General features: G+C 42.7%; 1 protein-coding gene and 1 long non-coding RNA gene across 4 annotated transcripts; both read left to right on the forward strand.

The window, feature by feature from the left end:
• Window positions 1-3,045: 3,045 nt before the first annotated feature.
• On the forward strand, window positions 3,046-31,803 carry LOC126416664 (uncharacterized). Of its 2 annotated transcripts, XR_007575491.1 has the most exons (5): window positions 3,046-3,208; window positions 29,988-30,190; window positions 30,536-30,708; window positions 31,032-31,167; window positions 31,273-31,803. It is a non-coding gene; the product is annotated as an uncharacterized LOC126416664 (long non-coding RNA). The 2 variants fall into 2 exon arrangements; XR_007575490.1 differs by lacking the exon at window positions 31,032-31,167 and having other exon boundaries at window positions 31,273-31,796.
• A 5,364-nt stretch (window positions 31,804-37,167) lies between these two features.
• LOC126416637 (uncharacterized) lies at window positions 37,168-40,786 on the forward strand. 2 transcript variants are annotated; one of them, XM_050084405.1, is made up of 3 exons: window positions 37,168-38,949; window positions 39,034-39,233; window positions 39,340-40,786. In XM_050084405.1, the coding sequence occupies exons 2-3, from the start codon at window positions 39,194-39,196 to the stop codon at window positions 40,050-40,052; spliced, it is 753 nt and encodes a 250-aa protein (XP_049940362.1). In that variant the 5' UTR covers window positions 37,168-38,949; window positions 39,034-39,193; the 3' UTR covers window positions 40,053-40,786. The 2 variants fall into 2 exon arrangements, with proteins under 2 accessions (XP_049940362.1, XP_049940359.1); XM_050084402.1 differs by having other exon boundaries at window positions 37,168-39,233.
• Window positions 40,787-72,089: the final 31,303 nt, after the last annotated feature.

Consider the following 72,089-nt stretch of genomic DNA (forward strand, 5'->3'; position numbering starts at 1 on the left):
AGCTTGTTGACCACCACAGAGAGCTGAACAAGTGGGGTTTCCAAATAAGAGATTCGAAAATACATCACAGGAAATGCAGTGAAATGATAAAAATGTAATATATAACAATTTTGTTGAGAAATGATGTTGATGGTAGTTTGTTATCATACTTGTGGCCGAGAACAATGACATTACTGTTACGAAACAGGTATGTGTTTCTATTTTGTACTTCTCAGAAAACGAAGGGTGTGTAGCATCAAAATTTTTGAAACTTTTAGAGATTGACTCAGGTGATGAAACAGCAACTGTTGAATGTTTGAAAGCTATATTATTTGACTTTGACTGAATTTATAGAAAATGCATGATATTAGCACAGAGAATGCTCCTATTATGGTCTGCAAAGACAATGGAGTTATACTCTCCATAAGCGAACAATTCCATACCTAATCCTCATATCATGTTCTCATCACTACATCCAGTTGGCCCTTTCTCACTTGTGTAAAGAAGAATTACCAGCCCATTTGGAATTCATTTTTTCAGAAACACACAATTGGTTTTGCTGCTAATCTGTAAGGCGAAAGGCCTACAGTTATCTACGTAATACACTTTATGAACAGGATCCCTTGTAGATACTGCAAATCGCCAGAAAACGATGAACCTCATTTGAACCCGTCTGTGAGCATGTACTTAATCAGTGGGTGGTTCTGATGGAACACTTCAGGGGAGCCTAGTGAAGTGCTACACTGATCAGCCTCTATATAAAATCTATAAAGACATTAAGAACAAATTGTTTTCCATATGTCTACGACCAATTCTGTGAGAGTGCAATACTGTTAGTAAGGCACTCCAGTTTAGATCTGCCTATCTCACCAAGCTGCTGCAAGATCTCACTGTTTTAATCGCAACACTTGTGCAAATGGTAAAGGTAAAAGGATGTCAAGATGACCTGTTCCTTTTTTGTAAATGTTAAGATTATTCTTTGTCCAAAGGCACATTTGGGTTCTGCTTTTGAAAAGCTATTAGGAATTTTGCATACCAATCATAGAATAACTATGGGTATTGAAATGGGAATTTGGAAATCTTGCATTAACTTTACTGCATGCATTATCAGGGATCTTCAATCCTGTTTCTCTAAGAATGTTGAAGTCCTATGCAAAGCATTGTCTACAGGACCAGAAAACTAGAGGACAGTATCACACCATTAGCTTTGGAAACAGGTATCAGACCGGCCTCGGTCTTACTTAGAACGCCAATGGCAGAAAATCCACTTTGTGGAGCGGGAGAATGTGACAGACACGATTGGATAATGGTTTGACGTATCAAAATATGAGGATGCAAGCCATCAGAAGTCTTTTAGTGAATTCTGCAGTTTGGTTAAGGTACTTCTAGTTCTGCCTTGGTCAAATGCAGAAGAAGAGACATGCTTCAGTGAATCTAATATTGCCAAAAGTCCGTATGCGAGCAGGATGATGAGCGCCACGCTCAATTTTATTCTAAAGATTCGTGCTGGGCTTCAGCGCCTCTGAACGTGTTTCACAACTTTCAGTTTAAGGAGGTAGTTCTGAAAAATAAATAACTGCAAAAATTTATAAATGTTTTGGGTTACTACACTACAATGCTTTACCAAATAAATATTGTTTGTTTTATAGGTGCCATCCAAGCCTATGGTAAAGGCCCATCCACACGCAACGATCTGTCTGCGCAAATGTCTGCGCACATCACATCTGCGCAGACAGATCGTTGCATGTGGACAGAAGATGTGCACCAACCTGTGGTGTGTGTAAATGCCGGTACTAAAGGCCCGTCCACACGTTACGATCTGTCTGCGCAAATGTCTGCGCACATCACATCTGCGCAGACAGATCGTTGCGTGTGGACAGAAGATTTGCACCAACCTGAGGTGTGTGCAAACCTGGAAGTTGGAGTTGGAGGTTTGAGCGAAACCTCTCAAATCTGTGGGTTCAAACCACATCTGCGCAGACAAGTTGGAGCGTGTGGACAGGAGATCGCCGCAAATCTGGCGCGAAACAGCTGTTTGCTCAGTCTAGTGTTTGCGTGCACAGGGCATTAAATTGGCTGATACTCGTCAGTGTTCTCAAGAGTTTGTAAGTGAATTCATTGAAATATGTAGAAACCACCCATGTATGTGGAAGATTAAAAGTAAAGAATATAGTGACCGAGACAAAAAGACTGCAGCATACAATGCTCTAATTGAGTTATCCAAAGTTCAGAAATCTAGATCTGGTGTAGGAGTAGATCAAGTATACCAGCCAACGTTATGGTATTTTGATCTGCTTGGCTTTCTTAGTGATCAAGAAACGCCAAGACCAAGCAGGAGTACAATTGAAGATGAAATTGGAGTGTCAATGTTACCGCCAGCCGTTCATGAGGAGAAATTGCCCTTCTTATACAAGTATTTTTTCTCATAATATGAAGGGTTACAAGCTTTAAGAGATAATTATAAGTTTCGACATCCATCCGCAAATAATTTCGCCAGTCGTTAGGTTCGTCCTGCAACTCTCTCAGTAAATTTACGTGAGAAAACTGCTTTCGCTTTAGCAGCCACTGTCTACACCATTTTGCCCGCTTTCTCTGTTTCCTGCGGTTGGTCTGAATGTTTTTTGCAACACAAGTTGCGAACACAGACTACAACAGAACTTCCTCCATTTCTATATTTCAAAATAACTGAATTAAATGTTTGACGTTTACGGGGAGCGTAGTCGCTTGCCACTGATATTTCTTTTCTACACCGACAGATGGCGGGCGAATAGTAGATTGGGGTTTGTGTCGTGTGAACGCACCACATTTGCAGCGATCTTTTGCATGTACAGACATCTGCACCGATGTCTGCGCAGACAGATCGTTGCGTGTGGACCGGGCTTAAGGGAAAGTGTTATCGTAATATGGAAATGTTAATAGTCATTAGTCGGAAGAAAGAAAGAGCATGAAAAAAAATAGTGCTTTTAATATATGTAAAGCACGATCCTAATACAAGTACTTTTTCTGGTCGATTTCCGGCAGATGGAGTTGGTTAGACGAAATACGTGTCACAGTTGGCAACGCTGCCCCAAATTGACAAACATGATTTCTGATCTTGTCAAATCAGTGTCAAACAGAGTAGCCGAGGAAGTGCTATAGAGGTTTCGTTTGGGTAGATGCTAGATGATATGCGCGGTACGGATAACTACGGAATTCAGCTGTATACATTATTAGTGCTTGATGATTTAAGGTAAGGCTTCCCATGCGCCTCGTACTTTTTTGTGGCGAAGAAATAATGTCACAGTTGCACATGTCAGACGTGGCCGACTGCGTTCTTAACACATGAGCCTAAACATTGGCCGATTGAACAGTGGAAAAACGCTGTATGGAGTGACGAATCACGGTACACAATGTGGTAATCCGATGGCAGGGAGTGGGTTTGGCGAATGCCCGGTGTACGTCATCTGCCAGTGTACGTAGTGCCAACAGTAAAATTCGGAGGCGGTGGTGTTATAGTGAGGTCGTGTTTTTCATGGAAGGGGCTTGCATCCCTTGTTGTTTTGCATGGCACTATCACAGCACAGACCTACATTGATGTTTTAAGCACTTTCTTGCTTCCGACTGTCGAAGAGCAATTCGTCTATGGCGATTGCATCTTTCAACACGATCGATCACCTGTTCAAGATGCAAGGCCTGTGGGGGAGTGATTACACGACAATAACATCGCTGTAATGGACTGGCCTGTACAGAGTCCTGACCTGAATCCTGTGTAACACCTTTGGGATGTTTTAGAAGGCAGACTTCGTGCCCTGCCTCACTGACATAGATACCTCTCCTCAGTCCAACACTCCGTGAAGAATGGGCTGCCGTTCCCCAAGAAATCTTCCAGCGCCTGATTGAACGTATGCCTGCGAGAGTGGAAGCTGTCGTCAAGGCTAAGGGCGGGCCAGCGCCGTATTGAATTCCAGCATTATCGATGGGGGGCCACTAACTTGTAAGTCATTTTCAACCAGGTGTCCGGATACTTTTGATCACATAGTGTAGGTTGTTTGTGTGGGCCAGGAACTGAACAGTTACGCTGTTCGTGTCACGTTGATGGAGCATGGTGGTAGCATATCAGTAAAATAAAAGGCCAAGAAATGGGAAATTAAAACCTACAAAAATATCAAAAGTTTTAAGTTCGAAAGACTGCAATTTATTCTGCAGAAGGGTAATCCAGTGCACATGCCCACAAGTATCTGCAAATATGCAAGAACCCCCACAGAATTAATTTCTTTTAAACTAGGAAAACCTCTACGCAAAAGATCAAAACTTACCAATCTTTCAGGTTCTGAATCTGATGTAACTGCATTTTCCATGCGTACTGGACTACCACGTGACCATGCTGTTGATACAGATAATGCCTCCATTTACTAGCCAATACTGTTAAATATTTGTATTTCTTTATTGACCATGCAAATAGTAATTTAGTACATAGTTCGCACACAGTATGGGACAGATCAGGTTTTATATGGTAAATACATAGGCCTTATTAAGCTTTTGAAAAATAATTGAGTATATATTGCATATATCAGAAACATATTTTTAAAAACAAATAACACGATTGAAGGAATAGTATGGTTAAGAACATTTGATTATTTACACTGCTTTTTATGGTGTTCCAAAACTGAGAAACAGACCAGAAGCAGTGGTCGAGCATTTACTAAACTTTAAACTTACGTGCATATGGTATCCTGTTTCAGAAGAGATGGCATGTATTTGTACAACATACCAGTATCATACGCTACTACAGAAATATTTGTACGTGTGAACTCTTGACATGTAGGTTATGCTTCTGCATAATATGAGTGAAAAGTCACAGCTATTCTTGAAGATATTTTCTTCTGCTAATGTGCTTACTTTTGTGAAGATAAGTACTTCATAGATTCATAAACAAGGAAGGAACATAAGATGTTGGGACACTTAACTGTTGGTCTGGATTCAGCATCATTTATTATTCTGTTAATTGTTTTATTATTATTCTGTTAATTGTTTTATTATTATTCTGTTAATTGTTTTATTATTATTCTGATAATTGTCAACAAAAGCAAAACAAGGATAATGGAATGTAGTCTAATTAAGTCGGGTGATGCTGAGGGAATTAGATTAGGAAATGAGGAGTTTTGCTATTTGGGGAGCAAAATAACTGATGATGGTCGAAGTAGAGAGGATATAAAATGTAGGCTGGCAATGGCAAGGAAAGCGTTTCTGAAGAAGAGAAATTTGTTAACATCCAGTATTGATTTAAGTGTCAGGAAGTCATTTCTGAAAGTATTCGTATGGAGTGTAGCCATGTATGGAAGTGAAACATGGACGATAAATAGTTTGGACAAGAAGAGAATAGAAGCTTTCGAAATGTGGTGCTACAGAAGAATGCTGAAGATTAGATGGGTAGATCACATAACTAATGAAGTATTGAATAGGATTGGGGAGAAGAGAAGTTTGTGGCACAACTTGACCAGAAGAAGGGATCGGTTGGTAGGACATGTTCTGAGGCATCAAGGGATCACCAATTTAGTATTGGAGGGCAGCGTGGAGGGTAAAAATCGTAGGGGGAGACCAAGAGATGAATACACTAAGCAGATTCAGAAGGATGTAGGTTGCAGTAGGTACTGCGAGATGAAAAAGCTTGCACAGGATAGAGTAGCATGGAGAGCTGCATCAAACCAGTCTCAGGACTGAAGACCACAACAACAACAACAAACAATTGTTTTCTGTCGTTAATTTTTTTCTGCTAATTATAAAGTTCTTACTGAAGATAATTCCATGCAGCAGTAGGCTAATGACTGGATAGTGCCATGGTACCCAGTGACTGCTGGTACATTGTTTTTTTTGTGAAAGGATTTTTATGGGTCAACCGAAGTGACCAATTCCACCCGTCGGCTTTGACCCGTGATGTAAGGTGGTTGTGGTGTGTGTCGTCACGACGGCGCATGTTTGTAGGTGTCGTGTTGATGCAGTCGGCGGTGCTATCTGGTGGTGTTTGTGGGTTGTGTGTTGTATTGGGTTCATTTGAGTGGTAGATGAGGTGTTTTGTTGTGGTGCCGACTGTGTCTAGTGGAATATTTTGTGTTGAGTTGACGGTGTAGTTTTTTTTATGCCTAAGTTACTGTAGCGTTGTTTTCGGTTTGCTGTGTGTGAATTTTTTATATTACTGTTGTTATGTCTTTGTTAGGTATGGATATGACCCAGAAGATTAATAGTTTTTGGTTATGGGGGCTAATGGGCGACACTCTCTTGTCGCTTATAGAGTTCCTACAACTTTTCGGTCTTTGGGCAGAATTTGTGCGGCGTTTGTTGTACGGAGAACCTATGATGCTTACCAAAGTTCTGGTGTCGTGGACCAGGGACAGCTGTATGTGAAGATGTCGGAGGGATAATGTATGGCACTCCATATGTTGAGGTTCCTGGTGCAAGAAATCCAAGTTGGACATGCGTGAGATTGTGTTGATGAGTTATCATTTTTTGCTATCAATCCTCTCACAGTTTCTGTGACATGAGGTTGGTGTGAGTGAGCGAACGGTGCTTGGCTGGTATTCTTTTTGTCATGCGGTTTGTTCTGAATACATTAAATACAGGGGTAAGTGGGGTGGGCCTGGGGTGGTTATAGAGATTGACAAGTCGCAGTTTGGGAGGAGAAAGTATGGGAGGGGTAAGCCTGTGGTTGTTTTATGGGTGTGGGGAGCTGTGGTATTGGGGGCTGGGTCTTCAGAATGTGTTTTTAGAGTTGTTGAGCATTGTACAACAAGGGAGTTAGTGGGTTTGGTTCAGGAATATGTAGAAGAGGGTAGTACTGTAGTTTCAGATGGGTTTTCTTCTTATAGCGGGTTGGGTCGGGAGGGGTACCAGCATTTAGTAGTTAACCACAATGTCGAGTTTAAGAATTTTGAGAGTGGAGCCTGTACTAATACTATAGAGGGATTTTGCGAGGCTGTTAAATCTGTTATTGGGAGGGGGAAGAGGCGCTCTTCTAGCCTTCAGGCTCATGTAGATGAGTACTGTTGGCGGAAGAGCGTCCCTGAGGGCTGTTGTATTTTTAGAGATGTTTTAAGGCCTGTCAGTAAGATGTATAGGTTGAAGGTTGTGGGTTAGTTAGGTTTGGGAGGGAGGGGGGTGGGGGTGTTGGTAAGGTTTGGGGAGGTTGGTGGGTGTGGGGTGGTCGTGGTTTTTTGATTATGCCTTGGAGGATTTGTTTTGTTGTAGTTTTTTTAGTTGTAGTGTGTGATTCTGATTTCTTTCGTTTTGTTTTTGGTTATTATTTGTTTAAAGGGCTTTGATTTGTGTGTGTGTGTGGGGGGGGGGGGGGGGGGTCTGGCCTAGAGGGCAGTGCCAGAGCTTTTTTGTGGCAAGTTGTTTACTTTTGTTTATTTTTTGTTTGTTTAGATCGTTGGTTGTGTGTGTGTGTGTGTGTGTGTGTGTGTGTGTGTGTGTGTTAGATTCCAGTGGATATTGTTTTCAGTTGATTTTGGGAAGGTTGTGGTAGTTTTATTTTATCGTTTGGTTTAGTGCTTGTGTTTTTTAATTTGTCCCCACCCAGAAACCCCTAATTTCCCCTGCTTGTCCCGTTAGTTTCATTATGTTTTTGGAGAAATATATGTTTGATGGTTTTTCGATCTATTTTTCTGTTTGTTGTCATGTTTATGTAATGATGTCATAGTCGTGATATGGGAGTTGTTGTGAATGGTCGTTTCTGCCAATCATTGCTCAAAGCTGATGGGTGGAATCGGATGTTTCCGTTAACCCATTTTTGTAGCATGTGTTAGTGTATTTAATTTTTCATTTATGTTATCCAGCTGTTTCTCCCATTTCAGATTTATTTATTTATTAATTATATGTTCACTAAAAATTTTATAGATGTTGCAGGATTGAGTTTCTTTGCAGTGTAGGAACTGAGTCACTGGTTCTTCAGATATTTATTACTAGCCACTTAGTTCTGAACCACTGTGTTAAGTATTGTATTAAATCCACAACTTTTTTAAGTGTCTTCATGGTGTGACTTAATTGGGGTATTTATGTCATCTGCGAGAAGTACTGTGGCCCCATTAGTTACATTTTCTGCTAGATTGTTAACTTAAGAGATTGAAAAGAATGAACACAAGAACTGTCCTTTAATGTTCTCATCTAATTTTTTTGCACTTTGTTGTATAAATTAGAAATGTTGTATGTTTTTGTATCTTAGTGTTCAATTTGAGGGATTTGTTGTTGATCATGGAGGTAAGACTGGACCAGTTGTTTGGTAGGCCTGGCATTCCATAGTTACTTAGTTTCTGCAACAGAATATCATGATCAGTTACATCAGAAGCTTCACCAAGGTCAAGGAGTATGCCGGAAACGTGCTGTTTTTGTATAGGACGGCAAAAACAGCTGACAGGGTTGATCTGCAAGTTTGAAATCCACATTGTGAATCACTTATCATCCCTTTATTTAGGAAGGCTGTTAATCACCTAACAAACAGTTTCTCAAGCATTTTGCTGAAGCGCAAAAAAAACTCCTATAGTTTGCAGCTTCACACGTCTTCTGTTCTTGTACAGTGGTGTTACTTTTGCAATTTCCAGATTTTTAGGTAATATGCCACTCGTGCCTGACGAATTGTGAATATGTTCTACAATGAATACACTTGCTTTGATGATAATATCTGGTATTTCTTCAGCACCCAAGATATTTTTATTGGGTAGTTGTTTATAACTTTAAATAATTCCTCAGGTGTTATAGTAGGCACGAAATGTATTCTTGTGCAGATTTTTGAATCTGGTTGTAGTTTATTCTGTTGGTTTGTGTATTGTTATGTTTGGTAAGTAGGTGTTGTGCTATATTTGAAAAGTATCTTTAAAATTTACCAGCCACTACAGTGGGGTCAGTTGTTGTACTGTTTTTTTCCATGAAGTTCCTTGTTGTAGTCTAACGAACCACTTGTTTTTTTAAATGATTTTCAAAAGTACTGGTTATACGAGTTGGATTAGTTACAGCTGGTTTTAAGCCAAGGCCTTCAGCAAATCCTCGACTTCACCTTTAAATTTATTGGATTTGGGGAAATTAGTGTTAGTCTTAACGCATGATTATATTTATCTGGAGGATGTTGAAATTTTTCGTTAACTCTATGGTATGATAATAAAAAACTTTATTAAAATTTGGTGGTCTATATATACAGATCACAATATTTTGATTTGACAACTGTCTCATTCTGTGTGAGAGTTGTCAAATTTCATTATATTGGAGGATTATATATTATCAACACATATGCAGCTAACAGAGTGCTTGAGAATTTACAAAATTTGGCAACTAATTTGAACTGTTCTAACATGTCTTTATTCAACCAGTGCTCAGTAAAGCATGAAACAGAAATCACTCATATTGTTTAGCAAGATTTTTATTTAATTCAGTTTGTTGGAGGGAGACTGAACATTGTAGTGGATCAATTTGAAAAAAGAAGCAATAGAGAATGTATTGCTTCTTCCCTGACCTCTTACTTTTTGTATATGTAGCATTGTTAGCCGTTACAAATTCTCCTTGCCAGCTGGTACTCTGGATCCTGTCTTTCTTGTGCTTTGATGCTTCTAATAGTAATCCACCTGTTAAGTCTTTCTTTCATCTTAGGCACTCATACTTCACCCCCGAGGGAGCACGCCACTCTGTGGCAGGTTCGTGCTTGGCCACCATGGGCCCCGGCCTTTGCAGAATCTTTTCCCTTCTGTGTTGTATGTCTATCCTCTTGCTACTCTTTTTCCCCTCCCTTGGAGAAAATGTCTGGTGTGTTATTGGAATGATCCACATTGTGTGTCGCTGACATAAGAACAGTCTCATCACTGTAATTTGTTCCCTTTTCCTTTATTTGTTTCCCTTCTTGTCTCATTCCTCCGTTTCAGAGTTAGAGATTACTCTTTTTCATCTTCCTCCCTGTGCACTCCTGATGGCCAGCCCATACCTCTGACTCATAACAGGTGCCTGGGTAATTCCTAGCCCTGGGTTGACAGGCACAGGCCAGGCCCAGGGAGGGGTGATTGCCTGAGCTGCTACCTTACCATATTGCTGATTGGTCCCTCTGTCAGGTGTTTGGAAAATGTGAGCTGAGGTGTGAACAATCACCTAAGGTGGGTGCGCGCCCTTGTGAAGGTCTCCCCCCAGTTGGAAGGAGTGGCCATTGGAGATGCTGGCAATCATGGGGTATTTTCTTGCAATGAGCCAATCATCTTCACAGTCAACGTCTACGAAACGTAAATGGAATGAGGATAATGATTCAAAGACACTGCCAGCTGTACCACTGTTCCCCATGGTTTCATGTAATGAAGACAGTCAGTGCTTCACAACGATAAATCCGTTTACTATTCAGAAAGGTGTTGATGGTATTGCTGGCCCTGTGAAATCATGCTCTCATTTATGGAATGGCACTTGCTTACGGAGACAACTTCTGATTCTCAAACCCAACAACTGCTTGCTGCCTTGCTTCTACACAGCTATTCTGTTTGTGTCAAGGACAGTAGAACTCTGAATTCTTCCCATGGTGTTACCTACACTAGGCTGCTCGATAGTCTGACACAGGCTGAAATCCAGTCTTAACTCTCTGATCAGAGTACCATTGCTGTCCATCGGGTGATGAAAAAAGGTAGATTCCTCCTTAGTGCCCATCTGCACTCTTTTTCTCACCTTTATAGAATCGTGCTTCCATCCAAGGTCAAAGCAGGCTGCGAAATTATCACAGTCCAACTGTACATTCCGAACTGAATGCGCTGCTACCAGTGTCATTGTTTCAACCACACTAGAATGTATTGTCGACACGTAGCCAAATGTGTAACATGTGGTAGGGATGTGCATGAGGGTGATTATGCACCACCTCCTCCCCACTGTATCAACAGCAATGGTGGCCACACCACCTTCTCTGGGGATTGTTCCATGTATCTTAATGAGCAGGCTGTCCAGAGGATTTGGGTAAAGGAAAAAGTGCCTTACCCAGTCGGCTGCAAGCTATTGTCAAGCCGCAAACCCTGTGTTCTCCCGTCTGGCACTTACAGTTCTGTTCTTGCTACCTCTCGCTCCATGGAGGACATGGCCACACAGCCATGTGATCTTACATTCAGCTCCGAGTTTGTGAAATCATCCAGTGTCAAGATAGCATCACCATCCCTCCATCCAGCTGTACAACAAGCTATCAAACTCTCGCCTCAAGGGGCGAAGCTACCAGATACACAAAGGGGGGATCCAGAAAGGACAGAAGGAGTACTCCTGTGAAGACATCCTATATCCCTCCAACCAACCGATACCTGTGTCTTCCTCTGCTAACCGGAAAGGCTCAAAGAAGTCCAACAAAGGTAAACAATCTTCTCCTTCGCAGACTTGAAGACGGTGCTCCTTGATGGTGTTGCCATGTTATACCTTAGCCTGTCCGGTCTCCGTGTCACCGGTGCACACCACCACCTGTTTTTCTGCATTGGACTCCACAGACCAACAGCACAAGCAAGCCAATGCTTCTGTGGTCCTCATGGAGCAGGATCCTTCTGCTTCTGTGCCCTGTAGCTGTCTCGCAGACTGTCACTCAACAGCCACTGAGGTGACCCCTTCACTTCTTCCTCCTCATGATTCTCATCCAATGAAACGTTCGTGGCCTTTGGCCCCACAAAGGGGATTTATGGCTGCTTTTAACATTGCAGTGTCCCTTTGTACTCTGCCCTCAGGAAACAAAATTGCTTCCTCATGACTGCTTTGGGTTCTCACGTTTCTTCCCAGTTCGTTTTGACCTTCCCCCTGAAGGTGGCATTCCATCTCATGGAGGCATCATGCTGCTCATACAGGATGACATTCATAATCAACCCATCCCCTGACTATGCATCTTCAAGCTTTTGCAGTTTGCCTTTTCCTTGCTCACCTGAAGTTTTCCTTTTGTACCATTTTCATCCCTACATCATTCAATGTCACCAGGGCAGACTTCCTTCAGCTTATTGGGCACCTACTTCACCCATTTCTGCTACTTGGTGACTTTAATGTGCATCATCTCATTTGGGGCTCTCCCAAAACCTGTCAGAGAGGTGCCCTCTTGGCTGATCTTCTTAATCAGCTCAACCTCTTCTGCCTTATCACTGGAGCACCCACATTCCTTTCTGACTCCCACGCACCTATTCCCATTTGGACCTATCCTTCTGCACTGCCCGGCTTGCCCATCGTCTTGGGTAATCTATTCTTTCTGACACCTACTTCAGCGACCATTTCCCATGTGCTATCCATCTGCCGACTCCTACCCCACATGCGTGCACACCAAAATCGCTGCTTACTAAGGCTGACTGGTGGCTTTACTCCTTCCTGGCGAACTTTGAAGAACAAGATAACCTCAGTTGAGATAACCAGATGGTATGTCTCACAAACATTATCCTTACCACTGCAGAACATTCCATGCCTCGCACTTCCTCTTTACCACACTGTGTCCCAGTCCCTTGGTGGACCCCTCTCCTCCCCCCCTCCCCTGCGGCTCCCACACCTTCTCCTCTGGGCGCTGCTCCCCCTCCCCAGCCGGAGAAGTGTCCCACTCCTTCGGCGTCTGCCGGTCAAGGGCGCCTCTCCAGAGATGCCCCTTCCCGGCACCTTCCAGGTCAAAGGTCTGCTGCCGCGCGGCGACCGCGAGAGCCGCGGGCTGTGGGCCCGCAGGTCACCCGGTCTCTTTCTGTTCCTGATATTGCTGCAGCTGGCTCCTTTATGCCACACAGCCCTCCTCGTTCTCAGCCTGAAAAGAAGAAGAAACATAAGTCCCGGGACAAAGAGCCTCTGGTGTCACCGGAGGTCCCTTCCCCGACTTCACAACCGGATTCTGACCTGTCGTTCATGGATGTCGCCCCCTCCTTGTCGGTGACGGGTGGGGACCCTGCGGTATGACTGGTTTTAGCGTGTTCCGCCCTCATTTAACCCATCATTCTGTGGTTCTCCAATGGAATTGTAATGGCTACTATCGTCACCTTCCGGAATTGAAATCCCTTCTTTCGTCCTACTCTGCAGCTTGTGTGGTTCTCCAGGAATCTCATTTTACTGATGCTCACTCACCGACCCTCCGTGGGTTCCGTGTTTTCTGTCGAAATTGGGTCGGACCCTTGCGGGCTTCTGGTGGCGTTTGTACGTTGGTCCGTACAGACATTGCTAGCACGTGGATTCCTCTCCAAACTACATTGGAAGCGGTTGCTGTTAGGGTCCACTTAGACCCTGCAGTCACAGTTTGCAATCTTTATCTCCCTCCTGACAGGACACTTACACCTGCTGCCTTAACCACCCTTCTTCAGCAACTTCCTCCTCCCTTCCTCCTCCTTGGGGATTTTAATGCTCATCATCCTTTGTGGGGCAGTGCTCTTCCATCTCGACGAGGTCTTCTTATAGACCAATTTATTGCAGACCACGACCTGTGCCTTCTTAATGATGGCTCCCCTACTCATTTCAGTGCTGGTCATGGTACCTTTTCTGCCATTGATCTTTCTCTTTCTTCTCCCTCTCTCCTCCCTTCATTAAACTGGTCGCCACACGACGACCTTTGTGATAGTGACCATTTCCCGTTGATTATCACGCTCCCTTCCCACTCCCCGATGGACAGATTACCTCGTTGGTCTTTCCATCACGCCGATTGGCCTCTATACACTGCACAGGTCGAGTTTTCTCCCTCTTTGTCGGGTTGTATTGATGACGTCCTACGTGACGTGTCTGACGCGATTGTTCGTGCTGCTAACCTTGCTGTCCCGCGCTCATCTGGACCATTTCGTCGCCGGCAAGTCCCGTGGTGGAGTACGGCCATTGCCATTGCCATCCGTGATCGCCGTCGAGCTTTGCAACACTTCAAGAGGCACCCATCCGTAGCCAGCCTTACTACCTTTAAACGCCTTCGCGCTAAAGCCCGTTATTTAATCAAACAGAGCAAGCGGATATGTTGGGAATGATTCGTTTCTTCCCTTGGTTCCACTGTCCCTCTGTCACGGGTATGGGCTACACTTCGCTCTCTCCAAGGTTGCCATCGGCAGTCCACCCTCCCAGGCCTTCACCTCCCAGATGGCATTTGTACGGACCCATTAGTTCTCGCAGAACATCTTGCGACCCATTTTGCAGTGGCATCAGCGTCAGCCTCCTATCCAGCTGCTTTCCTTCATCAAAAACAGCAGGCTGAAGCTCTCACCTAATGTTTCACCACTTGTGAGCCAGAATCTTACAACGAACCTTTTACTGAATGGGAATTTCTTTCTGCTCTATCTTCTTCTCATGATACGGCCCCTGGCCCAGATTCCATTCATAACCAACTGCTTCAACATCTCAGTGCTCCACAACGGCAACATCTTCTTCGGGTGTTTAACCGTATCTGGCTCCAGGGTGACTTCCCTTCTCAGTGGAGGGATAGCATTGTGGTTCCTGTCCTTAAGCCTGGTAAGAACCCCCTATCTGTTGACAGCTATCGTCCAATTAGTTTGACCAATGTTGTTTGTAAGTTACTTGAACGGATGGTAGCCCGTCGGCTCACTTGGGTCCTCGAATCTCGGGATCTATTGTCCCCTTACCAGTGTGGCTTTCGAGAGGGACGATCTCCAATCGATCATTTACTTCGCTTGGAATCCGCAGTTTGGCAGGCTTTTTCCCAGCGCCGCCATTTGGTTGCAGTGTTTTTTTGACCTTCGCAAGGCCTATGACACGGCCTGGCGCCATCACATCTTACTAACCCTTCATCAGTGGGGTCTTCGGGGCCCACTCCCGATTTTTATCCGCCAGTTCCTGCTCCATCGGTCATTCAGAGTTCGAGTTGGTACTGCTTTTAGTTCTCCACGGACCCAGGAGACGGGCATCCCACAGGGTTCTGTCTTGAGTGTCCTTCTTTTCCTCATTGCTATCGATGGACTTGTGGCCTCTGTCGGTCCCTTGGTCGCTCCTGCCCTGTATGTGGATGATTTCTGCATTTGGGTTAGTTCCTCCTCGATGGCATCTGCAGAACGGCAGCTCCAGGTGGCTATACGGCGTGCCTCTGCATGGACCCACTCACACGGGTTTCAATTCTCTCCTTTAAAATCGCGGGTGGTCCACTTCTGTCGCCGTACTACGGTCCACCCTGATCCAGAGCTCTATCTCGACGCACGACGATTGCCTGTGGTCCCACAGTTTCGTTTCCTGGGTCTTCTTTTCGACAACAAGCTCACTTGGCTGCCCCATATCAGACATCCTGAAGGTAGGATGTTTCGGTAAACTCAATGTCCTTCGCTTCCTTGCCCACTCCTCTTGGGGTGCGGACCGTTCCCTCCTCCTCCGTCTTTATCGTGCTCTCGTTCTGTCTCATTTGCACTATGGTTGTCAAATTTATGGTTCAGCTGCTCCTTCCACACTGCACGTGCTGGATCCAGTCCACCATCATGGTATCCGTTTGGCCACCGGTGCCTTCCCTACTAGCCCTGTTGATAGTCTCCTGGTTGAAGCTGGGATCCCCCCCCCTTTCTGTTCGGCGGTCCCAGCTTCTGGTGTCTTATGCCCTCACTATCCGTTCTTCTCCCACTCACCCTTCCTATTCTATCCTGTTCCCAGACCATGGACGTCGCCCACCCGACTCCCGCCCTCGGGCGGGTTTACCGGTTGGACTGCGCCTTGCGTCTCTTCACCGTCATTTTCAGCTTCCTTCTTTGTCCTGTCTTCCTCGCTCCCTCCCCTCCACCCCTCCTTGGTTAGTTCCTCGGCCTCGACTTCGGATGGATCTCCGCCGCGGACCGAAAGATTCCATCCCCCCGGTGGTGTTCCGTACCTTTTTCCGCCAAATTTTATGGGAGTTTCGGGATGCTGTTGTTTTTTACACTGATGGCTCTAAATCTGCTGATCATGCTGGGTATGCCTTCACGTCCTCTGTTGGAACGGAAAATCATCTGCTGCCACCTACATGTGGGGTGTTTACTGCGGAATTGATGGCAATTTCCCGGGCCCTTACCTTTATTAAACAATCCCAACACAATCGCGTTCTGTTATGTACGGACTCGATGAGTGGCCTTCTTGCTATTGACCGGTGTTTTTCACGCCATTCATTGGTCTCTGCCATCCATGACCATCTCGCTGATATTCACCGTGCTGCTTGTTCTATTGACTTCCTTTGGGTCCCTGGCCATGTGGGTATCCCGGGTAATGAGCTCGCTGATCGTTTGGCTGGGGGGAGCAGTTACTTACCCCCCGTTTTCCGTAACCCCTCCTGCAGCGGATTTACGGCTTCACATCAAATCCCACTTTGCACAGTCATGGGCCAATTCTTGGGAGGCTACTCCACTGTCTAATAAACTTCGTGCAATTAAGGTGACCCCAGGCCCATGGCGTTCTTCCTTTCGCCTCTCCCGAAAGGACTCGACTACACTGTGTCGTCTCCGCATTGGCCATACCAGGCTGACCCATGGTTTTCTTTTGCGTGATGAGCCACCCCCGCTTTGTGGTTGTGGAGCCTTCCAGTCAGTGGCCCACATTTTGGTTGAATGCCCCCTTCTTTTAGCTCTGCGTGTTAAGTACAGACTCCCCCACACTTTACCTTTGATGTTGGCTGACGATTCGCGGATGGTCTCTCTGGTTCTCGGTTTCCTTCGGGAGAGTGGTTTTTATTCTCAGTTTTAAAGTTTTTAATCTCTCTCTGGTGTTGGGGCAGGATGGTGAGTGTTTGGGTTTCTCCCACTGTAGGCAGTGTTCAGAGATTCCCGATTCACCTCCCTGACTGGAATCCTCTTTTCTTCCCCTTTTACTCTGTTTTTACCCCTTCTTTTTAAGGCTTGGTTAGTCTTTCTATTCCCATACGTACTTTCTGCATTATAGCAGTTGTACCTTTTAAGTCACAGGTGGTCTTGCCTATGCTGCTTCAGCATAGTATTGGGTTCGTTTCTCTTGCCAACTTCCCTCATTTGTTTTTACCAATGACAACGTGACTGCCCTTTTACGTTTTTCCGTTTTATTGTTCTGACTTTTCTGAGATGTCTCGTTAGCAGAATGGAGTATATTTGAAACAAGGGACTGATGACCTCGCTGTTTGGTCCCTTACACCTCAAACAACCAACCAACCAACCCAAGTAGGAAGCAGCCATGTAAACCGGTAGAAAGCATCCACGACAACCAAGATGTAACGGTTGCCTTTCTTTGTCCAGGGCAATGATCCAATATAGTAGATAATAACTTTATCAAGGGGATACTGCTGCCACTGTGAGTGTAGAAGCCCACGAGAGACCCCGGAATCTGGCTTTGCATTTTTGCCGAGATCACACTGCCCAACAAATTGCCTAATGTCGTGATAAAGAGAGCCACACAAAATGTTCATGGATCCTGGCAAAGGTCTTATACAGGCCCAAATGGCTGCCAAGAACAGATTCATGATAATACCGGAAGACCATCAGTACTAACTCAGTAGGCAAACACAGCCTCCATTCTCAATCATCACTACCCTGCTTACTCAGTACTCCCAGTTGGAGGCAATAACACGGCACTGAAACCCCAGCCATGACCCTTTCTCGAATCGGACAACAACACAGGTTCTGCGCCTGCTTCTCTCTAAGCCCACCAAACGGGTTAGGAAGGTTGTACAAAATTGCCCCATCACTTGTGTCCTGTTAGCCTTGATTCTGACCTTCCTGGGAGTCAGTATACACATAAGACTCAGAGCATCGGCAGTTGATTTATCTGAGCCTTTAATATGTCTGACTTGAAAACAAAAGGCAGATATACGGACTGCCCAATGTGCAATTTGGCCAGTCTTCCTTGGCCTAGCCAAGACCCAACTTAATGCTTGGTTGTCCATCTCTAATACAAATTCTTCATGCTCCAAATAGAAATAAAACTTTTCCAAGGCAAAAACAACGGGCAGAGCCTCTAATTCATATACAGAATAGTTGGATTCAGGAGCAGTCAGTCGCCGTGAGGCCTAAGCTAGAGGTCACCTCTCCCCTTCATGTTCTTGAAGTAAAACTGCCGCTACCCCAGTGTGACAGGCATCGGTATGTACCACAAATTTACTATTAGTCTGGCATAGCCAACAACGGGGGATCAGTAATTGCAGTCTAAATATGTACCAAGGCTCTCTGCTGATTTTCTCCCTGTATGAAATCGCTATTCTTCTTCCGAAGATCATTACGGGGGGCTGCAAGATGGGCGAAATCAGCAATGAATTTACAGAAGAAATTCTCCATGCCAATGAAGCGAGCGACATCTTTCTTATTTTGGGGAGGGGGAAAATCCCATAAGGCCTTGGTTCCATCGTGGTCGATGTTTACACCTTTTGCAGATACCACATGGCCTGAGAAAGAAATCTGTTGTTTGCACAAGGTGATCTTAGATGATTTCATGGTGAGGCCAGCCGAACGCAACCTTAGGAAAACGTGCTCCGGGTGAACAAGGTGTTCATCAAAGGTGTGACTGTAGATAACTAAGTCATCTAAATAGTTGTGGACACAGATGAACTTGAAGTCCCCTAAGACCACATCCAACAAACGGGACAACACAGCCGCACCAGTGGCCAACCATAAAGGGACATGGTTGAACTCAAATTCCAATCTGTGCAAAACGCTGTCACAGGCTTAGATGACTCTGCTAGGTGGATCTGGTAATATGCCTGATTGAGATATAAGATGGTGAACGCATTAGCACCAGCAAACCACGTAAAGCAATTGTTCAAATCGGGCAAGGGAAACGACTCCAACACCACTTTTTCATTAAGCCTCTGGTAATCAATGAAAATCGCTACCCTGGTCTTCAGGCACTGGAAATGCAGGCAAAGCATAGGACGAAGTTGATGATTTAATCACCCCCTCTTGTAGCATCTTATTGATTTTTAACTCTCAAAATCTTCATCTTTGGTGGAGAGAGACATAAGGGGCCTGATGGACAGGCACACTATTAGTTAATTGGATGTCATACTTAAGAATCTCTTGTCTCCCCCAACTTATCCTATAAGACCTGAGGATAGCGCTCAAAGACCTGGTTGAGAGCCTGCACTTGATGTGCCATAAGACAACCCATGTCAGCCTGCACATTGTGAACTTAGCTCACATTCCCTGCACAAGACCACTGGCACGAACACAGAGACAGTGGTAAGGTGCAAACTTAAAACAAGACACTCCCAGCATAATTGAATACCAAACCAGCATGCTGGATGAAATCACACCCGAGCAACAAAGGAACCCTCAAATTCTTAGCTACGAAAAATCTAAAAGGCCATGAGAATTTATCGACGTGCAACCACCCGCACACTTCCCCTACTAGAGGTAACTCTCGGCCATTGGTGACCCAACATCTGTGAACTGGTGACTGTGGAGACAAAAACCTGCACAAATGTCTATATTCTATGTACCAGTCATAATCAGCTAAGGATACGGTACTAACCGAATCCAGCAATGCACACACTGGTTCCTGTCCTACCCTAGCACAGATAAAAGGGAGTGCTGGAACACGCGTCGTCTGAATGGCTTTACAATTAATTTGCCAGTTGGTACTCTCACCCCTTTTTCCCATCCTCTCATCAGCTATTTGAGCGAGGGCTCCTAAGTACCGGACAACCCCCTACTAAATGATCAACCACATGGCAACGGTGGCAACGGCAGCAACACCGAGCTACTGAATTAGAACTGGTATTAATAGAGTTACTATATGTTGGTGCCTCAGATATTACTTTCCCTTGTGCAGCGGAATGCTGTTCATCCACCCAAGAAATAGCATGAATAGAATCAACTAAATGTAGAAACTGTTCCATAGAGCAAGGGCGCTGTATAAGGTTCAACCTGGCGCGATCCTGTACCTGCATGCCTTCCAACATATGTTCGATACAATCAAAGTCTGACACACGCTTATCCCACGCCACTACGGCTGCGCGAACCCTCTCAAAATGTTGCACTTAGGTTTCGTTACACGCTTGACCTTCCAATAACGTTCCTGCTCTAATTTGACGTGCACGCTTGCCAAGGGCCTTCTATTAATAATACACTGACAGCGCTGAACTAAGGTACCCTGTTGTTCCAATTCCTCGGTGATCATGCTACTAAGCACACCCTTGGCCATCAGATATAATAATGCTAATATGACAGACTGTGGAACATGCAACGCATCAGCGTGAATCCGGAGACGGACTAACAACCACAGGAGGGATTGAATTTGGCTAAAATTTTCGATATACAAGACAGTTATAGCTTTCAAGACATTCATAATTGGATTAAATAACTTGGAAAATAAACTCGAATATTCTTCATTACCCTTCATGCGTGACTTCACTCATATTTTCAGGCTTAGAATTAGTACTTAAACCTCCCCCTCTTAAAGCAAGCGCTACGGCGCGTGACTGCAAACCTCCAGCAACACCAAACAACTTAGTTCTGAGAACACCCATTGCATCATTGACATTGATTGAAGCGATATCTGATAAACAATTACAGTAATGGGCTAAATGCACCTGCATGTGACAAATTTGTTTATGCGTCAGCTGAGAGGACGCCAGAAATTCAATTGTCCGACCTACATCACTTAAAGCTGTTTCGATATTCGACAAGAAGTCACCTATCTTGCTAACGATGTCTGTCGGTAGGGCAATGGGAGTGTCAACCGCTGCACGAAGCATGGCCACCAAATCACACATTTCCATCTAGGAGCAGCTGGCACATACGGAGTTCATACATCAACTGCTCTTTCCGTAAAAAAGTTTTGCCGGGAAAGCTCGAAGACTCATGTTCCGTAACTTCCTGAAACAGGCAGACAAGTCTCAAAACACAATAATGACAATTTTACCGCTTACTAAGCAAGGACTACCAACCATAGGAGAGGATAGGAAAAGCAAACCCCCACTCCCTTCTGTTTCTGCTACCAAGTGATATGCGATTAATGAATCGTACCACACTTAGACACCATATCTTAAATACCATAAAAGAGAAGCGGGATGGAATCGTGGTTGGAAGTCAGACTTCATAATTAAGACAATTAATTGACACTATGCCTTTAAAAAGAAATTTGAGAATTACAAATTGTGGATGAGCTACTAGTTAGATACCCAATGTACTGAGTACTCAAACAGTCCCTTATTAAGAAAACAGAATTACTGACAAACTTCAGAAATTCAAACTCCCATATAAGATTTCCCTGAAAATACATGTAATAAAACAATTACATGTAACAGGTGATTCAATGACACTTGAACACTAGTGCTAAGCTAAGATCCAATTACATAACATGACAGGACCACTTAAATAGGAAAAACTACAGCAGAAACATTGATCTTTAAAAAATAAATGTTCACATGCTCAGATGTGTTAATAAAACAAATATTACTAGAAAAGGTTGCACAAGGATCTCAGAAGATGCTGTGCAGTTTAAGGTTCAGCCAGTTGCCAGTCCCTAACATTTAAGGAAACTTGTTCATATACGAACAGGTTACATAAAATATGTATTTATATAAACACCAGCTTAAACCGCCTTGCTGGAAGGAAGATAAGTACTAAACTTTGGAAGGCAATATGTGAACAACTCCCGGTAGTGGCCAGGTTCTTAAACACTGCCAAGCCTAGACCTCAGATGACATTTCACTCCCCGCCAAGGCGCTGGCACAATCAAAAGTTTCTGCCCGAATCACAGACATTCCAATAACTCTGAAACATAGGAACACTCGACAGAACCTTCAACTCACTTACACATGGACAACTGTATTAATAGAGTGCAGGCTTCAAAAACGGCAACATAAAATCATTTGATTGCAAGAGACACAAAGCACTAGTAAAACTCCTGAGAAAGCTTTCAAGTAACGGCCACCATTTAGCTAGGCCAACTGAACTCTTCCACATCATCTTTAGGTTGCACTATGAAAGTCTTACCATAATAGTAAGTTTAAATGGCTCTGAGAGTGTTAGTGAACAAACACAATTACGACGGCTTACTTCATATCAGGTACACAATACGAGGGAGTGGGTTCCACAGCTTCACCACTTCCCTTCAAATTTTGTTCCCAGCGAAGTCGCAGAACTTGTATCTCCAAGCTGCCTGTGTCGGCAAAATGCCCAACCAATTTCACACCTTAACATGTAACGGTCATCATGCTCGTTCGGCAGACTTTGACACTCGTCTCCCTGTGAAGTCACAAGATCTCCAGTGTTACCTGTCGAAGGCTAACAATTAACTCGCTTCACCCGCCAACCCGAAGATGAGACACGTGAAAAGCAAAGATAACTTAGCTCAACCACAATTGGTCACAAAGATACATGAACAAAATAACACTGGCGCCAGCTCGCCATGGCTCTCTTTCTCTTGCGGGCAAGCACTTTCTGCTTAATATGATCAACTACATCTGGGCAGAAGGCAGGTTTCCCGTTTCCCAAACACTGGCGTGAGGCCACTGTCATGCCCATACCTAAGCCCGGTAAGGACAAACACCTTCTATTTAGCTATCACCCCATTTCTCTCACCAGCTGTATTTGCAAGGTGATGGAATGTATGATTCATGCGTGGCTGGTATGGTAGCCCCAGACTCGCAGTTTATTAATCACTGCAGAGCGTGGATTTTGAGCACATCATTCTGCAGTTTGTCCACCCATGTCATAAATGGTTTTCTTGTGGAAATCTGACAAGGGCTGTGTTTTTTGATTTGGAGAAAGCCTACGGCACCTACCAGAGGACTGGTATCCTCCATACTCCCTACACGTGGGGCTTCCCTAGCCGCCTGCCCTGTTTCCTTCAGAAATTTTAAAAGGCCGAGTTTTCTCGGTATGTGGTATGTGTGGGTTCTGCCTTGTCGGACACCTTTATCCAGGAAGACCTTGTGCCACAGGGTTCTGTCCTGAGCGTCATCCTCTTTGCTATCGCCATTAACCCCATAATGGCCTGTCTCCTGCCGGGCATCTACAGCTCTCGGTGACAATTTTGCCATGTATTGCAGTTCTCCATGGACTTGTCTCATTGTGTGGCATCTTCAGCAGTGTGTCAATTGTCTTTACTCATGGAGCATTGACAATGGCTTTCGTTTTTCCACTGACAAAACTGTTTATATGAAATTCTGGCGGCGCAATTGGTTTCTTCCACTATCCTTACATCTTGAGCCTGTTGCTGTTCCATTTGTTGGAACTAGAAATTCCTGGGGCTTGGGTTAGATAGGAAACTTCCTTGGTCCTCCCACATGTTGTACCTGGCAGCCCATTGTACGCAGTCCCTCAATGTCCTTTGTGTCCTCAATGGCACTTCCTGTGGTCCAGATCAAACCATCTTCCTCTGTTTACACCGGTCCCTTGTCCATTCAGTACTAGTCTACGGGTGTTTCGTTAATGCACCTGCACATCTGTCCCTCTTAAACCATCTCAATACTATCCACCATTGTGGCATCTGTTTGGCCACTAGTGACTTTCACACTAGCTCATTTGAGAGTCTATATGCAGAAGCTGCTGAACTACCTCTGTCCTACTGCCATTCTCCTCAGCAGATATGCATTCCGTTTGTCTACCATGCGTGGCCACCTATCCTATGCTCATTCTTCGAAAGTTCCTTTGATCGCCAGTATGGGGCGCATCCCTCTTCTGTTACCTCCTGGAGTTCGCTTTCGGCTCTTGTTCCGGCAGCTTAACTTCACGCTACCTGCAACTTTCCCGGTGGGTGACAATGCTTTACTATCTTGGCTTTTTGTGGCAGCCAGTGTTCACCATGGCCTTCAATAATTTCCTGAGGACACTATTCCAGCCTCGCTCTATCACCTTCAGTTTCACTACCTTCGCTTGGAACTTTGCGATAGTACCTTTTTGTACACTCATGGCTCTTGGACTGACAGTGCTGTCAGGTGTGCGTTCATCATTGGTGACCCCATCTTTTGATATTGGTCCTCTGGCACACTGCTCATTATTTATAGCCGAGCTCTTCGCCCTGTCTGAGGCCACAGCGTACATCTGGTGACACACACTTTTCAATTGTTCTCTGCTCAGACTCACTCAGCACCATTCAGAGTTTATGTGCGCTGTACGCTGCCCATCCATTAGTTCAGTGGGTCCAGGAAAACTGTCACTTGCTCACTCTTGGTGGAGCCAATGTGATGTTTATGTGGGTTCCTGGTCATATCGGTCTGCCAGGAAACGAGGCTGCTGACACTGCTACCAGGGCTGCAGTCCTTGTACCTTAGCCCACTAGTTCCTGTATTCCCTCCAATGATCTCTGTGTTGCTGTCTGTCAGAAGGTGGTGTCCCTTTGGCATTGCTATTCATGGGAATGAGCTCCAGCTTATTAAGCCACTCCCAGTGGCTTGGATGTCCTCATCTCGGTCCTCCCGCCAGGTCGTGGTCATTTTAACTAGGTTGCTTATTGGGCACTCTTTTTAGTAATTGTCATTTGATAGGTGATGGTCCCCCACCGCTTTGTACACATTGCCCCCAAGTTTTAACTGTCCATCAGTTTCTAATAGAATGCCCATTTTTTAACTGTTTACGTTCCCACTTGGGTTTGCCGTCTGAGTTATCGGCTGTTTTATCAAATGACATGCGGACTGTCGACCATGTTCTACTTTTTATCCATCAAGGCAATATGGCGAAGGCCATTTAATTGTCAGTTTTGGACCTCCATTTCTGTATGATGTCTTCTGTAGCCCTTTCTCCACCTCCCTGCTTTTAGCTGTCTTCTCTTATGTCAAGTGGGACTGACATACAGTAATTTTTTAACTCCTCTGTTTCTTCATGTTCTGTAGTTTTGACTTGGGCACGTATGACCCCAGTTGTTTTTGCCCCTTCAAACAAAACAAAAACTCATACTTTACTGGCTTTTACTCTGTTTTTATTGCTGGTGAAACACAGACGTCTTCAGGCAGACTTTTTGGTTCAAGGATGGCTGCAGTTGTTTTGTACAACTGATAATTTTAATTAATGAAAGAAACTCCTTCCCATTCCATTTTTTGTTCAAGTGAGAATTGTGATTTGTGAATTTATCACTTGTTAGTCATTCAATTTCATAGTTTATCCCTGCTTTTGTTCCATGATTGCAAACTGTTTGCTGTTTGCACTAAAGTATTGTTAACTGTTCTGATTTGTTTGTTCATATATTCTTTACCAAAATTTTTAGGAATTAGGCATAAAACTAATTTCTCGTGTTATGAAGATGAACACTAAGTAAGATATTATTGATGTTTTTAAGAATGTTGTCATATATGTTTTTAGTATCATTGAACTAACATTGATATAACAGTATCACTTGCAGTCAGGCCTTCTGTTAACCATATGAGAAATAGGGGCTTCTGCCTCAAACCAGAAACCACTGAGGCTAAAAGTGTTTATATTTTTTATTAAAAAATTTTGCAGAGGGGAGCATTGGCTTAATAATAGTTTGAATGCCATACTTTGATTAGATTTTTCACCACTATGTTTCTGCAGCACCTGCCCTTACTTTTGCTCACTATTAGATCTTCCAGTTTCCGTACTGTATATCTTGATGTGCAACTGGGTTTTAAATGTTTAGACGCTTTGTAGTCCAGAACACTGTTGGTATTTTTAACCACAGTTTCGTGTGTTGTTCTGTTTCTGCTGGTTTGCATGTAAACATTGTCTTTAATTAACTTCCTTAAGTGATGTTTCATTACATTTATTCTGACTTTTATGTTGAATGTATTTAAATATAATGTACTGAAGATTTTCCTATGACTGTAATTTACAGAATTTTTGAAAATAATAAAGGGTGTAGTCTGTATTTTATACGATAGCTGTTCTTGCAATGTGTTCATTTGTACTAGCTTTGAAGCCTTTTTTCTCCTTAGTGTAAGACTGATTTTGGATTAATATTGCCACTCTATAAAATACTTTTTTTGTGCATTGATTTTTGACAGTTTTAGCTGGATTCTTACAAATTAGCATAGGCATTCGTGTTTTGAAATCAGTACATTAGCAGAGTACGAAGTTACGAACATATGTAATGAAAATATAATACATTAATTAACAGAACATGTCAGAAATCACCCATGTTTATGTGAATGTTGTCGGTCTGTTATCATAAAATAGCTGACTCAGAACAGATTTGTATGGATACTCTGTAGTAATTGTTTTGCACTACTGGGTGTCGCACTTCTGTTCCAGATAGTGTTTGGAGTCAGCTCAAATGTTTGATACCACTCATTGGCATTGACATAGTGATGTTTCTTCTGGAAATCCTGGAATTCTCAGGGAATTAAATTTTACCTGGAAAAAATTGGGGAAATCTCAGGGAATTTCAGGAGTTTCATAAGGTCTCAAGGAATGCAACATTTTAACCTAGCATTGAAACTGAATTTTATTGAGTTTTATAAATCAAAAATTTTAAAATATGTAATACTGCAAAGTGCATTAATTACATGAATATTATTACATATTAATTAATGATGCTTAAAAACTCCAGTTGAACTACTGCTTATGGCTGGCATATAGCTCAGCTGAGAGGAAAGAAGTCATTGTGGCATGCTGCCCCCCCCCCCCCCCCCGTCTGCTCTCCATATTAATTTATCAGGAGCTTCTTTACTCTGTCTTTCTCCTCCACACGCCTTTTTTAGGACATTTTTTCCCCAAGTTTGAGTAGCCATCCTGCATTGAGCCATGATGTCACTTGTTTACAATATTAAGCCAATAAGTATCCAGAGATTAAATATTGTCTATAGGCCCATGCCAGACAATACTTCAAATTGTACTATGTTTGCCAAATATTTGACAGTGTATGGTACCATTTGATGTGCTTCTCAAATTTAGAGTGAGTTTGTCAGAAGTTTTCACTGATGGGAATATCTGACAAGATGGTGGACATTTTTTATGTTGATACTTTGCTGGATATATTTGGCGAAAAATAGTTTTATTACAATTTATCTTACTGTATAATGAGTTTCCACAACTATGGAAACTGAAATTGTGGTTAAAAATAAATTAGCAGTGACAGTTACCAAAATGGTAGAGTTGTCACATCTTTCCCAGCATGCATTACACAGGGGAAATTTGTGAAAGAATAAATATTATACACGCAGCATACAAGGAGGAGTGCAATAAAATATAACATATGAGCGCTTCAGTTCTTCCACGGATGATGTAAGCTATATGCCCCTGGATGATGTAAGCTATATGCCCTCACAGTCATAATATTTTAATGAATTGTTATTAGGGGCAGAGGAGAATAAATTTTCGCTGAGGGTACTTTGTCACTCAGAGGACAAAATTAGCTCTTAAACAAGATATTAAATGTTTCACTGTCCATTCACAGGAAGCTGATGTAATAATCAGATTTTCTGTGTAACATTCTCTTTAACAGGTTGTAATGTATATATTTTTCTCTCATTCTAAATCATTTCCAGGAACAGATCCTTGTTTTGTTTCTTCTTCTTTTTCTTCTTCTTCTTGAATACTCACAGTTCCAAAGTCAATTTTAGAAATGCTTTAAGTGTATTTTTAGCCTTTCTTACTAGAATCAAAATATAGCATGCATGAATACTGTTTACTTCAAAAGTGAGTTTAAATTGACATACTTTGTTGGTATGTGTACACTGTATGTGCTTGACAAAAAAGCTCAGTCATTTACAAGGGTGTAGTGCTAGTCTTAGTAACTGGAGAACACTAAGATTGGAATTCATGTGAACTGCGAATTGTAAGTGCAATTGAATTTTATATTGAATAGTAGCTCAACAATTTTATTTTTTGAAATGAAATTTTTGTTTACCGTGGTAATTACATTTGGTGATCAGATGTTCTGTTGTCTTAGTTCTATTTATTGTATCCCTTCTTTTATTTCTAGGTAAATTCTCTTGTTTTTAATAAGGTATATGGTCTATGGTATAAGGATTGTTTGGTTTAGTTTACTTGTAATCTTGCTGTGTTATTTTTTGCAACAGAGATTCAAAATTAACCTTCAGTAGTTCAGTTTTATGGGCTGAGATAGGGTGTGTTGTATAAACTACTAAATTTTTGCAACTGTTTGGTGTTGTTAAGGGATACTGTAAATATCACATGTATGAGAATAGTAAGAGATTTACGAAGAGGCTATGTCGTCACTCTTCCAATGGCTACATGTGGTAGTGTTGCCAGGATAATTTGCAGCAGTCTGTCAGATGCCGAACATGGTTTGACAGCTTGAGACTGTCTTTGTTATAGTTCTGCTGACATACTAGTTTTGTTAACAGCTCTCATTCAAATACACCATGCATGAAACTGATGGTTCTGAAAGTAGGGTAATTGAATTTTTTTTTTAAAAAAAAAAAAGGATGTGGGCGAATCTATTAAGTAGAGGTGATCATCAGGAGGGCTAAGGGTGATAATGGAAGTAGATAAGTCATGCTTTGGTAAGAGGAAGAGTGGTGGAGGCCGTAAAAGATGTTGGTTTTGGGTTTTTAGAGCCGTTGTTTCTGACGGGGATTCTGATGTTCATTGGGTGGTTCTTGCAGCAAGCATATTCTGAAGTCATTAACAGCGGAAAAGGCTGTGTAACAGAGGGGTGTACTATTATGTTAGATGGGTTTGCTTTATATAAGGAGATGGGCAACAGGTGAAATAATCCCCTTTTCGTGAGCCATAATAAAGAATTTAAAGACTAAGACTGGGACCTTTGCTAATACTATTGTGGGATTTGGGGGGAGGGGGCGTCATCAAATTTGTTGTGGTGGTGATAGGTGCTATTCTGTCTTACAAGCTCATCTTGGTGGGTATTGCTGGTGGTAAAAGTGTACTGCAGATACGTATTTTTCAGGTATTTGTGTAGTTAATGGACAAGTTGTACAGGCTCTGGCTTGTGAGTTAAATAGGAGTGGGTGGCAGGTTTTTTGTTGTTTGTTTCTATTTGGTAGGATGGGGTGTGGGTTAAGTTGGGTGGTAGTGTGTTTTTGTGTTTGTTTTTTAAATGGAAAGGGTGACGTTTGGAATGAGTTTCTTTCATGTATTGCATAGTTTTCTGTTGACTATGGTGTGTGTTCTTATTGTTTCTGTGTTTTTAAATTGGTTGGTGAATTTTGTTATTTTATTATTGTTCACACCATTTTTTCATTGTTTTGTGCTATCTGTGTTTGAGTTGGACCTCTGATGAGGAATTTGGTGTCTGGTAAGTTTGATTCTTGGTTTTGTTGAAGTTGTTTTTGTTGTGAGAGTTTAGGCCTCTCTGTACCAGTATTTAAAGTTGAATTATATAGGTCAACTGGCGTTGTCAATACTGCCTGTTGCCAGTTTCCATTGTTTTTCGCTATGTGTGTCAGTCTTGACTTTTGATTTTGTTTGTAGTGCCGTCTGTTTCACGGTTTTAAGTTGAGCAATGTAGCTCATCGAATGTTGGTAGCGGTTATAGTTTATTATCTCTCATTGCACAGTTTCTGCATTCTTGAAATTATTGTTTTATCATGTTTCTGTTGTTGCATTTTGTTTGTCTCTGGTATCGTGATTTTGCGGATATTATGTCAGGTCTCAATTTGTCTTAGCACAGAACCCTATTTTCCTGTGATAGTTTCACTAGCTTCAGTGATTATTATGAAGAACTTGTACCATTCTATATTTGTTTATTTTTGTGCACTATGGAAAGGTTTAAGGTTACTGTTGCCATTTTGAAATAGTGTTTGTGTTGCATCTTGGGGCTTGATATGACATCATTGGGCAAAGTCGATGTATGGTATCAAACCCTCTAGTTTATCTGTGTTCCCCTGGAGTAAAGTAAGTATATTACTCGGGTGTATGTTGTTAGTAAGAGTACATCAGTATACAGTATTTTGGCTATGTATATCTTCCAAATCCTTGTAGCCCTTTATACACAGTCAAACATGTTAGTGCTGCCTACGTCTCTTCCATAAACTAAAAGTAAAAATTCAAACACCATTCAGTACTGTTAAAAATGTAATTTCTGTATACCCCGCTTAAATTGAAATTAGTCTGTTTTGCGGTCCTTCCTGAACAGCAGTAAGTATTTACCTTGCAGTAAATAGGTGTTCTGTTAAATGTTCAGTTCAGACCATGTGCTGCTGCACAAGATTTGGCCTGACAGAACAGTATTAACACTAGGACGTCATGTGTAGTTAGGAGTGTTTTTTTGATAATATGTTTATGGTTGGGATAATTATTGAATTGTTACAGATAAAACTGTGGAAATTGTAACTTCACTGAGGAATTTGGGTGATGGGAGACACTCCATCCATACTGAAGAAGCAGAGAAAATAAAGGGGCATTACTCGGCATGACTCAGCAGGCCCTCTGTCATCAGGGATTTTGCCGTAAGTGACAGTCAGCATCTAACAGTGAAGTGTTGACTGTGTGTGCTGATTCTGATCATATAGAGTGTAAGAATTAACTTGATTTGTCCTCAATTCAAATCATGGTCGATAGTACTACTAGGGAAATGTGCCACATAAAAATGAGTACGTCTTATGGCAGTGTGAAAATCTGACAGTTGTTAATAAAGAAAATAAATATTTGTTTATTTTTCTTCCTACTTTTATCATAACAAGCTTTCCCTGATATATTTGAAATATTCAGTTCATTATTTCAGTATCAAATGGACTAAGTGACTTTGCTTCTGTTCATAATTAAAGTATAAGTATATCCTGAAGTCGGTATAAAAGTGAATTTGTAAACACTATAGAAGTGAGCTGCTAAATTTGTTATCTGTGGGGTTTTATCAACAGGTGAGTAGTACGGAGATGCTTCGTGAAGTCGAGTGTGAATCCTTGGAGGGATGACAATATCCTTTTCATGGAACACTGTTGAGAAAATTTAGAGAACCAGCGTTTGAAGCTGACTGCAAACTACTCTTCTGCTGCAAATGATAAATGATACATGTTGTGTAAAGATCACAAAGGTAAGAGGAGTTGGGGCTCATGTAGAGGTATGTAGACAGCTATTTTCCCCTCTCACTGTTTGCTATTGGAAAATGAAAGGAGATGAGGTGTGGTACAAGGTACCCCTGCTGTGCACCTATGGTGGCTTGCAAAGCATGTATGCAGATGTGCATTCAGTATTGGTAGTCATCAGTAGATCTATTTGCTACTACAATCTTTACAATTGCATTTTTCCATATTTATTACTCAGTTGTAGCAAAAATGCAGTAAGAAAAAACTGTTGAATTAGAATTGTTTTTAAAGTTAAAATATTTCCCGAGATTTATCTTCTCTAATTTTCCAGATTTAACTAGTTCGTAGGGAATCTGAGCATGAGGTACAGACATTTGTAACACTCTTCACAGACTGAAAGTACTACCAAAGGATGCCGATTTCATTACGAGGGATTGTCCTGTATCACTTGCTTCCTGCAATGAAATGTATATATCAGAGTCTTAATTCATTGAAAAGAAATTTCTGTTTGTTTAACTTTTTTTTCTGAAACAGTCACTTATTTTGTAACACACAAATTATTTATTTTACAGACCCAAAAATCTGCTTGAAGGGAACAATAAGAAGTATTAGAAGGGAAAACTAAATACTGGAAGAACAGAATAGATAAAAATTATTGTATCTAATGTTTTTAGTGTAAAAATGCTGGTGAGTTACAAAATACAGAAAGGAAATGGTGCAAATCAATTGCATTCTAATTTTCTTTCGTCAGAACACATTTAAAATTGAATCACGATATTTTCTTGAATATGCTGGAGCCATGTTATAAATGACTCTGCATATACCCTGTATTATTTAAAATGTTTGTTGATAATATGTAGTACCACTAAAAATAATAAATATCCAGAAATATATTTTATATCCACTAGAAGTAACCCTGACAATTATTTATACACAAACCCATGACAGTGTCAAACTGTTAAAACTTATGGTGTAGTTATAATTAGTTGACTCAGAAAACTGATAAATTTGATTATAAAGCACACTGCTAAGCAAGCTGTTATGTAAAAGATGCAATGTCTGGACAAGATATATCTGTATATGCAAGAAAGTGTTTCGCTCAGCTAAATAAACTTAAACATTACAACTGTAAAAGACCTGGCTGCAGTATCTTTTGATCCTAACACATTTTTTAGTCTGTGTGGGAATGGTGGCTTACATTTAAATATGTTAGGCTTGATGAGTCTTGAACTGTCTGTAGACAATTGTAAATTAATAAAGTGGAAGAAAAATTGAGGCTGATTGACCAAATGCGCCAACTGAATATAAAAGAAGTATAATTTAAACATGTACCTGCAAATTACACAGAGGGGGAAAAAATCTCAATGCATTGGGATATAAATGTAAACTCCAGAATTTCCAGATAATGTCATTGCTTTCTTCTTCAGCACAAATACTAGCTTGTTGCAGCTATCCATGAGTCAGTCTTGTGCAAGCCTCTCCATTTTGACATAACTGCTGTGACCTACGTCAGTTTGAATCTGCTTATTATAGTCAATCTTTGGCATACCTCTACAAATTTATGCCCTCTACAAATTTTACAAAAGTGATATTCCTTGATGCTTCAAGATGTGTCCCACCGATTGACCCCTTCATTTAGTGAAATTACTCCATAAATTTCTTCACTTCCTAATTCAGTTCAGTATCACCTTCTTAGTTATTGATCTCTCCATATAATCTGGAGCACATTTTCATAATATAACATTTCAAAAGCTGTTTTCTTACTTAGTCCATAAACCAATGAACTTTCAGATTATGCGACCATTTATTTTATGTGCCTAAATGAATATGGGCATGATGAGACTGAATATCCATTTGGTTATGGTTATAGGCTGATCTGTAGCATAGGCCAATGGCTGGGTTATGTTGGAAGATGATAATTTGATTTGTGTGTGTATATGTACTCACAATCGCACACAGAACTCCACTGACAAACATTCAGAAGTTGTTCAGGGATGCTTTCTGAATATTGTGGTGTAAGGAACCTGTGGTCCCTGGCAGCTCATTATAGAATATTGCAGCTCGTTTGGTTTCTTATCCCAGTTATCTGTATTGCACTGACCATACCTGCACAGCAGTAAAAATGTCAACAGTATGTGCTGTGTCCTGCCTGTAAACAAACTTTTTCCCTTCACTCACGGTACTTGCTGTTGACAACAGTAATGCCTAGTTTGTCTCACCCTCGAGCTTGTATTCAGTACTGCTTGGTTCTGCCTTGGGTTTCCTTTTCTGGCAGTGTTAATTGTGTGCTAACAGTGATTCACAGCATTAGGAATGGTTTACTGGTGAAGAGCTAGCTAGTATGCACCTTGTGTATGGCTTAACTGAATGCTACATGGCATTGTGCTGAGGTGTTCCCACAGCAGTGGCACCACACTTACTTTTACATATGCCTTGTGGCTGTTTCATTACTCTGTATCTTGTGTTGTTTTGTACATTTTGGTTATTGCATATTACAAACTTCTTAAGTCCGGCATGCTCTTCCAAATAAATTAGTGTGATTGCAGTAACAAACTGAATAAGTCATAACTACATTATTACTCTGTAATCAGCTGCCAGAGACCATGTGTCCTTTATATAAATATAAATGGAGGATATCTCTGAACAACCTGTGAAAGTTTGTTTGTACTGCATTAATGGCAATTCACATACAAGTTTTTCTATCTTGATAATATAATCACTAATGTTCAGAAAAGTCAGTATGAACTGGGGTTGTTCAATACATATTTTTTTGTCAAACCATAAAGGACACTAGAATGTGTTGCTGGACCAAACCAACAGCAATTGGCGTGTTAGGTCGTCAAAATTTGGGCTGATTGAAGGGCCCAATGTTACAAACATTCTCAGTTCGGGAGATATCTGCTGACCTCACTGGTCAGGGTAGCGTTTGGCAAGCATGAGAAAGCAGTAGATACTCGTGCTGTGTGTGGGCAGGCATTATCTTGGTGAAATGTAAGCCCAGGATGGTTTACCTTGAATGGCAACAAAACAGGGCATAGAACATCATTGATGTACCAATGTGATGTAAGAATGCTGTGTATGACAACCAAAGGGGTCTTGATAAGAAAAGAAATGGCTATCCAGACCATCACTCCTGGTTGTTGGGCTGTGTATTTTACAGTACATTATTGCTGGTTTCAGCTACTGCCACTTTCAGATGCGTAAAAAATAAAAATTAAAAATAAAAAATAAAAAGCGGTGGTGTAACCAGCTATGTTCAGTTAGCTGAAGCAAAATCATAGTGGTAATACATAAGAAAAATAAAAAGCATTTACACAATTAACAGCCATGTATACCATAAAATGTTCTGATGTAGGTATCAGTTCAAAATCTATACTTTGTGGATACACAGTAAGTACTGGTGATGGCCTGTATGCATCTGGTATTTATATGAGGCCAGCAGAGAGCACTATAGCTAGGGTACATGAGTAACCAGTATCCTAAATTTAATAATTAAAATGCAGTATGCATGGCCATTAATTAAGTTACTTAACATGCCAAAATGAGTGTCCGATAATAAAACATACTGACATCAATATGTGGAATTATATCCATATTCAAAAAAATCCACATGAAAGGTGTAAAGAGTAATATTGGGAAGTTCTGACCCTAGCAAAGTAAATATACTGAGTTGTGTAAAAGTCAGAATAAGAAATTTAAAAATAACATCACATCTATAAATGGAAGCCTTCCACCATGACAAAACAATTAAAAAATATGCACGAGCATAAGGTAATTAACAAAACAAGCTATTAATGAAAATCTCAACAGTCGATAAGACATCCAGAGTGGGATTTCAATACAAAGTTCTTGCTTTTCTGTGATGGAACTTGCTGAAGAAGGCGCAATCTCTTTGCTACCATTGGCTGGTGGATGTGACTACACACCAAGCTGCCATGGCACGTGATGCTGCTCAGACTGATAAGTTTCCGAATACATTAAAATAAAGATTCAGGTTAAATTCATTCTATTCATTCCGCAGTAATTTCAGTTACCGTTTTCTGAGTACATAAATTTCCATTTCTTCAAGCAGGTTCGGTAATTGTCCCTTTGGGGTCTTATGCAACACCTCAGTACTATTCTCTGTTTCCTGTCACATGGTTTTTCCTTATAAAAATGTGTACCGACTGTGCTCTTCTACGTATGGTCTATAAAATGAGTCTTGAAATTCCTTCCCATCTGACCAATATATAACTTGTTTCAGTCTCCCAGATTCTAAAAGTTATTGCCAATGCCAGCTTTGTGGCATAGCCTAGAACCAATTGTACTATTTGTTTGGAATTCAATTTTTATTTTCATTTTACTGAAAACCTGCACAGTTGTGTAGGAAAATGCACCACTGTATGACATTGCAACAAACTTCTTGCCTTCTGGATTTATTGCCTCAGCCTTGTCACATATTTTTAACTTTAGTTTATTGTAAATGTTCATTACATAAAGGTCCTTATACCCGTTTGCACTGGCTACTTGTTTAATCACATTTAATTCTTCCACTTTGTCTATAGGGGTGAGCAGTAGTTTTAGCATTGAGTTTATCATGGCCCTCAAGTATGCTCATCTATGCTTCTTAGTCTGATTGGAGTTTGCATTTATAATCATGTCAGTAGCAGTCATCTTCCTAAATGTGCTAATTTTATGGGTCCCATCTCTTAGTTAACCTAAGGTCAAAAAACTTATTCATCGTCCTCCTTCCAGTTCCACTGTGAACTTAATTTTTTCATGCATGCTACTGTACAAAGGTGATGAAAATGAAATACATGAGATAGCCGAAAGAATGAGTGGGATGCACAAAAAAAAATAGTTGACAGTGGAACTGGAAGGAGGATGACGTGTAAGATTTCACTAGTAAACAGCCATTTTGCAACTGGGATGTGATACATCAGCTAGTATTATTTTGGTATGTAGAATACAAATATACCTCTCAAAATGTTCTAGCATTTGCCATTTTTCAGTTTTTAAAGGCTTTTTAGTTTTCGTATTCAGTGTTTCGCTTTTTGCTGTTCTTCTATTTTGATGTTTGTTTTTGATTTGCAGAGGAGAGCTAGAAGATCTACAAATCATCAGTAAATGGTTGGTGTGATAATCCAGCAGTGGTGTGAAATAGATCCTCAGTGTGTGTTTCCTGTGAAAGATAGCGCAAACTTTTTGTGTTTAAGACTTACACTAAGAAAAAATGACAACTAGTAAATCTCACTGCTGTCCAAGCCACCCCGACAACTTTTGTTCTGTGTGTGGGAAATTCGCTCAAACAGCCCAAAGAAAACCAATCACTGATTTGGTTTAGATGGCATATAAATTATGATTGTCCTGTTGGTGATCAAGACAAAAATTTTGCACATCATATTGCCTGCATAACCTATACAACCACCTTAACAAAATGATTAAAAGGGAAATGCCGAGCCATACCATTCGCTGTTCCAATGGTGTGGTGTGAGCCTAAAGTCCATTATTCAGACTGTTACTTCTGTATTACAAATATTTTTGGACATTCAAGCAAAACCAGATATAAAATAAAGTATCCAAATGTATCTTCAGTGCATTTGCCTGTGCCCCATGATGAGGGATTACCTGTTCCTGTCTGCAAGTTGAAAGCCACAGAACCAGACACCATACCAAGTGAATCAGCAAATGTTGAACATACAGAAGAGCACTGCCCTCAATATCATGACACTTCGCCTCAGCTCGTTAATCAACAGGAATTGAACGATTTGGTTCGCAATCTACAACTTTCGAAACCGTAGGCTGAACACTTGGTCGAGACTGCAACAGCGGAACCTTCTAGCTCCAGGGACAAAAATTTCCTGTTTCAGATCAAGAGGTGCTTCCTTCGCTCAGTATTTCGATATGCAGAATTCAGTGTGTGTATGTAGAGATGTCAATGTTCTGATGATGCAGCTAGGTGTATAACATAATCCTCAGGAGTGGCGACTATTCATTGACTCCAGTAAAACCAGCTTGAAAGCAGTACTACTGCATAATGGCAATGCATTTCCATCAGTAACTTTGGCTTATGCAGCAGACATGAAAGAAACTTATGAAACCATGGCTTTGCTGCTAGAGGCAATCAAATACAAGGATCATGAATGGCAGCTTCGCTGTGCCCCCCAGGGGGTCTACAACTCTTTTGTGGATACATGCGTAGTGAGCATTGGACCCTGAGCTAAGGTGGCCTTCCTTCCTTTCTGGGCTGCATCCCTTTCCGCATCCTTCCCCATCCCCCATCTTTGCCCCCCCCCCCTCACCTCCGCCTCTTTCCTTCCCTTTCTCCCCCTCTTTCCTTCCCTTTCTCCCCCTCTGGGAGTATGTTTTGTGCCTACATCCGGAGACGGACGCTCGAAAATGTAACACATTCCTTGCTTTCTCTACTTGCAAGTCTTCGTCCTTCCTTTGTCCTTCTCTTTTCCTTACCTCTTCTCTTTGCCCTTTTCTTTCCTTTCCCTTATTTTTTTCCCTTTCTCTTTTTTCCTCCCTGTGCGTGTCTGAAGGCCGACACACGCATTTCCATGCGTAGCCGGTGACGGGGTAACGCGTAATTCCCCACCTCGGGTAGACAGGTAGGACACGTGCGTACCCCCTGGTAATGGCCAGGCACAGGGAGGGGTGATTACCCGAGCTGATACCTTCCGAAAGTGCTGATTGGTCCCTCCATCCGTTACTCGGGAGGTGTGACCTAAGGTGTGAACAATCACCTAAGGAGGGAGTGCCCTCAGAGAGGGCCTCCACAAGGAAGGAGCGCGCCATCGGAGACGCCGGTAATCATGGAGGATACTTTCGCAATGGTTTCCTCATCTTCTACTATGTCTGCTCACAAGCGTAAGTTCAATGAGTCTCAGCCACAGACAGTCCTTCCATCGTTGCCACAGTTCCTTGTTGTTTCTCGGTCTGACGAAGGTCACGACTTCTCCACGGTCAACCCTTTCATTATTCAGAAAGGTGTCGACGCAATTTCAGGTCCTGTAAAGTCTTGTTCCAGATTACGAAATGGCACATTGTTGTTAGAAACAGTCAGCGTCTTCCAGGCACAAAAATTGCTGCGTACTTCACTGCTACACACCTTCCCTGTCCGGGTGGAAGCACACCACACTTTAAATTCCTCACGTGGGGTCGTTTATACACACTCCCTCGATGGATTGTCCGACGAGGTATTTCAACACTACCTGTCTGACCAGGGTGTAACGGCTGTTCATAGTCATGAAAAGGGTTGACACGAACATCATTCCAACCCGTACTTTCTTCTTGACATTTGAAGGGCTCGGGGAGATATAGTCATAAGCCACAACTTTCACGAAATTGAGTTATTCATGTTGCGGCATTCTTAACCATGTCTTCTTCACAATAAGTTGAAAAAGTTCCATGTTACTGCAACAGATGACAGGCTATGATGGAGTGCAGTTCTATGCTGTGCCATTTGGTGGTTGTTTCAGAAGATACATAGTCACAAGCCACGGCAAAATGGCGGGTGGGTCAGGAACGTCTGAAGCGTCTTCGGGTCTTCAACGCATATTTGACACAGACAGTAGTGGAAGTGAAGAGCTTTACCCTTTGCATCCTGACAGTGATGAATCTTGGCATCCATTGACCAGCAGTTCCAGCTCAGATGATGTTTCGATAAGGAAATAAAACGGTTTATTTCTGGTGATTAATTTCCTGTGGCTTGTGACTTTGTTTCTCTCAACATTGGCAACTCATTTCTCAGCCATCCTGTGTGTTAATGATGAAACTTGATGGGCACATTTATATTACTGCTTAATGGTGCAATAATGTAATTTCAAAGGCAAAAGATGTGTAAAAAATATTTTCTTATTAATGTGATTTTAGCGAAATTTAATGTTTTGTGTGGCTTATGACTATATCTCACACAAATTCTTAGACTATTTTGCTCTTCATATTATACTTTGAAATAAGTGGAATAAATGAAGAATCATCTGAAAAACCAAAGCCTTCACGGCAGAGAAAGCGAAATATTGATCAGTGGAAGAAAAATAAAGCAAAAGTCGACGAAATGCTGGTCAGCAGTATAAGTCTTTAAAAGCACACAAGACTGTTCAGGCTGCTACTATAGGAAGTCCCTGTACTTGTTCAATTAAATGTTTCACAAAACTGCTTGCAGAGGAAGAAAACATTTTTCATTCATTTTGGGACATAAGAAACTTTAATGCCCCGAATACTTACCTGATGAGCTGTATGAAAATGGAACCGAAAAAGCGGAGGTTTGTTCACTATTTAAATACAAATGGTTTAATATTTTGTACATTTATTTCATTTTGTTATATTTGTCATAATTTCTTTCAAAGCTATCCAAAAAAGACTTCCAAGAAAAAATCATCCAGGGATGTTACATTTTCTTATAATGTGAGGGTATGCGGAATAGAAGTCATGATCTGCAAGGAAGCTTTCCTAAGGGTTCATGGCTTACAGATACATTCAAGAAGAGTGAGGAATTTGCAACATTAAATGAAGCAGGGATTTGCAGTGCCGAAAGAAGATGGAAGAGGTTTGTATGTCACTCTGTGCTATAAGTTAGGGATGTACTCAAACTGAGTACTATACAAATATTTCTATTAGGAAGAGGATATAAGCTCATCTTTTTTTTCTTTCAGGAAAACATGGAAACTACCCATATAAATTTCAAGACAAAGCTGTACAAAGTGTTAGAGAATTTCTCAACGCAATACCGAAATATATCAGTCATTACAGTAGGCAACAGAACCCCAATAAAATGTATTTGGATTGTGATCTCACAATTGCTTCCTTATTTCGAGATAAATACTCAGAATACTGCAAGGAAAAGCAGGTTCCTGCAGTATCTGAAAGTAAATTCAGAGAAATTTTCGTATCTGAATTTAATGTAGGCTTCAAACTACCAAAAAGTGACACCTGTTCAAAATGTGATGGATTTCTAATTGCTATAAACAACCCAGAATTATGTGCAGAAGAAGTCACAGAAAAGAAACAACAATATGAACTGCATCTCAAAAAGGCTGACAGAGGACAAAATATGATTGCTTCTTTAACTGTTCTGGCTAAAGAAAATTCGAAAGAGCATCATACGATAGCAATGGACATGCAGCAAACATTCCCCACACCTAAATTAACAGCAGGTCCAGAATTTTACAAGAGGAAAATATGGACATACAACTATGGTATCCACGACTGTGGATCAAATAATGATTATATGTTTCTGTGGAGCGAGAAAGATGGAGGACGGGGTACAGATGAGGTTGGGAGCTGCTTATTGAAGTACTTGCAGATAACTAACCCTCAGACAAAACATTTCCAAATAATCATAGACAACTGCAAGGGTCAGACATAGAATTGGACTACTATTGCTTTGGAAAGGTTCCTTGTTGCTACCAAAAGATTTGATTCTGTCCAGCATTACTTCCCTGTGGTAGGTCACACCATGGTACCTAGCGATTGTGATTTTGGTTTCATTAAACGGTATGCAAGAAATAGACGGCCAATAGTGTACACTCCAGATGAATGGGCAGAAGTAATAAAATCTGCGAGTCCAAAACATTTCATTGTAACTAAAATGGAAAGAGAAGACTTCAGAAGTTTGGAAAGCCTGAAGACATTGACCTCAAAACGTACAGAATCCACGTCTGGAGATCCCCACCATTTCAGTGAAGCTACTCAATTTAAGTTTGAGTCTGAAGATCCCTTCAAGCTAACTGTAAAGCACTCTTATTCAGACATAGGAGCTTTCATTCAGTGGATATTCATGTCAAAAAGAAAAGCTAGTTGAACCAAATCCATATCAGCTTCCAATAAAGTACAGAAAGCCACTACCAATTATCCAGAAAAAAATTGATGATGTACTGTCTCTTATGCCATACATACCTGCAGCAAATCAAGCTCTCTTTTGGTCATGTACTGGAAATAACGTGTACAATAATGAGGTAGAGGAACTTCCTTGATGTGACCGTGTAAATGAAAAAGTAATTCATACATCACAGATACCTGATATGTATATATTAATGTGTAAAAATTATATATTCTGCTTGCTGAGTAAGAGTAGTTAAAATAAATCATTACAAATTCATACTTTATGCTTTAAACAATTTTTTGGGAGATATAGTCATAAGCCACTGTTGACTACATCTTAATTAGAATCATTCTAAAATTAATATTTTATAGCATGCAGAGAGTTGACTATTTAACAACATGCTTTGCAAGTATTAAGCAAGTGTTTGCAGTAGACATAAGGTTTCTATTGTGTATTAAACATTTTCAGACCTCTATGGAACTTTAAACTCGCTGTATCTCAAAACTAGTTCGATGTGGCTTATGACTATATCTCTCCGACCCCTTCATTTGACAAAGTTCAACTCTCATCGAAAATCAAAGCGGGCTATGAGATAATTTCTGTTCGCCCTTACATCCCAAACCCTACGTGTAGCTATCGGTGTCAGCGGTTCAATCACACCAGCCAGTCCTGTTCCAATCCGGCCAAATGTGTTACGTGTGGCAAGGATGCCCATGAGGGTGCTTGTCCACCTCCATCCCCTCGTTGCATCAACTGTATGGGTGACTATGCTGCTTCCTCTCGAGATTGCCCCATTTTTAAAGATGAAAAGCTCATTCAGGAAATCAGAGTGAAAGAAAAGGTGTTTACCTTTGCTGCTCGAAAATCACTCGCCAGTCGAAAACCAACTGTGCCTCAGACAGGAAAATACAGCACTGTCTTTGCCTCTCCTCGGCCAACAAAGGAGGCGGCCACGCAGACTTATGATCTCACCTTTAGTGCCACGGTTGTCAGATCGGCCAGCGCCAAAATTGCCCGTTCAACCTCCCCACTTTCGCCTGCTCACTCTATGGCTCGCCCTTCATCTGGTTCTGCTAAATCTCAAGCCCAAAAGTCAGACACCAAGACTTCCAAAAAAAGAGCCTACTCGTGAAGATTTTTTACATACCCTAACTTCACAACCATCGGTTCCTCCTCCATCTAAACATCATGTTTCCAAGAAGGCTAATAAGAAACCTAGTTCCTCTCCTTCTCCTCCAAGGCGTGTCTCATCTACAGCACCACCTGGCAGTAACCGCCTTCGGCCGTCTTCTGTGTCGCCGAGGCGCACTGCTGGCGGCCGATCAACCGGCCGATCGCTGGTGGCAGGAGCTGCTCCTGAACAACCTATGGATCAGGATCTTCTGTCTTCGGCTGATGCCATTCCATGCTGTCGGTCGCAAGCTCTGAGCAGTCGTTGAGTTGACGGCAACCTTGGTCACATTCCTTCATTCTGTTCACCCTATGTCCATTATCCACTGGAATATCTGCGGCATTCAAGCCAATCGGGATGAATTGTCGATCCTCTTATGCCAGTCATCTTCTGTCTTCAGGAAACAAAGCTGCGTCCCCACGACCGCTTTGTTCTCCCCCATTTTCAGTCCATCCGATTTGATCTCCCCTCTGTTGCAGGCACTCCAGCACATGGAGGACTCATGATTCTTCTCCATGATACTCTCCATTATCACCCAATCCCCTTAAACACTTCCTTCCAAGCTGTCGCTGTCCGTATTTCCCTTTCTGGATACACCTTCTCTCTTTGTACTGTATACATTCCATCGTCCACACCAATGGCACAAGCTGATCTCCTTCATGTTCTTGGTCAGCTTCCACCCCCCTATTTGCTGGTTGGGGACTTCAATGCCCACACCCACTTTGGGGATCTCCACATCCTTGTCCGCGTGGCTCACTATTGATAGACGTCTTCCACCAAGTGGATCTTGTTTGCCTCAACACTGGGGACCCTACATTTTTGTCTGCCTCCACGAGAAATTTGTCTCATTTGGACCTTTCGGTCAGTACTGTTCCGGTAGCTCGGCACTTCGAATGGTTCACCCTTGATGATACACACTCGAGTGACCACTTTCCATGTGTCCTTAGACTGCAGCCTCAACTGCCATATATGTGCCCACGACACTGGAAGTTTGCCCAAGCCGATTGGACACTTTTTTGTCTCTAGCGACATTCGATGACCGTCACTTTCCTAGCATTGACGATGAGGTCACACATATTACAGACGTTATTCTTACAGCTGTGGAACGTTCAATATCACGCACCTCCGAATTGCCCCGGCGCCCCCCAGTTCCTTGGTGGAACGCGGCATGCCGTGACGCAATACGTGAGCGGTGATGTGCTCTTTGTGTTTTCTGCCACCATCCTACTTTGGCCAACTGTATCCGCTATAAGCAGTCCCGTGCGCAATGCCGTCGCGTCATCCGCGATAGCAAGAAGGCAAGCTGGGACTTCTTTATTAGCTCATTTAACACCTTCTCTCCCTCCTCGGAAGCTTGGAGTCGGATTCGACGGTCATCTGGCACGCCTAGTTTCTCCCCGGTCTCTGGGCTCACTGTCGCGCGTGATATGTTAGTGGACCCCGTCGCAATTTCTAACTCATTGGGTCAACTCTTTGCTGAGATTTTGAGCTCTTCAAATTACCCGCCAGCGTTTCTTCCGCAAAAACGTGCAGCGGAAGTGCAACCTCTTGCTTTCTCCTCTCAAAATCGCGAAAGCTATAATACTGTGTTCTCCATGCGGGAACCCCCTTCTTTTCGCTCCTCCGCCCCAGGACCGGATGGTATCCACATCCAAATGTTGCTGCATTTATCAACCCATAGTCTGCGTTACCTCCTTCGCCTTTATAATCGAATTTGGACCAACAGTACTTTTCCCAAACGATGGCGGGGAAGCTATCGTCGTTCCTGTTCCGAAACCTGGAAAGGACAAACATCTCCCCTCTAGCTATCGCCCCATTTCTCTCATGAGTAGTGTATGTAAGGTTTTGGAGCATATGGTGAATTGCCGTTTAACTTGGTGGCTGGAGTCCCACAGTCTTTCAACACCTGCTCAATGCGGTTTCCGAAAGCATCGTTCTGCAGTTGACCATCTTGTTGCTCTCTCCACTTATAGCACGAACAATTTTCTCCGGAAACGCCAAGCAGTAGCAATATTTTTTGATCTGAAGAGAGCATACGATACCTGTTGGAGGACAGCCATCCTCCGCACAGTGTTCTCTTGGGGCTTTGGAGGTCGGCTGCCCCTTTTTCTTCACGAATTTATGACAGAGCGCACATTTAGAGTGCGGGTGGACACTACTCTCTCCCGTACTTTCTCCCAAGAAAACGGGGTTCCGCAGGGCTCCGTGCTAAGTGTTGTACTGTTTGCCATTGCCATAAATCCAATTATGGACTGTCTCCTTCCCGGTGTCTCAGGCTCCCTCTTTGTGGACGATTTTGCGATCTACTACAGCTCTCAACGGACCAGCCTTCTTGAACGATGTCTTCAAGGATGTCTCGATCGCCTCCATTCTTGGAGCATCGCAACAGGCTTCCGCTTTTCTCCCAGTAAGACCATATGTGTTAATTTTTGGCGTCGGACGGAGTTTCTTCCACCTTCCTTACATCTACGACCTGTCAACCTTCCGTTTTCCGACGTCGCTAAATTCTTGGGTCTTATGTTTGACAGAAAACTGTGCTGGTCCTCCCACGTTTCCTATCTTTCGGCTCGCTGTCTGCGATCCCTCAACACCCTCCGTGTCCTGAATGGTACCTCCTGGGGAGTTGACCGAGTGGTCCTTTTCCACCTCTATCGTGCCTTAGTGCGCTCGAAATTGGACTATGGAAGCATAGTTTACTCCTCTGCTCGGCCGGCTATTCTTCGGCGTCTCAACTCTATCCACCACTGTGGATTACGTTTAGTGTCTGGAGCTTTTTACACCAGCCCTGTGGAAAGCTTTTATGCAGAGACTGCTGAACCTCCGCTGTCCAATCGGCTAGCAGTCCTTCTGAGTTGTTATGCTAGCCATCTGCCTTCCATGCCTGCTAATCCGGCCCATGACATTTTTTTCGACGCCTCCTTGGATTTAGGGTATGCAGGCTGCCCTTCCTCCCTACTACCACCGGGAGTCCGCTTCCATCAACTGCTCCATTCTCTTTCCTTCAGCTTTCCTAAAACCTTCTTGACAACTTGGGGTACAGCACCGCCTTGGCTCCGTCCCCGGACCTGCCTGCTCCGTGACCTTTGTCAATTTCCCAAGGATGGTACCCCTTCACTTGTTTATCGTCGGGCATTTGCTGCTCTATGTGCACAAATGAAGGAAGCCACATTTATTTACACTGATGGCTCGAAAACATTGTTAGGTGTAGGGAGTGCCTATATTGTTGGCGACACCCCAAATCGATTTTGGCTTCCCGACCAGTGTTCGGTTTATACTGCGAAGCTTTACGCTGTTCTCCAGGCTGTCCAATACATCCGTCGCCATCAGCGGATACAGTATGTTATCTGCTCAGATTCTCTCAGCTCTCTCCTCAGTCTCCAAACTCTGTACACTGTCCACCCTCTGGTCCACCGGATTCAGGACTGCCTCCACTTGCTCCACTTGGGGGGCATATCTGTGGCGTTCCTCTGGATCCCAGGAGGACAATTTGGTATCTGTGGAAATGAGGCGGCCAATATAGTGGCCAAGGTTGCAGTCTCTCTTCTTGAGCCAGCTATTCGCACTATTCCCTTCACCGATCTACGGAGTGTTTTATGTCGTTGTGTTACATTGGTCGACACTTCCCAATAATAAATTTCGGGACGTGAAAGCTCTTCCCTGTGCTTGGACCTTTTCCTCCCGAACGCGTCGTCGGGAGGAGGTAATTTTAACTAGACTCCGGATAGGGCACTGTCTTTTTAGCCATTGACATCTCTTAAGTGGTGATCCTCCACCACTCTGTCCCCACTGCTCTCAGCTGTGGACGGTAAGACACCTTTTACTTGAGTGCCCCTATTTTACTCCGTTACGCGTCCATCTACAGCTGTCGCCTGATATATCTTCCATTGTAGCAGATGACACGCGCTCAGCCGATCACGTTCTCGAGTTTATTAGTGCCAGTGAGATGACGTCACTCGTTTGAAGCTCTTTTTGGGGACAACCAACCCCTTTCTATAGTGTTTTTTTATGCTTTCCTTCTATTTTTAGTTTCTCCAGTTTCTTGAGTTTCGTTCCCATTATTGCCTTTTCCTAAGTCACAGACTGGGCGCTAATGATCATAGCAGTTTTGCGCCCTAAAACCATAACAAAAAAAAAAAAAGCTTTGCTGTGATCTAAAAGTTGCACTCTTACAGGTTTACAGGCTGGATTCATGAAATACTGCTGCTTTTTGTGGCTTTGGGACAACCATGACACCAGGAACCACTATGCAGTCAAGGAATGGCCTATAAGAAAATTGCTGAAAGATCTAATCTATGACACTAAACTCCTAGATATCCAATTAGCTGCTTGGTCTTCTTTTAAAGCAGTGGTGAAGGGCTTTTTGGGTAACACAAAAGACAAAAACTTTGTTACCATTGTGAATGATCTGTTGGACAACTAAGAACGTGGGGTGTAGAATGTTGCTTAAAATTCACTTTTTACATTCTCATTTTGATTTCTTCCCGGAAAATTTGGGAGCCATAAGTGATGAGCATTGTGACGCTTTCACCAAGATATTCTTACCATAGAACACCTTTACCAAGGCCCTTGGAACCCTTTGATGATGGATGACTATTGCTGGGGTCTTGTTAGGAAGAGTGATGAAACGGCTAACAAAAGAAAATCTCCATCATTGCATTTTTCAGAACCAAAGACGATTAGCTGGCTGTTGTGGACGAGCGGGTCTAGGCGCTGCGCTTCAGTCTAGAAACGCGCAACCGCTATGGTCGCAGGTTCGAATCCTGCCTCGGGCATGTATGTGTGTGATGTCCTTAGGTTAGTTAGGTTTAAGTAGTCTAAGTCTAGGGGACTGATGACCTCGGATGTTAAGTCCCATAGTGCTCAGAGCCATTTTTGAACCAAAGATGATTGAAGGTGAAAATATCTTCTGAACTAATTTGGACCTTTTATTAGCATCATACAACACACACACACACACACACACACACACACACACAAAGTAGTATTGATTTCAAATGTTCTGAATGTTTATTTTAGTTTGACTTAATTGCGTAAATTTGTGCTATTACCAATTTTTATTCTGGTATGTGTCTAGGAACCCAAAATTAGGTAAATCCATCCATTTACAAACCAGATACAGAAAAAAATTTAAATTTGTTTACTAGTGTTTTTGGATCTTAGGTTGACTAAAAGAGATGGAAGGCATAAGATTAGCATATTTAGGAAGACAACAGCTACTGAAAGGATTATAAATGCATAAATGAGCATACCTGAGAGCCATGATAAACAGGTAAGACCACTCATCCCTAATAATGAAGCGGATGAATTAAATGTAATTAGACAAGTAGCCAGGACAAATGGGTATAAGGATCACGATGTAATGAAATTTCATAGACTGAAGTGCCAGAGAAATTGGTATAGGCATGCGTATTCGAGTACAGAGATATGTAGACGAGGCAGAGTATTGCGCTGCTGTCGGCTACGCTCATACAGGACAACAAGTGTCTGGCGCAGTTGTTAGATCGGTTACTACAGCTGCAATGGCAGGTTATCAAAATGTGAGTGAGTCTGAACATGGTGTTAGCGCACCAGCGATGGGACACAGCACCTTCGAGAGAGCGATGTAGTGGGGATTTTCCCGTAAAACCATTTCACGAGTGTACCGTGAATATCAAGAATCCAGTAAAACATCAAATCTCTGACATCTCTGTGGCCGGAAAAAGATCCTGCAAAAATGAGATCAATGACAACTGAAGAGAATCATTCAACAAATCAGAAGTGCAACCCTTCTGTAAACTGCTGCAGACTTCAGTGCTGGGCCATCAACAGGCATCAGTGTGTGAACCATTTAATGAAACATTGTTGATCTGGGCTTTCGGAGCTGAAGGCCCACTCATGTATCCTTGATGACTGCACGCCACAAAGCTTTACACCTCTCCTGGGCCCATCAACAGCAGCATTGGACTTTAGATGATTGGAAACATGTTGCCTGGTCGAATGAGTCTCATTTCAAATTGAGCAGATGGATGTGTATGGGTAGACAACCTCATGAATCCATGGATCATGCATGTCAGCGGGGACTGTTAAAGCTGGTGGAGGCTCTGTAATGGTGTCAGGGGTGTGCAGTTGGAGTGATACGGGACCCCTGATATGTCTACATATGACGCGGACAGGTGACACGTACGTAAGCACCCTGTCTGATCACCTGCATCCATTCATATCCATTGTGCATTCCGATGGACTTTGGCAATTCCAGCAGGACAGTGCGGCACCCCACATGTCCAGAATTGCTACAGAGTGGCTCCAGGAACATTCTTCTGAGTTTAAACACGTCCACTGACCACCAAACTTTCCAGACATGAACATTATGTAGCACATCTGGGATGCCTTGCAACATGCTGTTCAGAAGAGATCTCCATCCCCTCATACTCGTAAGGATTTATGGACAATGCTGCAGCATTTGTGGTATTGGTTCCCTCAAGCACTACTTCAGACATTAGTTGAGTCCATTTCATGTTGTGTTGTGCCACTTATGCGTGCTCGTGTGAGCCTTACACGCTATTAGGCAGGTGTACCAGTTTCTTTAGCTCTTTAGTGTAATAAACTTAAGTCAAAAATATGTGACCCAAAAGGATACAATAGATCCAGAAGGCAAGACGTTTCTTGCAGTGTCTTACAATGGTGCATTTTCCAACAGAACTGCCCAAGCCTTCAGAAAAATGGAAGTAAAAATTGGATTTCAAATGGAAGGTACAATTTGTTCTAGGCTATGCCGCACAGTTGGCAATAACGGCAACAAATATTCAGAATCTGGTGATTACAAAATCTGATGTCAAGGCTGTGAGAAGTTTTTTATCAGTCAGTCGGGAAGAAATTTCAAGACATGTTTTAGAGACCATATATATAGTCGAAAAAAAGAGCACTTTTGGTACAAATTTGGATAAAGAAAATCATGTAGCAGGAAACATAGAGAATAATACGGAAGTGTTACATAAGGTACTAAAGGGAAAATCGCTGAAATGACTTGGAGAAATGTAAATTTATGTACACAGAAAAGAGTAACTGCAATTACTGCTGAATGAGCAGAATGAGTTTAACGTGAATGCTTATTTTGCTGTATTCAGAAACCTAGTATTCTGAGCAGCATAAAGTGCCACGGCAGCTTGGTGTATAGTCATGGGCACCAGCCACTGATGGCGAAGAGGTTGGGCCTTCTTCCACAAGCTCCAATGCAGGAAAACAAGAAAATTATACAGAGAAGCCATGCGGCAGCACCATTGAAATCCCACTCCAATTGTATTATCAGCCTCGGAGATTGTTATAAATAGTCACCGTTTTGTTAATTACCTTACACTTACAGCTATGTTTTAATTGTTTTGTCACGTTGGAAGATTTGAGATAAAGACTTGATGTCTTCAGTTGATAAAGTTGGGCTGAATGACGGGTAACAGTCAATTTGGGATCCCACTGTTGTCGCGGACAACTCAAGATTGTCTTCGGCCAAGAATTTCATTGATTGGAGTAGAATTGTCATCAGTGATGAGTCCTGCTTCAAATTGATCACTGATGGCCATCGAAGATATGTCTGGAAATATCACAGACAGCAGTGGGATACCAAAATGGCTGTTGCCTGCCATACCGCCCAACAGCTGGAAGTGACGGTGTGGGGTCCATTTCTTTTCATAGCAGGACGTCTTTGGTTGTCATCCGCGTCACCCTTACAGCACAGCCTTACATCTATGATATTCTATGCCTCGTTTTGTTGGCCTTGTACCACACAGCAGTACATCGATGATGATCTGCGCCATGTTTTGTTGCCCTTTATGGCAAGCCATCCAGGGCTTACATTTCAGCAGGATAATGGCACCCGTACATGGCAAGAGTTTCTACTGCTTGCCTTCGTGCCTGCCAAACTCTACCTTAGCCGGCAAGGTCTCCAGATCTTCGCCAGTTGAGGATGTTTGAAGCATTGTGGGCAGAGCCCTCCAACCAGCTTGGGATTTTAACGACCTAATGTACTGATTGGACAGAATTTGGCACAACATCCCTCAGAACGACATCCAACAACTCTTTATCAATCAGTGCCAATCTGAACAACTGCTTGCATTAGGGCCAGATATGGGCCAACACATTATTGACTTGCTCAGTTTGTGAAGCTTATCCTCGTGAATAAATCATCCAATTTTTCTTAAATTGTAATTATTTGTTTGTACATGTACATCACATCTGTTGATTTCTGTCCCATTCATATAATTCCTTTGTGGTGTGCCATTTTTTTAATGTATTTGTGTATTTACAAAAATGAGCTAAGAGGCTGTTCCTGGTCCTACTAGTGGCTCGCTGTATACCTTTGTGTCACTTCTGCAGTGCATTAAGCCCTTACATGGGAGGAAGAGGTGGGGCCTGTCCCAAAAGTCTGCACACTAAGAGCCAATCACAAGCTTCTCTTCCCAGAATCCTCCACTCAGGGGCCAGGTTAAAGCTTACGGTCTGTATATTACACTTCTGAATGAATGATAAAAAAATAGAATCACACTTTATATGTGTAATATTCACCTAGTGGTAACGTGGGCACTTTATCAAATTTGTCAATTCTTGTAACCAAATTAACTGAATAACTAATATAATATTGTGTGGAGACATGATGAAATTAGTAATAACTTTCTAAAGATTTTGAACACTTTTGGCATGATACAAATGGTAAACACTGCTGCTAGGGTAATAAATAAGTTCAGCATCAGTCTGAGACCATATGCTTACAGATATTGACAGGGAAAACTGTGAAATATTTGTAAGAGAACTTGGTCTGTTTGATTATTATTGTCAGTTTAATAAAGCCAAAGACAGGCTCTGTCAGACCTGCAAAACTGCAGGCCTACAAAAGGATCTTCTTGGAATGTAAAATACATACTTTTTCTAGTGCAATGGCAAATGAAAGCTGGGAGTAGTGTGTATGGAAAACAAGGTGGATGCTATGTTCTCTAAATTCTACACATTGTTTAACTCATTTACTGCAACATGCTTAATGATGGATTCCTCACCAGGCTAGGCACACAGTGCTAGGTGTGAGGCTTAGCTGGGACTGCTGGCAGCCATACAGCATTAAGTGTGCAGTTCTGCTATGGCACTCAGTGACCACATGGCACTCAGTGTGTTATATTTATCTTTGAGGGGGTATTTCCAAAAGTAGCCATTTCTGTAGCAGCAGCAGCAGCAGCAGCAGCAGCAGTGGCTAAGGAAAATAAATGGATAACTATGGCTATTAGAAAGTCCTCTCAGACACTTAAATTTTTCCTTTCTTTACAAAACAAAAGCACTACACTAATTCACAGTTCTTAGATTACTATAACAGGTATAAAAAATATACATGCAGGAGGGAGGAGAGTACTGCTTGCAGGAAAAATATATGTATATATCATTCAGGGACAAAATAACACATAGCACAATGCAAAGAATAAAAGCCAGGTAGTGTGGGCTATCATAAAAGCTTGGAAAAGGCAGACACAGGTACAGGGTCTGGCAACAAGACCTCCCATATTTCAAAAGTAATTACAAACAAACAAGGAACAGAGGAAATACTTTTATTTGTGAACAGCAAATACGATGTTATTTTGCATTAACTGGTTTTAGAAATTGTCTGGTAAATTGTGTTCCCCTTTCCCTGATGTCCGTAGTTATTCGTGGTATTCCTGGTGGAATGGCATCTATGTCCTGGGTGATTGTCTCCTTAAATGCGTGCAGGGTTGTAGAGCAATGTGTCTTGTGCCTCGAAGTGGCTCCGAAGAAAAAAATTACAGGGTGATAAATCGAGTGACTTTGGGAGCCAGCCAATGTCTTTGTGCGAAGAGCAGTCTAGGAAACAACTCTCCCATAATTTCTAGAGGTGCTTGTGAAGATCTCTGTGCAGGATTCTTCTTACATTCCTCTCGGACAATCACAGGGTAACTGTATGTTTAAGTGCTGAATGCATTAGAGATTGGTGGATGGACACACTGACACACGTTGCATTTTCCAGTGTTCTTACTGTCTGAGGTCGGCCCGTAGATTTTCTTTCTAGTGCAGAGCCTGATGCTCTAAAGTCTGATACCTGAACTATTAATGGTTTTTCTATCAAGAACAGAATCATGTCAGTCAAGTTTGAACCAAATGTGAAATGCTTGCTGACTAGTAATCACAGAACTACCTTGAATATACTCGTCCACAACAAAAGTATGATGCTCACCTAGCCAAGGTGTTGCACCTATTGAAAGTGGCAGGTATACTGCTATCGAACAATGTCCCTCCACATTGTTAGCCCCACTACAGTTCACTAAATATGGGAGGTCATTTTTCTGGACTTGGTATAATAACATCCAAATCAAAGATGGGTGTAAATAATAGAAATTCTTGAGGAATTGGCAAATTTTGTTAATGAAAAGTTCTTTGGTATTGTGGGGAAGCTGCAACAAAATCTTCCAAAACACATGTAGCATCCATAGTGACTTATACAGCAAGCACACTGAAGATGTTCACCACAACAGTGCTTGAAGTCAGGAAGACAATACAGAAATGTAGTCAAGAGGTATAGATGAGATTCCAGTCTCTGTTCTGAAGGCACGCACAGAGAGCATATAGGCCCATATTTTTCCAGAGTGCCTAAAGCAAGCACAAATTGTGCGCTTACTATAGAAAGGTAATGCGAGAGAATCGAAAATCACTGGTCAGTTTCACTACTACTGTATCTTCATTCTCAAAAATGATTGAATTTGTCATGAAGGATAGACTAATGAGTTACATGAATAGATACCTTTTTAATGAAGCACAGGTTGGTTTGTGAAGTGGGGAAAGTAAAATATTGGCCAGTACAGAATTAGCAAAAGTGTTACTTGAAGCTCTTGACAAGGGTGACTGTGTCACTGGCATATATTTAGATGTGAACAAAACTTTTGACACTATTGATCATATAATACTACAAAACAAACTAGAAGCACTAGGTGTAAGAGGAATAGAAACAAGTGGTTTCAGTCTTATTTGGAAAACAGAAGGTAGATCTACTGATAAATTTTTACTGAAATGATTGTCTGCTAAGAAAAGTACAGCACAGGTGTTCTCAAAAGAATTAGGGGAACACATGTATTTCTGTATGATATGTTAAATTTGATTTGATATAGGCAGTCAGTACCTTTGGTCTTTTTGCAAGGCTTCAGTTTTAGAGAAGGCAGCAATTATTTGCCACCTATTGGCTGTGTTGTGCATTACAGTGTCAGATGACCCCTCAGCAGGAAGTGGGTTCCAGTGTTTTCAAGTGAGGTATACAGATAGCTGTTGCCATTTGTGGATGTCATATTCAACCAAGCACATGCAGTGAAACATCTTAATGCAGTGCAACATCTTAATGCAGTGCAAGTTGCAAGAGTAATCTGTTTGATCAAACATGGATGAACTTCCAGTCACGTTGCTGCAGATCGGCAATGCCTCTTCATTTGTCATCTATAGGTTGTGGGCACACTACAGGGAGACACGTCAGCACACAAGGCAAGGTGGATAAGGTTGCCGAGACATTATAACCCCATGTGAAAGCTAATACCTGGCCATCTTTGCATTAGAGTGGCATACTGATACTGCCAGAGCACTGCAAGGTGATCTTGGAAGAGTCACTGGAGCCGCTGTGTCTAATCAGACTGTAATGAACAGGTTATGAGAAAGGACCATATGCCCCAGACATCCCGTTTGAGTACCCCACTTGACATGACAATATCTTGCAGCTCTCCTTCACTTCTGCCATTTCCATGTCAAATGGCAACTTTGCCACTGGTGAAACATTTTATTCATAGAAGAGTCCAGGTATCCTGTGATGCGAGGTGATGGCCACATTCGTGTGTGGATGCACGTGGTTAGTGTTATTTGCCAAATTTTGTCCAGGAAATTGACAGATTTCTAAAGTTATTTGATGATGTGGGGAGGCTTCAGTGTTGAGAACCATATGTATCTTATTGTTTTCCAGGCAGTATGAGGTCTGCTGAAAAAATTCTGAAACATTTGTTATTTCGCACCAAAGGTGTGTTGGAGTGAAATGCAGCTGGCGTCCCTGCAAATGCCTCTGTTTCCCCCTGCGGGTTCGGGGCTTAGAATAGGCCCGCGGTATACCTGCCTGTCGTAAGAGGCGACTAAAAGGAGTCTCAAATGTTTCGGCCTTATGTGATGGTCCCCTTTCGGATTTGACCTCCATCTTTCCAAATTATTCCGAAGAGCGAGCCAATTGGGGAAGGGCGCCTTACATGGTGCACTGTATCCGCCATGCATTGAGACCTTTAGCCAGCTTTTTCGTCGTTGCAATGGTGTCGTGCTCGTTTTCCATCTCTTGGGCGAGGATACGTCCCTGGGTGCGATTACCATGCTGCATTCTGCAGTGTTGCTTTTAACTGCAACGACGACCTTGGACATTTTTGCACCTAAGCTCCAGCACGGTAGCCAGTCCGTTGTGGTGGGGCCGCCATGTACCCTGTTGGTTGTAGCCCCCTGACAACACAGGGATCACTCTACTGATGCCTGCGCCGTTAACTCCCCACGTATGCCAAGGAGTAGATGCCCATCTCCCTGGGGCATCAGGACTCCCGGCAATGGCCATCCTGCCAGGTGGCTATTGCTGCGGCTGGGTGGCGTCCGTGGGGAGGGCCCTTGGTCGGAGTAGGTGGAATCAGGGTGGATGACCCGCAATGAAGCGTGGTACATCATCTCTCGCTGGTGGCCAGCCACCAGCAGTCTCTAAGCATTCGAGGGCTCATTTTAAAGCTAACGTTTATGACCCCAAATCGTTCCCATCCCTGGCCACACCATGGGAGGAACGAAAGGCAATGAATGACAGTGACGTGTATTCGCCCAGGTATCTCGTCTGTACCAGAGCTGATAGTGACTCGTTTCTCTCCGTGAAGCCTCAGTTCTTTGTAGAGCATTTAGAGGACAAGTTTGGGGAGGTGGAGGGCTTGTCCAAAAAGCGCTCTGGGTCAGTTTTGATAAAAACGGCATCCTCTGCCCAGTCACGCAGGTTACTTGCTTGTGACAAGTTGGGGGATGTTAACGTTACCATCACCCCACATAAGAGTTTAAATATGGTCCAGGGTATTATTTTCCATCAGGACCTACTTTTGCAGTCTGATGACGAGCTGCTCGCCAATTTAGAGCGCCGAGGTGTACATTTCGTCCGGCGCGTTCATCAGGGTCCGAGGGACAATCAGGTAGCTACCGGTGCCTTCATCTTGGCCTTCGAAGGTGATACATTACCAGAGAAGGTCAAGGTGATGGTCTACCGATGTGACGTCAAACCCTATATCCCTCCCCCGATGCGGTGCTTTAAGTGCTGGAAGTTCGGTCACATGTCCTCTCGCTGTACTTCTAGCCTCACATGTCGAGATTGTGGACGCCCATCTCATCCCAATACTCCATGTGCTCCGCCTCCTGTCTGTGTCAACTGTGGAGAGCCTCATTCACCTTGCTCGCTGGACTGCAGTATCTTACAGAAAGAAAGCAAAATCATGGAATATAAGACCCTGGACCGACTGACCTACACTGAGGCTAAGCGGAAATTTGAACGGCTACATCCCGTGCGCATGATGTCATCTTATGCCTCCACTGTCACTCCTGCTCCAGCTCCTTCAGCTGCAAGATATACAGTCAGCTCTGAGTCAGAGGACCTCACCTGCCCTCTTGACGATGGGGGCCCCTTCTCTCGCTGTTGCTCCCACACCATCTACCTCGGGAGCAGCACCCACTAAACCACTGGGGACACCAGTCCCCACTTCTAAGCCAGAGAAGCGTAAGTCTTCTTCGGCTTCTGTCGCTCAGAAGGGATCCCTTGGGTCGCTCCCTTCCCAGGTTCCTACCAGCGGCACAGTGGACACCAACCAGTGGCTGAAGAAGCCACAGGTCACTGGTCGACGGGCTTCGCGATCCTCTTCGATCCCGGAGACTGACTCCAATAAGCCCTCTCAACAACGGCAACCAAAGGAACAGCGAGAGAAAACGACTTTGAAGACCCGTAAGACCAAGACACCTGCGGTGGCACCTACTCCACTGCTACCTAAAAGCTCTGCACCTGAGGATGAGGTGGAGATCCTTGCGTCCGCTGAGGACCTCGATCTCGCTGGTCCCTCAGACGCAATGGATAGCACTTGCACGGGTGCTCCATCGGAGGCAGCAGGTGACCCAGCGGCGTAATCTGCCTTCCCAGTCCCGTCACGCCTTTCTCAGACATGGACAATGCCATCCTCCAGTGGAACTGCAGCGGTTTTTTCCACCATCTAGCTGGGCTCAGACAACTTCTCAGCCTTCACCCTTTCTTCTGCATTGCTCTTCAGGAAACTTGGTTTCCAGCAATGCGAACCCCCGCCCTCCGTGGCTATCGGGGTTATTATAAGAACCGGGCAGCTTATGAAAGGGTGTCTGGTGGCGTCTGCCTCTATGTCCTTCACACTCTTTGCACAGCGAGTCTGTCCCTCTCCAAACACCTTTAGAGGCTGTCGCTGTTCGGGTGTGGATGCCACAGACTGTTACCGTCTGCAGTCTTTATCTTCCACCGGATGGTGATATCTCGCAGCATGTCCTGGCTGCGTTGATAGCCCAATTGCCGCCACCCTTCTTGCTACTGGGCGACTTCAACGCCCATAACCCTCTGTGGGGTGGGTCAGTGGCGACAGGTCAAGGCGCCACCGTTGAGCATTTATTGTCGCAGCTCGATCTCTCAATTTTAAATGATGGTGCCTTCACACACTTCAATGTGGTGCATGGCACATACTCCGCCATTGACCTTTCGATCTGTAGCCCTAGCCTCTTACCGTCTGTCCAATGGAGTGTGCATGACGACCTGTGTGGTAGTGACCACTTTCCGATCTTTCTGTCACTACCACAGCGTCACTCTTCTGGGCGCCCTAGCAGATGGGCTATGAATAAGGCTGACTGGGACTTGTTCTCCTCCACTGCCGCTTTTGAGTCTCTCTCTAGTGATGACATTGATGCGGTGGTTCAATCGGTCACCGCCGGCATCGTTACTGCTGCCGAATCTGCCATTCCCCGTTCTTCTGGGTCCCCTCGGCGGAGGGCTGTGCCTTGGTGGTCGCCTGAGATCGCTGAAGCGATTAAAGATCGCCGGCGGGCGCTCCAGCGTCACAAGCGACATCCCTCCATAGACCACCTTATCACCTTCAAACGGCTGCGTGCGCAGGCCCGCCTCCTTATCCACCAAGGCAAGAAGGAGTGCTGGGAGCGGTATGTGTCCACCATTGGCCTCCATGTCACTCCATCGCAGGTCAGGGCCAAGATTCGATGTGTCTACAGCTATCGGACCCCTGCCAGCATCCCTGCGCTCTCACTGAATGGAGCAGTTTGTACTGACTCCGACGTCATTGCAAACCGCTTAGCAGAGCACTTTGCTATGAGTTCCGCTTCTGCGAATTACCCCCAGGCCTTCCGCTCCATTAAAGAGCGGATGGAACATCGGAGACTTTCTTTTCGCACAAACACTTCTGAATCCTACAACGCTCCATTCAGTGAGTGGGAATTTCACAGTGCCCTTGCCGCTTGCCCTGATACCGCTCCCGGGCCCGATCGCATCCACTGTCAGATGCTGAAACAACTTTCAGTGGACTGCAAGTACAACCGTCTCTGGGTTGAGGGTGAGTTTCCGTTGCAATGGTGGGAGAGCATTGTCGTCCCCGTTTTGAAACCGGGCAAGAGCTCTTTGTAGGTGGACAGCTACCGCCCTATTAGCCTCACCAACGTTCTTTGCAAGCTTCTCGAACGGGTGGTGAGCCGGCGCTTGAATTGGGTACTGGAGTCTCGCGGCCTTCTGGCTCCGTCTCAGGGTGGGTTCCGTAAAGGCCGCTCCGCCGCCGACAGTCTGGTGAGCCTGGAGTCGGCCATCCGTACTGCCTTTGCCCGCCGTCAGCACCTGGTCGCTGTCTTTTTCGACATGCGGAAGGCATACGATACGACATGGCGTCATCACATCCTTTCTACGCTTCATGGATGGAGTCTTCGGGGCCCTCTGCCAATTTTTATCCGCAATTTCCTGTTGTATCGTACCTTCCGCGTGCAAGTCGCAGCCTCATATAGTTCCTCCCACGTCCAGGAGAACGGCGTGCCGCAGGGTTCTGTTTTAAGTGTCTGCCTGTTTGTAACAGCCATTAATGGGCTTGCTGCGGCCGTGGGAAATTCTGTCTGCGCTTCCCTGTATGCTGATGACTTCTGCCTTTACTACAGCTCTACTGGCATTGCAGCTGTTGAACGTCAGCTACAGGACGCTATCCGCAAGGCGCAGTCTTGGGCTGTAGCTCATGGGTTCCACTTTTCGGCAGCCAAGACCTGCATTATGCATTTCTGCCGGCGACATACTGTCCACCCGGAGCCGCAGCTTTCTCTTAACGGCGAACTTCTTTCAGTGGTGGAATCACACAGGTTTTTGGGGGTGGTTTTCGATGCCCGGTTGACTTGGCTGCCTCATATCCGGCAGCTCAAACAGGCGTGTTGGCGGCATCTCAGTGCTCTGCGATGTTTGAGCCACACCCGCTGGGGCGCTGACCGATCTACCCTGTTCCGGCTCTACCAGGCGTTAATCCAGTCTCGTCTGGATTATGGGAGCCTGGCTTATGGCTCAGCTTCCCCATCTGCATTACGGGTGCTGGACCCAATCCTCCATAGCGGGATACGCCTTGCCACTGGTGCTTTCCGCACCAGCCCTGTGGACAGCATACTAGTGGAGGCAGGTCTCCCCCCACTGCGGTTATGACGCCAACAATTACTGGCTGCTTATGCTGCCCATGTTTTTAGCTTGCCCGGGCATCCAAATTACCGTGTCCTGTTCCCGCATTCAGTCGTCCATCTGCCAGACCGTCGGCCCCGGTCGGGTTGTCCGATCATCGTACGCGTCAAGGAGCTTCTCTCCGGGCTTGGGTTTTTCCTTGTTCCACCTCCTTTCTAGGCACCTCTGCGTACACCCCCGATGGTGTGTTCCTCGCCCTTACCTTTGGTTTGACTTGGCACAGGGCTCGAAGGCCTCAGTCCCTCCAGAGGCCTTCCGCCACCGCTTTTATTCCATCCTGGCCACGTATCAGGGCTCTGGAATTGTTTACACTGACGGTTCGATGGTTGCTGGTCGTGTCGGGTATGCACTAACTCTAGGGGACCATTCCGAACAACGTTCCTTGCTGGATGGCTGCAGCGTTTACACTGCTGAGCTGGTCGCTATCTTTCGTGCCCTAGAGTATATCCGCTCCTGCTCAGGTGAGTCTTTCGTTATCTGTAGCAATTCCCTGAGCAGTTTACGAGCTCTCGACCAGTGTTTTCCTCGTTCTCGTCTGGTGATGGCTATCCATGAGTCCCTGCATACTCTTGCGCATTGCGGCCGCTCTGTGGTCTTTGTATGGACCCCCGGTCACGTCGGTATCCCGGGCAGTGAACGTGTTGACCGCCTGGCCAAACAGGCCACCAGTGAACCCACCCTGGACATTGGCCTCCCGGAGACTGATTTGCGGGCAGTCTTCCGCCGTGACGTTCTCTCGCTTTGGGACACTGAATGGCGCAATCTGCCCACGCCAAACAAACTCTGTTCTCTCAAAGCGACGACGCGTGTATGGCAGTCATCCATGCGAGCCACTCGCAGAGATTCAGTTGTTCTTTGTCGGCCCCGCATTGGCCACACCCGACTGTCTCACAGTTATTTATTGCGTCGTGAGGACCCGCCTCTCTGTCGCTGTGGGGCGGTTTTGACGGTGGTGCACATCTTCTTAACTTGTCCGCTTTTAACTGTGCTCAGGCAGACATTTGCGCTGCCTGATATGCTCCCTGCCCTTTTACTAGATGACTCTGCCATGGTGGACTTAGTTTTGCGTTTTATTCGGGCAGGGGGTTTTTATAGTTTAATCTGAGTGTTTGTTTTTTAGTGTTGATTCTGGCTTTTAGCCTCTGATTTTAAACTGAGTTTTTAATGTGTTCTTGGTGGTTGGCTTTTCCTCCTTTTTTTTCTCTATGGTTGGCCAACCACTGTCACACTCTGTGTGTTTTAATTTGTTTTGTCTGATCTCTGTCAGAGTGTTTCTTGTCCTGTGTCGTCTGATGTCTTTCCTGCTGTTCGTTTTTTATTCTCTCTGGGCGGTTTAAATTTTTTTTTTTTGGACAAAGGGACCGATGACCATCGCAGTCTGGTCCCTTTAATCCCACAAACCAACCAACAACAAATGCCTCTGTTTAATGTGTAACGCCAGAAGTTTCACTGTTGTATGTGTGTTAGTAATTGTTCAGTGATGTATTGAGTAGAACTTATGTCACACAGTTTGCAAATTTCAAGATGGCAGAATTAGAGGAGCAATGCATCTACATTACATTTTGCATGAAACTCAAGAAAACCTTTACAGAGATGCACCGAATAATAAAGGAAGCCTGTGGTGATGAATGCTGAAGCTTTACTCGGTGTTGTGAATGGTTTACATGGTTTAAAAATGGCCAGGTGCAAGTTAAAGATGACCCTCGATCAGGACGTCTACTGATGACGCTCATGTCAGGAATGTCAACGAAATTGTGCATGCTAACTGAAGACAGACTGTCCGAGAGATTCAGTGGATCATGCCATGAAATCCTGACAGTATCTTCGAATGCATCATGTTGCTGCCAAGTTTGTCTCATGACTCATGAGTCAAGACCAGAAAGACTGTCACCTCACAATCTGTGAAGAGTTTTTGGATAATGCAAATGAGAACGAGATGTTCCTTAAAAGAATGATTACTGGTGATGAGATTTTTACTATTTCCAAAGTTGAGAACCCTATTGAAAGGATGAAGATTTGCAAAGACAGACAAGATAAAAGAAAATTTGCAGATGACGCTTCACGCGATCCAGCAAGAGGTGTACCAAGACTGCTTCTGGATGAGGAATTGTGTCAGGGGTGGTGTATCAATTGTGGAGGAGAGTATTTTGAAGGAGACCATGCACAATAAGTAAAAGATAAGCATAGAAAAATTTTGTGTACAAAGCTCCAGGCTTTTTGAACAGATATCATGCAGTGAACAGATTGGACCTGAATTCCTTCTACTGCCAGGGCCCATGTCGCTGGCATCAGCATGGATGTCCTCCGAAGCCTGGACACTGAAGTAATCGAATGGCTGGCAGTGAGCCCATACCTAAATTGTATATGTGTGGGATATGCTTGACAGACGTGTTTGTTGTTGTCTTGTTGAGAAACTCTCATGATCTCTCATTGAAGAATGTGAATGGATACCACAATCATAAATACTCATGGCAGCCATCCATGTTATTGAGTCTCTCAAAGTCCAATGAAGATCACCTAGGATGAGGGGGTGAATGATTGTTTCCATTTTGTTTTCATCACCTGTCAGATATTTCATTTCTTTGTATGCAAACAATTGAGGATGTAACGATGATGTGCTGTGTATTTAACTTGTGAAAGATCAAGGAATAATATGTTACAATACCCGTCCTCAGTTATTTCTCAGTGGATTATGCAGATTCCCAAATTCATGTTCCCCTAATAAAAGGTGTTTCAAAAAGAATATACATATTTTGAATGCATATATTTATTTAACTTTAAGACATATGAATATGAAACTTTAACACATATTTACAAACCTCTCAAGTTCAGATTACAGATGTTCAATATGTCCTCCATCAGCAACATGAACAATATCGAACTGATACTCAAATTCCTCCCATACTCGGGCAAGCATGTCCTTTGTCACTAATGTTATGACAGTATGGATCCGTTTCTTCAACTCTTCCAGGTTCTGTGGGAATGGTGGTACATAAACATTGTCTTTAATGAAACACCACTGGCACGATGAGTTAATTTTGAAGGACTACGTTGGAAAGAAGTTTGAATTTGTGCAACATTTTCTCCAGGAACAAGAGGGTAACCAGGACTCTTTCCTTTACACACACACACACACACACACACACACACACACACACATCCTGTATCAAGAAGCTATCAATACCTTCTGCGAATGTTCCACCCATTTGGAGGATCAGTTTGGTACCTCAGCTTGAAACGTCTTTGCAATTTAATTGTGGAAATTCACTTCGCAAACTCAAGAACACAAAATGGTTTCTGCTGCAGAGTAGTCATTTTAAACATATGACAGTTACCAAGCAAAACAGAAGACAACTGACATCTAGCAGCTATTAATATAAACTAGATTATGTATTTGTTTCTCCAATAGCCAAGCCAAGGCTCAGCAATCGATAGTTTGGACAAAATAATACTTTGTAATACCTATATTCTTTTTGAAACACACAGTAGTTTTGAGCTGTGTATATCAGTTACTTTCTGGACAGTATAGGACATGGAGGAAATGTGCTCTTTGCTGATGACAGCTACATCATAGTCACTGATAAGACAGCAGAACTACTACTAGAAAAAGCAAATGAAACTCTCAAGGGTGTGTACGATTGGGCAGTATGTAATAAATTAACTGAACATAAAAAAAGAAACTGTATGCAGTTGCTATAAAGAGAGCAAGCACAAGGTTTTTAGGAATGAATATTGATTGTCGATTAATGTTGAATGAACACACAAGAGTGGACAAGAATAATATTATTTGCATGGTTTGCTCGTAGGTCTTTATCATAAATTTGTAACAGTCAGTGTCTTGTTGTGACATACTATCATTATGCAAACTTAGTTCTTAGCTATGGGATTCTGTTCTGGGGATTGAAGGCACAAAACATGGGTACAGTTTTTAAACTTGCTAAACGGATCATAAGAGTAATAACTAGAAGTAATAGTTGGGCTAATTGGGAGGGGGAGGGGGGGGGGGGGCAGACCTGGTGTCTTTACTGGACCTAGTGCGTCCATCTGTCAATCAGTTGTGCATATCAGGGAAACCATTTATTTATTTACATAGTTTATGCCAGAATTGGAGCACTAAAATCAAACATAATACAACAGAGTCTACAATGATTAAGTTTAAGTCTTAGCAGTCAGCAGTTTCTTCGTTTCCCAAAATTTCTTCATTCGTTGTGATCTAGCTGCTCATTCTTCTGTAGATATGACATACTTCTTCCGTTCTGATGGTTGTAATGTCAGCCATGTGTGTTTGTTCTTCAGAACCAGTTTCTCTTATCTGTGTTGAATTTGGTGTGTGGTGATGTTCAATTCATCCAGATCATTTTGTACTTCTTTAAACCAGATGTTTTTTGTTTTAGCGTTCCAGAAGTAGTAAAAAAAGTTGGTTCAGGATTCTAGTATTTGGTAGTTGAAATATGTGGCTGAAAAATGCAATCCTCCTCCTCTGCAATGTATCAATAGTGGATTCACTTTCTTTATGCACTACTGAATTGGGCAAAAGTCTCCACTGCCCATTAACTAGATGTTTTTTTACTGATAAGTGTTCGAAGTATTCTTCTATCAACTTTCTGCAATTCGTCAGTTGTTGCTTGAGTATTTAGTTTGAATAGTGTTTCACTTGGATGTATTGCTTCCGGTTTAACGATGGAGGAATACTGTCGAAATTTAGCATTTATTGAGGGAGATCGTTTTTTATTGGTTGGCCATGTGGTTCTCTGCACTCACTGTAGTTTTAATGTTTTACTATCTATTGATGCTCTTTCATTAGCATTCCAGGTAATAATCTCACCAAGATATTTAAACTTTTTTACTACTTCAATTTTTTTATCATTATGGAGTATTATATGGGATGTGTCAACTGGGAAGCTGGGCATTATTTCTGTTTTCTCAAACAAAATCTGCATCCAACCTTTGCCGCTAATCATTCTAGTTGTTCTATCTGAACCATTGCTTAATCAATATTTTTTGCTAACAGCGCCAAATCATCTTAAATGCAAGGCAGTTAAGTCGAATCTTTCTTCCAATCTTAACAGATGGTGGGCATATCTTGTTCCATTCATGCATGATTTTCTCCAGCACACAATTGAACTCTAATGGAGACAATCTACCGCCTTGTCAAAGGCAAGTATGAAACTCAAAAGGTTCAGAGAATTCATTTCTGAACGTTACTCTAGCTTTGGTATTTCGAAGGGTGACTGCAACGAGGTTGACAAGTTTCTGATGTAAACCAAATTCTTTAAGAATTGACAGTAGAAATTCACAATGGATACTATTGCAGGTTTTTTTAAAATCGACAGAGGTGATCACTAGGTTATTGGTCCTGACCCTTTGATGTTTCATTATCCATTTGAGACTAATAATTTGATCAGCCTCCTTGATATTCGCCTAGTTCATCATCAAGCTGTTCATGAATTCTGAAATACAGAACCTTGTAAAAAATTTTATATTTGGTTCCGATCTATCTCCTTTTTTGTGTAGTGGATGGATCATTCCAACTTTCCATTCCTCTGGTAACTTCTCAGTATTCCAAATGTCTGTAAGATGTTTGTGTAAGTTCATAATAGTTTGTACATTTGCATATTTCCAAAGTTCTGCCACTAGTTGTTTCCCACCTGCTGCTTTATAATTCTGAAGTAAGATAATCGTGCTTGTACTTCATCTAGATGTCGTGGTATAACTCTTTCTAAATGCGTTTTGTTTCTTGGATAGGGGTCAAATTCCAAATGATATTTAGGTTTCACACTATGTAGTAACTGTTTGAAATATTTAGCCAGTATCATTGAATTGTCATCATTGTTTTGTGCTACCTTTCGGTTTGTATCCTTCATCATAAGAATAGTTGGAGTGTATTTTGACTGGTACTGTTTGAATGTCTGATAATAATCTCTTGTCTTGTGGCAATTGAAAGCACCCTTGATAGATTTTAGCGAGCCCTTATGAAATTGCCTTTTGACCCTTCTAATTTCTTTGGCAGTTGGTCATCTAGCATTTATTAATTCCTATCTGGAGCTTTCAGTTCTCTTTTGTTAGTCATCTAATCAGGCCTCATATCTATGTCGAATCGCTACATCACACTCCTCATTCCTCCCTGCATTTTTCTTGTGTTTCCATACAGGAGCTGCTTCTTCAACCAAGTCCTTTAATCGATTGAAAGTGGCATCTAGATTGTCACTTAAAGGTATTCTTGATCTCTCATAATACATCTGATTATTAATAATATAACTAGGGTTATATGTTCTCTTTCTATCTAACTTTTGAGGTTTGCTTTTTCTTTTAGGTGTCGGTTTGCTTGTAATTTTTGAAATGTAGTGGTCAGAAGCAACATCGATGCTACGCAGCAGTTTAACATTGTAGATTTCCTTATGGAATTTCTGATCCGTGGCCACATGATCTATCTGGAGCACTCCTAGCTTGATGTTAGGGCATTTCCATGTCATTAACTTATGCGATCTTCTCTTAAACCTTGTCTTCAAAACCAATCCATTTGTAGTACAAAATTCAATTAGCCATTCCCTGTTCTTGTTTGTAAGTTTATGCTCTGGCCGTCACCCCACAACACCTCGAAATTTCTTCTCTTGTCCTATCTTCGCATTACAGTCTGCAAGCAGAATGTTAATGTTAGTATCGGGTATGATCCTTACTAATTGATCAAGTTCATCCCAGAATTTTTCTGTTCCATTCTTGTCAGTTCTATTTTTAACATTAGTTGGAGCATGAATATTTATCGGTGTGTGTCTTTTTTTTCCACCTTAATTGTTAACAATGCCATTCTTGAGGAATTGGATGAAAAAGCCTCAGTGGAATCCAATATTCTATTATGTACCAAGAAATCCACACCAAATTGGGGAACATTTTCTATTACCCTTTCTCGTGGTGGTCCATTATAAAGTCGATATCCTCCTGATTTGACTGGGTCCTGGTCAGTATTTTGTAACTCTTGAAGGGCTGTGATAATTATGTTCTGTTGATCTAAGATATCTGTTAAATGTTTCAATTTACCAACTTTCCTTAAAGAATTAATATTTACTATTGCAAAATATGAAAATCTTCCTGGTTTGTTAATTTTTTTTTAGCACCTTCTTATGTGGAATATGTTGCATGTTTGTTGTGACACCCCACCGTATCCAGATGGTGTCTTCGCCTGGATAATCTCATCATGACTGTCCAAACCAGTGGATTCTTTCTATAGAGGACTCATCATATTTGTTTGATTGTCTGATCAGTGATAGTGTCTGACCAAGGCCAGATGTTATCTGGAAAGGTGATGGGTGAATTATGGATGGTAAAAAATGAAATTGATGGGATGTGTGTTTGGTCTGCGAAAGCTGTTTTATTTCGTTAAAGTCCGCCAGCAAGCTGGTGAGGACCCCCCTATCCACCACCTGGGATGCACCACGTAGGAGTACACCTCTTCTCCTATTATGACTCCATAACAGGTTCGTGGCAGGGATACCATTATAAGTATTTCACTAACAGTTCCTTACATAATTGTGGAACATGAGCAGTTTGGACTTACAGTTATGAAGGAAAAACAAACAAAAAACTCAAAATTGCATTTTCTATCGGGAAATAAAATTATAGAATAAACTGAATAAGGAAGTGAAAAAGATCACTAAAGTAACGCATACTCGCAATCGAAGATTAGTTATAGGATTGTATAGTGATTAATAATTAAAGGAGATAACTACAACACCATTTCACATCACATCACATCACATCACAATACCATAACGATTCTGCAAGGAAATCATGAGCCAAGATCTATAGTGCTTCATAGTAATGATTTATCATTCTTCTGAGTTTAACATCTCACTTTTTTTTTTTTTTGGGAGGGGAATGACGTTGACACTGTTTTTCAGATGGACTCGGGGGAGGACATGAAGAATCCAGATTCATCTGTTAGGAGTGGGAAGGAGGGGGGGGGGGGGTGTCCTATGAGAGCAGTGATGAAGAGTAAAACTGAGTTTATCTTAAAAAAAATAAATAAATAAATTACAGTAGGGACCAACTGACTGAGACAGTGTAGTTGTGAAGACGATATCCTGATATCTTAGAGAAGTTTGCTGTATCTGGCCATCTTGATTAGTTTTTCCTAAGTCACTTCAAGGCTGTGGCCAACCACCTACCCTGTGGTGTTAAAGCATACATATATTTGTTTCCTCAGTCTTTTGTGATGGCTCGTCTGAATAAAGTCTTCTCAGGTTTCAAACATCAGTTCGAATAAAACACTCAAGCTTTCGATGGCTGTCTCTGCCATTGTCTTCAGGAGTAAAAACCACTGACTGCCAGGGCTGGTATAATTTTCTGCTTATACAGCCTCTGGCACCAATCAGAGAAGGCTGAACTACGAGTCTGCCCACTGCAGATTTGAGTGACATCAGCTGGCACAAGAGTCCAGCACCACATTTGAAACTGTTGCTCCTGCCTACCTAAAATGTCAAACATCCATCTTTGCTATCTTTCGATATCCAGTGCCCACCTACACACCCTGACAAGGCTAATGCAACACTAGGCGATTTTCTACCCTGAGGGTCAATGAGTTTGGCACATGGAACTCTATATGTTGCAAATGGAAGGTGCCACACTGGGCTGTAATTGTCACTCTGTTAAGTTTCCTCACGCGACTGTCACTGTCAAATGGGCCCAGGCCTGTTTATGGTGTGGCAGTAATCGTCAGCATCCCTGCCACACTAGTCTGTTATCATCACCAGTCAAGCAGCAGCCACAAGGATACTGTACTCAGTTTGGTCTCATCTGCATGTGGCAATGTCTAAAAACTTTGTAAATGTTGTTCCAGTTGATCATGTGGACAGTGAACTGATAATAATTGAAGTGGAGAAATATCCCGGTCTCTGCAGCATAAAATCACAAGATTATAAAGACAGTCTGCTGAAGATAGAAGCATAGAACAAGGTGTGTGCAGATGTTGTTTGGGCTGAGACGTGGAACTTGTTATAAGAAGTGCATGCAAAGTTTCATGACAATCAGTGTAAATTTCGCCTAAACAACAACTAAAAAAGTAATTTAATTTTTATTTTTCCTTCTCCCTCTAATAGTTTGACATGCATACAAACCTGTTGCACCAAAAGAATTTAGCTAATTGTGTTTTTCAGAGGTATTTTCAGACTATTTTCTGTATTTCAAAAAAGTCAGAAAAATAAATCCTCTGAATTTGTACAAAATTTTCTTACAAATATCTTAATCCAATATTACCTAAGGTACAAAAAATAATAGTTATGAGGATACAGTTGAAAAAAAATCATAAATTTAAGGTTTTATCGAATAAGTTATTTGAAAAGTTAAAAGGGAAACGACAAAGGGTTGTTTGAAAGAACGGTACTCTTGTGAACGTATTTGAAGCATTGCGTGTTTTCTTCCATTCAACCCTCTTATATATGTAATTGTTTTACAATGTGCACTTACATCTACATTTTGTGTGTCCTATCGTTAAGAATGCGTTTCTTTACACTTTAATTTAAGCAGATACAGCTGCATTAATTGTTCAAATTTGTTTACAGTTTTCAGAGACATCTACACTGCAAATGTCCTTTTATAAGGATGTGCTCACTAAAACTACTGAAATAGGAGCATGTATACTTAGATGTCAGACAGACGGGGAGAGTAGTGGACTTAGTGATAATTCTGTGGAGAGAGTTGCAGGTGAGATGCTGGCTGCAGAGCCCATGGGCTGGCAGTGGTGATAGCAGTCTGACATGCTGTGCTCCTGCAGCTGATGCGAGGCATGTGGACACAGGTGGGTTGGCGGAGGGGGTGGCAGTATCAGAATGAGGGTGGCAATACAGGCGCAGCAATAAACACACATAAAAACTTAGCATATCAGTGACCATACAACGTTGAGGGAATAGTAGCTCATAGTAGGACTGAGGCAGTATCTCAGGTCTGAGCCAGTGGTCAATACTTTTATAAAAATAGTGTAACAGGTCTTAACAAGATTTCACTGTTACGAATAACCCAGCAATCTGAGTTGGATTGTGACATTATAAAGCTGCAAAGGTATGATGTAATTGCCTTCTTGTATTCTAGGTCAGGCATCTTGAATACTGACATCATACTAAAGCTGGTGCTCGTATTCCAAGTCTTGGAGTGTGATGTAATAGAGCCACGGACAGTATTCCAGTGCACCAGTTTTCATTTCCTGCTAATTTAGAGTTGAGACAACAGCCTTACTACAACGTGAAATACTCTAGTGCAACTGGACTATTTTGTTAATCTCCTGCCAAAATTTTGAATTTACTGCCAAAGTCTGAATTTCGACCATTTATACATACAATAATTGGCATTTTTCAGACAGAGTAGGGGTGGGCATGGGTAAATCCCATGAATCATCATTTTTTTTTTTTTTTTTTTTTTTTTTTTTTTTTTTTTTTTTTTTTTTTTTTGCGACTGACAGGATCATTCTCTTTGGTTTACTGGATTGCTTGTGGTACCTACGCTTGGCCCACAAGCCATTAATCTTTCCATGCTTCCATTTGGTGACGTGAGATGCAGCAAACCATTACCAAAGTCAACAAAACCAATGTTTCTGTTGGGAAATATTAAAATTGTGCAATGTTGGCTATTTGTGATGGAGATTTAAAGTCACGGTGATGCCTTATAAAAATACGTATTCAAATATGTAGCCACGTTTTCATTGTGTGTCTGATAGTTGTCGAGGTTGAAGTGGGGAAAGAGATACGGGTCTATGTCGATTTTGCACTGCTCCATCACATCCCTTATCATTTACTAAAATGCAGTGTGTCTGTTTGTAAAAAGCCTATTAGTAATTTGAAAAGTGACTAGACACAACTAATATTATACTATTGTAAGTTCCTGAAAACATTTTGCCAAAAATGTTTGTGTATTTTACTAATACACATTGTTATTTTGTTAGGATCTTATGTCTAATAATTAACTTGTGATGCATCTTTGTGCTATAACTTGAGCTTACTGTAACAATAACGAGCAAAAATGAATAAATAACTCTGCTAAGAGAAAAGGTGTGTTATTTTTGCCCCACCGTAGAGCCCAGAATGACAAACTGAGAACATTTTTGAAACTGCGAATTCTTACTGAAATTATTTTAACATCTTCAACTTTTGTATTCCTGTCGTCCTCAGTTGTGTGTAATATTACAATATGGTGGTAATTTTCACTTCTGGACAGAGCGAAAAATGTAACAAAAACGTAACATGTAGAACATGATCTATAGTAAAAATATGTACATACTCCAGCCCACTGAAGATGCCTTGCAAAGAATACAGGCGAAGCGCGTATGGGACGAAAATTATGTTTCATGCAGTTGTAATTAGATGACCCAAAAGTAAAAATTACCAACATAACGTAATTATTTTATGTTGAATTCTTTATGCGTAAGGCACACTAGAAACCTCGGTCTAAAGTAAAATTGCATTTACATAATTTTTATTGGAATAAATGATCTGTGCAACACAAGTAACACTTTATAAAGTCGTTTAGGTCCTCTTTCCCCTACATCCCATTCAGCTTCCTCTCCGTAACAAACACAGTTTTCACAAAAGTTATCAACAATCTCTTAGGAAAAATATTACACACATCAAAAAAAGTTTTGCATCACCTCGGTTTTGAGAGTTCTGGAACCTGCACAGAAAATTGGAATAGAGATCAACATGAACATCAATTCCACAGTTTTTATTGTTCATGAAAACCACACACTGAATATTTTACCACCATTCAGCGAAACCTTCAGAGGTGGTGGTCCAGATTGCTGTACGCACCGGTACGTCTAATACCCAGTAGCACGTCCTCTTGCATTGATGCATGCCTGTATTCGTCGTGGCATACTGTCCACAAGTTCATCAAGGCACTGTTGGTACAGATTGTCTCACTCCTCAATGGTGATTTGGCGTAGATCCCACAGAGTGGTTGGTGGGTCACATCATCCATAAACAGCCCTTTTCAATCTATCCCAGGTATTTTCGATAGGGTTCATGTCCGGAGAACTTGCTAGCCACTCTAGTTGACCGATGTCGTTATCCTGAAGGAAGTCATTTGCAAGATATGCACAATGGGGGTGTGAATTGTCCATGAAGATGAATGCCTTGCCAATATGCTTCTGATTGGTTGCACTATCGGTTGGAGGATGGCATTCACATGTAGCACATCTGGTGCCTTTCATGACCACCAGCAGCGTATGTCAGCCCCACATAAGGCCACACCAAAACAGCAGGGAACCTCCACCTTGCTGCACTTACTGGACAGGGTGTCTAAGGTGTTAAGCTTAACCAGGTTGCCTCGAAACACGTCTCCGACGATTGACTGGTTAAAGGCATATGCGACACTCATCGGACAAGAGAAGGTGATTCCAATCCTGAACTGTCCATTCAGCATGTTTGGCCCATCTGTACTGCGCTGCATGGTGTCGTGGTTGCAAAGATGGTCCTTCCCATGGACTTCAGGAATGAAGTTGCGCATCGTGCAGCCTATTGTACTCGGTTTGAGTCGTAACACGATGTCCTGTGGCTGCACTAAAAGCATTATTCAACGTGGTGGCGTTGCTGACACTGTTCCTCCGAGCCATAATCCATAGGTAGCACTCATCCACTGCAGTAGTAGTCCTGCGGCCTGAGTGAGGTCTGTCATTGACAGTTTCTGTCTTCTGTATCTTCTCCATGTCCGAACAACATCGCTTTGGTTCACTCCAAGATGCCTGGATACTTCCCTTGTTGAAAGCCCTTCCTGGCACAAAGTAACGATGCGGACGCGATTGAACCATGGTATTGACCGTCTAGGCATGGTTGAACTACAGACAACACGAACCGTGTACCACCTCCTTGGTGGAATGACTGTAACTGAACAGCTGTCGGACCCTCTCCGTCTATTACGTGCTGCTCATGCGTGGTTGTTTACATCTTTGGGCGTGTTTAGTGACACCTCTGAACAGTCAAAGAGACTGCGTCTGCGATACAACATCCACAGTCAAAGTCTATCTTCAGGAGTTCTGGGAACTGGGGTGATGCAAAACATTTTTTGATGTGTGTATATTTCCATCAAGCAAACGAACTGTCATCAGAAGCAGGTACAAGAATAATCCAGAAAGTAACTCTCCCAATTTTTTTAAAGTAAGCATTTTTAGCCGGAAATAGAACGCGAGTGCGACAGAACTAACAGTCATATGACAATCGCAAAAAAATTTATTGGAGTCAGGAGCACTATGGTAGGGGCTGAAAATGGCGGCTCTTATCCTTTAGAACCAATCAAAATTAACAATCAGCTGTGTGAGATGTGCGGGCCGAAGGACCTGAGCAGACAGATGGTGCGCTGTTGGTGCATGCAATTTCCTGAAGGTCTCTCCACATTTATGGATCATAGCAGCGATTTTCCGCAAATATCGCCTTTCTGCTTGCTTCAGATTTTCACTAAGCACATGCTGTTCAAGAGAGTGTGTGCCAGGTGGGTGCCGAAAGATCTGGCACCCAAATATAAGAAGAATCACTTAGGAGCAGCATCAACATTTCTGTATCATGTTGACGATGACAGGTTCGTCACAGGCGATGAGACGAGGGTTGCTTGCTTTACCCCAGAAACTGAGCAGGAGTCCATGCATTGGGAACAGTCAATCTCAGCT

Source organism: Schistocerca serialis, chromosome 8 (assembly GCF_023864345.2).
Source record: "Schistocerca serialis cubense isolate TAMUIC-IGC-003099 chromosome 8, iqSchSeri2.2, whole genome shotgun sequence".
NCBI classification, from domain to species: Eukaryota; Metazoa; Arthropoda; class Insecta; order Orthoptera; family Acrididae; genus Schistocerca; species Schistocerca serialis.

Coding starts and splice junctions, on each gene's coding strand:
- LOC126416637 (XM_050084402.1), top strand. CDS start 39,194: ATGAAGCAGGGATTTGCAGTGCCGAAAGAAGATGGAAGAG. Junction 39,234..39,339: donor GCCGAAAGAAGATGGAAGAG/GTTTGTATGTCA, acceptor TTTTTCTTTCAG/GAAAACATGGAAACTACCCA.